We start from the raw sequence: 72089 nt of genomic DNA on the forward strand, positions 1-72089 counted from the left end.
CCAGGTGACACACGTTGCTGCTGCTTTATCTGATTACAGGTATCATATCAAGGCATATTAAGTGCTTTTATAGATGAATAAGGCAGATTCCTCAGATGTAGAACATGCTGATTGCTAAAAAGTGAGATGGAGATATGTCAAATGAATGAGTAAGAGGCAGTGTAGCATGTGCATCTTACCATCTTCTACCTGGGTTTTCTTTTCTGGTATCCACATAATAGAGAATGGATTAGTAGCTTTCTAGCAGGAAGGAAGATGGTCCAGAACTCTTAATATCCTTGCTCTTAAATGCTTTCTGAATTGCCATTTTTCTATGAACAAAAACAAAACAAAACAAAAACAAAACAAAAAAAAAAAAAAAAAAAAAAAACCACCAAACTTTTGCCTGTATGTAAGATCTTACTTGGAAACTGACTTCAAAGAGCAGTGGATTCATGTGATATGGAGTTCTTTTTACTATTATTTAAAAAGAAATATGAGTGTGGATTTGTTCCTAGATTCTGACTTTCAAAAGTCCTGCGTCAGAGGAATAAATAGAAGATGTTTTCTGATTTCAGAAAACTTTTGTATTTAAAATACCATCTTCAGATGTCAAGATATTTAGTTCTAATTATTTTTTGTAATAACCACTTTCACTTCAGCACTGGACTGAAATCTATAGTTTTATGTCTCTTGTATTTGCTTTGAAAAGATAGAATCATAGAATGGTAAGATTGAAAAAGCCTCCAATGTCATCAAGTCCAATCATCAACTCATCATCACCATGGCCACCTAAAACACTTCTGGGAGATATAATGGCATTCACTGCCAATGTCCTGCGCACCAAATTGTAAGGAACTTCAAGAATTTCTCATTTGAAGTCATGAAAACAAAGATCTGTCTGCTCTTTCAGACAGTCTCTCCAGTCAGTCTTCAGTCTCGAAGTCAGATCTTGCCATTAGTGACCTTCACAAAGCTCTATGCAGGTATCTCTTCCCAGTATTTCCCAAGCTGAAATTGGGAGTGAGCAGAGTAAAATTAATTACAGTGCTGGAAGATGGTAATGTTGCGGAATCTATCTCTGACTACATTAATAAAAAATGCAGTGGGCCTGAAAGTAGTAAGAGTAGTTCTGGATACGCTGGCAGCAGTGATACTCATCGCATGTAGCCAGATTCTTTGTCGCTCCCTTCATTTAAGGGAGCATGCAATAGGGGTAGTAAAGCAAACTCCTTATTCTCAGAATGATGCAGAACACTTCATCCAGCATTGCTATTTGCAAGGTGACATCTCCTCTGTGGAATAACATCCGATAATCATCCTTGTCTGTGTGTCTTGTATGTCAGCATATGCTGAGCGCACATCTGTTTTGAAAGCAGTCTTAATAGCACAGCTGCAGCTCTGTGGAAGGTTGCACTGCCTGTACATGTCTCTGCACTCCTCCAGCTGAAAGGAAGTTCAGCAGCAGGCAGTACCATCCAGTCTGTCCTGGGGAAAGAGTCTTATAATTAACCTATTATTGCAAGATCTCTGGATTTCTTCCCCACGGAAAGAGAATCCTGTTGAGACATGAAAAATGTATCAATCTAATATAATAATAGAATAGTGAAGCCCTGTGGTTTAATGACGCATTAAAATTATGAAAAGTTCTTTTCTGTTTATCCCACTCAAACTTGCACTCAAAAACATTATGTAACTGTTAATCCATAATACATTTATCTTGCCAGTTGAAAGACAGCAGTCTGCAGTGACCAGTGTTACTTGATTGAAACAGTCCTTCAGGGCTCCTTTCTTTTCATTTTCTAGCAGCTTTCTTTCATATTGCAAGCATTATTGCTCTAATATAAAATGCTACCGCATGATTTGAGGTTGCAGTCTATATCCTGCTAATCAGTGTAATTGCCTTCCTTATTCTTCTCAGCCTCCTTTCCCTTTTCCATTATTTTTAACCGCCAACATGACCAAGCTGGAATTTCTATCCAGTATCACCAAAAACTGATAGAGCTCCCTAGCAGATCATTGCAAAGCAGATAAATAACTTTGTGACTGAGGTTTCTGTAATATTCAGCTCACTTACTAATGTTTGTCTCCACAGCCAGAACCTTCCCAAAATGGCTCTTGTTTTTATTAGTTGTGAATACCACATTGTCCATATAGGGCGTCAAGAATACAAATTGCTGCTGCATTTAATTAGGAAATACAATAAAAGTTTTGCAATAAAGGAGTTAAGTATCAGAAGGGATTTCTATTATTTAATGCCTTCCATGCCATACAGGCAATGTAGAAATGAAAATATCAGGTGAAAAGTTGGAAGGATATGTTTTAAATGGAGTTCTCTATAATGCCCACATCTGCATGGAGGTGCTGCCTTTGCACTTTTTTTTTTCCACAGTTCTTTTTCAGAACTGATCTCCATTCTGTTTGAAATATTGCCCTAAAGTAAACTTTTCTGAAATATCCAAGAAACCTTTGAAAACAAGGTCTAGACCTCATCTCACTTAATTCTTCAAGTTGCCTATGAGAAGGAATTATTTTTTAAACATGGGCCAGTCATCTTTAGTAAACAGCAAATGAGTCATGATTACGTAAAAGTTTCCTGTGCATCTACAGGAAGGACAGAATTCCTGTCTCCAAAAGTCTTGGACACAGACATTTACAGTCAAGCTTGTTACTTCGCAGGAATGAGGTAACTTCAAAAGAGAAAAAGTTGTTCTCTTAACTGACTTTCTGATGAGCTTTCTCCTACAGTCACTGTTACTTTTTTTAATGCAAAAATCTTCAGACAGGACAAATACTAGTAAACAAATACCAGTAAAGTGTGTGCCAGCTCATCCACCCTAGCTAAAAGATTGTCGTGGTTTTCTATTGCAGTCTGCTTTTGTCCTATAGAAGCTTCCTTTCATGTTGAATGAGATTGAACAATAACAGGGAGGACATTAGCAATGTAGACCATCCATGAGGAATTAAGGAGCAGTTTTACCACTGTCACCAAAAAGATGCAAGAGGAAAACATGTGCTATCAATGGACTCTAGCACCTCAATTCTAGTAAAGGGAAATATCTCCCAAATGCCTTTGATGGCTTACATTTTCAACGCTTTGAAATAGAAGACAAACTTGAGGCACATAGAGGAAAAATGCCAAATTTGGCCAGCTATGTGCTTGATGTTGGACTACTGTTTTCCTTCTGGTTTGATCCTTGTCTAAAATAGGTCTCTTAATGGGAAAGTTCACCTCTTCTACAAGAGTTCTTGCAAATTTCTTCTGTGGAATAATATTTTTTAAGAAGTAAACATAGGCCTGTCTGAGCAAGATTGATACAGTTAAGTCATATGCTGATGTATTTCTGATACAATAAATCATTTGAGTAAGTTGAACTCCACCCTTAGAAAGGACTCAGCAGCATTTCTTCTCTAACTATCTGCCCAGTACAAGTTTCAGCTCTTCATTTCTCCCAATAAAAGGAAAAGAGAATCATACTGTTTATCTCTAGCTTCAAAAACACATCCTGATCCCCTGGATATCTTATGTTCTAGATACGATTGAGTGCTGTCTGTGTAAGCTTACCACAAGGCAGGATAAATTGTGAGCGCTCTGACTTTGCAGAATTTGTTCAGGGCAGAAACACAGCACTAGACTTAGCAATGGTGACAGTTTCATTCACTGATGAAATGGAGCAAGAATAAAATAAATGAGCCTTTCAAAACATGAACGGTGACCGTAGGCTGTATGAGATATAATTGTCTGCTTATTGCAATAAATGCATTGCTGTTGTGCTTACAGCATGTGCTAAATCCTCTTTCTTATACTGAAATGATAAGTAGCAGTAGTAGTCGATATCTCAAACAGTATGTTTTTCAGAGTACTGTTACAAAACAGACAAAATATATTCATTTTCCATGGGTACAGTGGAACATTCTTTTTAATTAATAGAAGTTGGATGTTTTAATCTATGTGCAAAAAGCAAGGAAAAAATTTTTTAGTGATGTTGTTCCTTTGAATTACCTGATAATTGTTGTGAAATTGCACTCTGTACTGTAGAGAGTGTGATGTCAGTCCTCCTCTTCTTGTTAGGAAATTCTGTTGGATTTTTTTTCCAACACCTTTTTGTCAACAGTGTGAATGATAGTGTTTCTATTCACAGGGAATCGTTCACTTAAGTCTTTCATCAAGCATCAGAAATCTTGGAAACTTGCTTAGACTTGCATCCTTCCATTGTCTGATGGAAGATGCATCAAGGTTTTCATGCTTTGCTTATTGTTTCCCATGTTTCAGGAAGTCTGATGCAGGCTTGTGAAATAATGTGACTGCTGTGTCTAACCTGTGCTAACACCGGATACACATTTTTCATCTCAAACCTGAATATAACTGGATGTCTGCTTGTTACCTTTACTACAAATAGGTTATAGTTTAATCATTTATGTTGCATGTTTTTCTTCAAACTGAGATATTTTGTCTTGCGTTAACTTTTTGCACGTTTCTTCCACTTGGAGATCAGAAAAGAGTGGCAAAACTGAACACAAACTGAGGTTAAGTTTGGTACACTTCACCAAATCACTCTCTCTCTCTCTCTTTCCTGCAGACCATCTCTGACTTATAACACATTGGCTACCCTTCATCTGTGGCCTCAGTCCTGTGGGGATGCTGCTTTTATTCCCTTTCAGCAAACCCTGTAGTCTGATAGCTGCCTTGGTGCTGACTGCCCTCATGCTCCTATATGAATATGGCCTACACGGATCAAGCATACTTATAAAACTTATAGACTGTTTTGCTTTCTAAGTACATAGTAACCCATTATCACAATGACAACTGCTTACCATTGCAGTAGCTAATCTTTCCACAGGTGAATACTGTGATTGCAAACACAGTGAAGTCATCTAAATTAAGGGATAAGTTCTGTAATTCTAGTCTGTGGTGCACAGTGCAGTAACAGCAGGTCCTGTTAAAAGCTTCTTTTGCTTGCTTGTTCAGATATTTACACCTTTTTCATCTCCTAGAAATTCATGGTTTCAACGTTCCTTGTCAAGTTAACATAGCATTAAATCTCATTCATTGAATATTGGGACTTAAATTTGTATCAATGAAGCCAGTACCACGAAGATCTGATAGGTAGAAATTAGTCCTTCTGCTCTCACTGTCGAGGACCCGTGGGCACTGCTGTGTGACATGAACTCTCAATGATTTTTCCGAGCAGCTAGTAAGCAAAAGTGCACAAACCCTACTTGTTGCTTGCTGTTGCCACAATGCACTTTAAATGTGTTGGTGCAATTCAGTAGTCTACATTTCCCCCTCCTGTGACTAAATTGCATACATCTTTTTAAATATGGTTATGTTCTTTTCTTCTTTTTTTTTTTTTTGTTTTTGTTTTTCCAAAGGAAATCACAGTGCATTCAGTAAAAGAAGGCATTTTGGAAGAGGAAGTTGAGAGCTGAGGGGAAAGAAAGACCCAACGTGTAATAAAGCTATAAACCATTTCAAAGTACAGTATGTTTGAAATAGGTCTATTTAGAGTTGCACAGGCATGTACAGATCTTCTTTATCTGTTTCAAACAAGGTTGCTCTTAAATAAAAGTTTAAACCAGTGAATTAATCTAAGTGACCACTGTCTAAAAATTAAATAATAAAAAAAAAAACCTTCTATTTCCACCAGTTGAGGTGGGTTCAGTTCACAATTTTTGTTCACAGGAACTGTGAAGTTGCACAAACCGGTGCATTTTCTTGTTGTGTTTTGTTTTGTTTTTTCACATTTGCTGCTTCAACTTCATAAGGCAACTCCTGGTCCCCAAGCTCCTGCTGCTAAGTTGAGATTCTACTGAGCGTAATAGAACACTGCTGGAGCCTGAGTGTCCTGGCCATTCGATTGCAATTGCATGTGTGAACAAGTCAGAAAACAAGTGTTCAGAGATAACAGGATTAGTATTAGGAGATTGAATTCTTTTCTCTCTCCAATGATTTTTTTTTTAAATGCTGCTTGGCATTTTCCATTTAAATGAGCTTTCTGTGAAGCTTCTAGAAAACTATTATAGGAATGTACACAAGATTAAACTGATGTTGCAGTTCATTACTATCTGAGATTTGAGATTCAACACCTGAGTCTGTCTTTTCTTTAAGTGCGAAAAGAAAAGCTATCGTAAAAAAATCTGAAACTCTTGAAGAAAAGTGCCTGAATATATTTGGTGGCAGTTTATGACTGAAGAAACTGGTACAGATTTTGTCATGGAAAAGCTGTTGTTCACATCTGTTAAACTGGTTTTATCTATGTTAGTTTGCTGTTACAGCACACAGAAAATGGAGATGGGCTTTCTATTGCCTGGAGATAGAAATGGATTTTTCATTACCGAATATTTTGCTATTAATATATGCTATATGCTATTAATATATGCTATATGCTATTAATATATGCTATAACCCTTATTCCATGCATTCTCTGTAGAAAGTGCTGAGTTCAAAGACTGAACATGTAGTGGACTGAACAGTTGCACTGTTTGTTGTTTTAAACCTCTGCTAGCAAGATGCATAGTGAATTTTCTACTGGAAGTGAATTGGCTTTCAGTCCTTGTTGTGCATTTGTCTTTCAGACTGACGTTCCTGCTGGGAATGGCTTTGTCGGTAGACTCAGCTTCATACCGTTGGCAGCGACTCGGAGCCAAAAGTGCCCCCCAGACTGTGTCAGAATCAACACCTCTGCTGTTTTCTGTCAGAGACAGACTGAAACTCAACTTGAACAAGTGGAGGATTGTGTTTTCCAACAATGGGAGGCAGCAGAGAGGCTGGGACCAAGCTTCTAGATTTTATTCTGGAAACAGGATACAAACTACAAAATACACATGGCTTACTTTTTTGCCCAAAAATCTTTTTAAGCAGTTTCACAGGTAAAAATAATAATCATCAAATGATGATAAGAACTCTTTCTGAAGCAGTGATATTTGGGGGTGATAGAGAAGGGTCGCTTTTGTAGCTACCATGTCTTTAAATTTTAGGTGAACGCTCTTTGTAAACAAATGTCACCTAATTCATACTGAAGTGGAGGCTTAAAGCAAACAAATAGTAGGTGTTCTAACCCATGTTGTGGCCACATTCAGTACTGGAGCAGCTTTCCTTGTAAAAATTTCGGGTTGCATATCAAGATAAGATATCATGTTCCATATCCATCTCTAGAATTGAAATTTCTGTTAGCTTAGATTTATACCTTCATAATTTGATCTTCCACTTTCCACAGATGGAATTTTTCATGGGTCCTTGAGTGAATCCTGATGTGAATTATGAACATGTGTTTTCTATACTCATCCTGCTGCATTGGTTTATTTTTTGTGAGGTTTTTTGGGGGGGTTTGTTGTTTTGTTGTTTGGTGTGGTTTGAGTTTTATTTTGGGGGGTTTATTTTTATTTCTCTCATTAGAGAACGTTCACCTCCTAGAGATTATATATATATATATATATATATATATATATGTATATATATATATACTTGTAATACGTGGAAAACTAAGGTAGCTATAATGTTATGACAATATATCTCACAAGCTTTTCTAAAGAAAAAATAAGCAAATCAGTTAAATAATTGATTATTTTGAGAAAGGATGAGGTTAGAGATGTGAAATGATTAATGCTTATGACATGAGATGGGGGATTTTCATCAGGAAATTACACCTTTAATTCATTTTTGTATCTTTCTTTACAGGCTAGCTAATCTTTATTTCCTCTTCCTGGTGGTTCTAAACTGGTTCCCACAAATGGAAGTCTTCCACAGGGAGATTACTATGATTCCTCTGATCATGGTGCTGCTTGCCAGTATGAGTAAGGATGCTATTGAAGACTATAAAAAATACCAATTTGATAAGAAGATAAACTCTTCTAAAAGCAGGGTATATGACAAGTAAGTAGACCAAACCAATTATTCTCCTTGTGTTTGGCATGGTGGAAGCTGCTCATTTTGATTTTGCAACAATTCCCTTCCTGACCTTTTGGAGTATAGGAAGTTTGGAAGACCTGTTATAAACACCTTCAGAACATGCTTCATTTATCTCACTCAGAGTCGGAGTTATCCTGAGAAGTTTTGTTTTCTATCACAAATCTGTGTGCTGATACGTCAGTTTTCATTCCAAGTTTTCAAACCAGTTTACCAACACACTGTATCTTCTCCTAGTAGCAGAAGGTTCTGAGGAGGTCTGGAAAAGATCATTAGCCTTTTTTCACATATTGGAACAACATCTTTCAGAAATTTCCTGATAAAACCATTAAAACAAAAAATTAATGATCAGCTGCATTTATGCATTCAAGGTGAAGCATAACCAGGAACTGAACAAATTTTATAGCATTTCCAGTTAGCATAGGTGATCAAAACAAGACATATTCACTCTGGAAGTGGTACAACACCCACCTGCAGTAAGCTGTGTTGTTTGCTCAGTACTGACTCAGAAGGAAGAAATATTTTTAAGTGCAATTCTTATTGCAACATTTCAATTTCATCAGAGTTTCTTGTCCAGGTACTAATTTGATTTGAGACTACATCATTTGTCTCTACATAACACAATAGGAGCTTTGCTTTAAAAGATGTTTAAATACTTGTGCTTCCTCCATTTTTTTAACACCTCCTTATGCCCAAGCCATAGAGGAAAAATTACCGTGTAGCTTTCTTGCAATTTAACTCTCATCTGTGCTGATTACTTATGTGGCAAGGGCACAAGGTCCAACAGACTGAAAGAAATGAGAGTCTGCACGGAGAAAAGGGTGAGAAAGGTCTGGGTGAGAAAAGGAAATGTGAGTCCTGAGGCCAGTCTAACGGGGGAGGAGCAACAGGCTGTGGGGCAAGCTGGGTGAACTGCCCTTAAATTGCCTATGTATATGTATAATTCTTTCTACTAGAAATTTTTGCTCATATTAGAGAGTAGGGTGGGACAGGATGCTTGCTTGTTTGTTTTAATAAATGAAGTTATGGGCATGAAAGCAAATAGTAAATAGAGGAGGTTGGAAAAGATGAATATTTCTGTACAAAGGTTTACAGTAATCTGTTGACTTCTGTACGCAGAGCTCTGCCCTTTACCTTTGAACTTCCTGGCTGCAAACAGGCTTATAATACAATTCAGAAACACTTGGAGTGAATGGTGAAAACTGCATGTATGTCCTTAGTTCTGTCTGTGCAGTGTTAAAACAAAGGTACTTCATCTGAGCAGACGCATGATTCCAGGGAAATACTCTGGGGCCTCCAGGCATGCGGTAACAGGAATAACAAAACATTCAGGATGTTTTTCTCATGTGTGACGTGCAGCCTTCCCGGCAAGCTTTAGGACCCAGAGCAGCTGGGTCAGGAAGATACCTGTTTCAGGGCAGGTGGATGCCGGAGTCGGTGAGAAGCAGCCCTGTGCTCTGACAGCTTGAGTATTCCCTCCACCACTTTGGACTTGATATTGATTATTGAACTCTTCTAACTTCATTAGCCTATGACTTGAGGCTACTTTTTGAGAGGACAGCAAGATGTCAAGGAGAAGTTTTCCAGGCTGCTTCTCTAAGATGGTATGGAAAAAACATTTTTTCAAGGAAACCTGCTGTCAATGCGTTGCTTCAGACAGAGAAACCCAAAATGAAGTGCTGGAGAAGAGAGGAAAATTAAAGAAAAGAAGAAAGAAAAATGAAAATAAGCGAGTGATCAAGTCCAATTTGTCTTTTGGAAGTACAAACTGGAAAGAAAATCCGAACAGATACTATGGCTCCAATAAAATTAAGACCACGAAATACAGCATCTTGACTTTCGTCCCTAAAAACATCTATGAGCAGCTTCACCGCTTTGCCAATATTTATTTTGTGGTCATTGCACTGCTGAATTTTGTGCCAGTGGTGAATGCTTTCCAACCAGAAGTTTCTTTGATCCCTATTTGTGTTATAATAGCAATGACAGCCATTAAAGATGCTTGGGAGGACTTTCGGCGGTATAAACTAGACAAAGAAATCAATCATATGGGTTGTTACGTTTACAGCAGGTGAGTTTTTTACAGATTTTCTTTTGGAAAATGTTGGCTTGAGATTTTTTATCACTTGTGAGGTTTTTTTGGTTGAAATATTAATAAATGCCTGCTAAAAAATCACAGTGATTAAGTGAAATGGTGTAAAGTTGCAGTGACTAGATAACACCCATACTTGGTCTGATAACAGGAAAGATGTTCTTATTTTGCTTAAATCTATTGTTCAGACTGGGAAGGAAAGTTTTTGTTTCATGGTTCTGCTGTGGCTATCGGCCACTTAGACATGCAGTGTTTAAATAGCTATCGAGCCCTGGAGTTCTAAGGAATTTTCAACACGGCTAAATTGTGTCATTACAGTACAGAACAAGATTTGCACAATCAATATAGCACAGAACAAGTTCTGTCATGCAAGTGGGTCCTTGTTTGCTTAGAAACCTAGGAACCTTTGAAAAATGTAGCTAGTGCTTTGGACTAATTTCAGTTTTATATTCCAAACTGTAGGCTGCCTTCCAGTTGTTTTTTTTTATTTTTGTGGGTTTTTTTTTTTCTAGGTTGTATGTAAAACAAAACTGCATGTAAATGTATTTTTAAAAAAACTGAGATAGTAACGCATACTTCTGTTTGATCTTCTCCAAGTGAATATCTGTGACATTTTCAAAATGTTTCATGACCTCTTAAGTTTAGGACTTTTTGTTGTAGCAAAACTGTTATCAACATAGAAGATGACTTCTGCCTGCTTAAATATCACACAGGGTGCCAGCAGAGCAAAACTTTTAATTTACCTGAACTTTATTCGTCATGCCTCCAATTAATCAGCAGTGTTTTATGTTCTCACAAGTAGAATCTTGTAGAACTCTAGAACTCTTTTATCACAGAGTTCTGTCATTACTGTTTCTCTTGCATGTCGGATTTTTATTTTTATATCCTGCTGGTTAAGAAGAGAAATAATGGATTTGCTTACTTACCCCCGCATAGAGGTAATGACTTGTCAGAAATAAAATCTCTGCTCTTTTTGCTAACTTATCTGGAAAAGTGGACATTTTACAGGTTTCTAAATATTGCACATCTAGGACTTTTTCCTCTTCCACTGTGAAGACTGTCAGTAATTCTAATTCTTTGGGTAGGTACCCTGAATTGCCCCTATCTTTGAGGCTGCCATAGTTGCATTAATCCATGGAGCAATGGATTATTTGATTATATAAGACAGGGAACGGTAGGATTGCTATGGAAACACTACTTCCTCTTGACATAACGCAATGTTAATTTATATGGAAAAGACTTTTACCTTGAGTAAATGAGAAGTAGAGAATACAATACGAACTGTTTTCATGTTAAAGTACATCATGGCATTACAATGTACACACAGATCCAGATCCACGCTGTAGCCCTGAGTACTTTCTTATGCAGAAAGATGAGGTAGCCCATCTTAACATTGCTCATCCCATTCCATAGGAAGGTCTTTGATGTATGAATAAATCTTGTGTATCACCGGAGTCTTATAGCCCAAAACAGTGATGTAAGGGAAAGAAAAATAAGGAAGCCTTCAGACTCTACTATTCATTCTATCTGGAATAAGTGTTGACAATTGTGATTGCTCTCAGATCTGTAGTTATGGCTTATTATATCATGAATAATTTTAATCAGGCTTCTATAGCTCTTTGGGAAGCTGGTATGTCTTGTTCTTCTTGCTAGCTGCAAAGTCATGGCTTTGTATGATGGCTTCTAATTTTCTTCCTTGTGAATCATCTGTCAAAAGTAATTTTTTAACACAAGTGAAAGTCTTTTTCAGGGGACTGTGAATCTTGTTAATTTTGTGACACCAAAGAATCCTGTGTAATAGAGTAACTCATCTTCCATTGTAAGATGAAAATTTAATTAGATTTAAGGTATTAATCTTGGAGTGTAAATTGTCTTTATTTCAGATTTCAGTAACAAGAAATCTAGTTCCTGTTCCTTAAAACATACAAAGTGCACTCTCTTTTCTGAAAGCCAAATGTCCTCCAAAACTTTCTTGAACATCAGAGGAAATGCTGTTAACTTGCCTTCTTTCAGCATGGAGCAAGGGAAATTGAATTCAAGTAGACTGCCCTGTAAACACATTACTTCTAATTTTCTTTTTTCCAGAGGTCAGCTGGAATAGCTAATCTAGCCTGCTAGTCAAATGAAGGAAAAGACACTTCAAGTAGTGTACTTAAAGAATGCTTAATTGGAAAAAAAAGAAACAATAATATTGAAGTATCTTGGGGAATTGCAATACCTTAGATCTGATGTTTGATTGCGAACATTTAACTTTCTGATTAAAAAGTATTTCTTTCATAAATTGTGTACAGACTTGTGCCGCCAGATTACATCACGCTACGCCAAAATATGAGAACTAAATTATACTTGCTTCTTTTGTCTTGTCTTTTAATTATACTTAGTCTTCTGTTAAATATACCTGGTCTGTTTTTAAATTTTTGTAGGAATGAGGCTTCTACCACTACAATATGTGATTATCAAAGCATTTTCTATGATATTCTGCTTTATTATCCTTCTTTAATTGCATTAAAATTCCTCAAGTGACCTGGTTTCATGCAACCCTAATTATTCTTCATCATCAACATTTAATTATAGTGCTCATGCATGTGTAATTTCTATCATGTTCATTTTGCTACTCCCAGACAGCTTTTAGGCAAGATATGTACATAGAACACCCTTTTAATCTGTCTTGTCAGTCAGTCCATCCATTCCTATTTGGATTACTTTTCTCTGAAGTCTCTTGAATTTGTTCCTAACTAACAGTGGCCAGCACTGAGTGTGGTATGCAGGTCTGCAAGTGAATGTCAAACCAACAGTTACTAAAAGCTATTTAATTATTTCAGCATTCCATTACATTTGAGAAACCACTTGATGTATGTATGATTAACTTGTGGGCTGGGTCTGATGTACCTCTAGGATTAAGCTGTACTGATCTTCAAACACTCCATAGCATCCAGACAGGATTTTACACTGACTTCATGATTCTGGAATATCAAACCTTAATTTTTCTGACTATTCTGAATAGATGGTCAGGTGCTAATACAAAGTATTAGCATCACATTTCAAGATGGCAGAGCAACGTGCTTGACTGAATGCACGTTCATCAGGCAGCTACACCTGTAAAAGCATCAACATCATCTGGACAATTAACATTGCTTAATGTTAAGCACCTATACTCAGATATCTGATACAGTGATTCAGAGAAGCCTAGCGTATGTTCTTTGAATTATGCAGTGGTGTTGTCAGACAACTAGGTAAGTCAGCAGGCATACTGGTGAGAGAACCTGACTGCACTCAGTATAGAAAAATTTTTCTCTGCAGTGCTTACAGACTCCGTGGCTTTCAAGAAATTCCTGTAAGGATCAATTTCCTCTTCCCATGCAGGTCTGCAGGTGTCTGGGTCACAGGAAAAAAAAAAGTCTGGACTTTATTGTGATTCTGCATTTGCTTAGTATAAAGTCTGAGAAGATTTAAAGACTTCTGCATCAGCATTTACCCTAAGGTAGTCGCAAAGCAGTGCTGTGAAAATAAGGGAAAAACAAAGACCTCATCATTGCATTACACGGAGTCAGGAGTGCTATCAGCTAGGAAGCAATTTTTAAAGAGAATGAAAAATCACAATTCATTTGAGATTTGTAATTCAGTGTGATAATTTATGAGGCAGAAGTTGGAGACGTTGTGCAGGAAGTTTCTGACAGCAATGGAGATCTGCTTGCTTACCAGTTACAGTACCTATTCTATACTTTTTTTTTTTTTCTTAAAATTGAGGCAGCTGAATAGTCAAGAGAAAGACTGCCTTCAGCTTCAACCTCCTGCATATACTCTGACCAGCCGGAGTTTCTGAGGGGAAGAAGGACTGCACCTCTGCTGGGTGCTGTCAGCATCTGAGAAAGCATTTGCTTTCTCCAGGGCAGCAGTGACAGACAGGGTCTGCAGCGAAAGAGCAGCATGTCTGGGAGATAGTGGAGAAGGGGAGGGGAAGTGTTTGCAAACAGGAGTAGACCTACTGTCAAATCTTTTAGAGGAAAAAAAGGCAACTTTTCTCTGGACCCAGGAAACATCCTATGCAGTTCATTCAACCCAAAGTGAGCCTGAAAGCTTGTCAAGTAGAAAGGAGAGGAAAACGTCATCCTGCCAAGGGGCACAGTAAGCAAAAAGAGGTTTGTTGCCAACATACTCATTTAAAGTCTTCTTCAGCAGCACTGAGTTTTTGCTTGTTGAAGAACAATTTCTTTCTACTTTATTATTTTTGTTTTCTAACAAAGCATAACTTTAAAGACTAGAGTTCTGCTGGAGGCTTTATTGGATTCATTTTATACACCAAGAAAAAGAGTCTCAAGCCTGTGATCTGCTTTAAGTCCCACCATCTTGCCTTGGGCAAAATGGCATTGGATTTGCTTTGGCACAGCCGCATCAAGACTTCTATATCTTGTTGCTGCTTCCTCTGAATGGTGGATGAATATCAACAACGGGGAATCTCCTGGCTTCATACTCCAGCTTTTTGCATGGCTGAAGATGCTTTTCTAAGGCAGCAACAAACATTGATAATTTAATCTTTTTTGTATAAAATAGCAATATGAATAAATTACTGTTAACTGCAGGGTAATTGTCTGCTATGATAGTACTGCAACTCGGTATCCATTATCAAAGATACAGGAAACTGGTTTGCTTAATATTATAAATGAGTATATTAGCTACCCTGCTTGCAGCAGAGGGTTGGAACTAGGTGATCTCTAAGGTCCCTTGCAACCCAAGACATGCTATGATACTGTTGTCTCCATGGCCTTGTCACTGGCAGTCAGCATCCTCTGCTCTATACAGCTTTTGTGTACTCCAGGTTGTATGGAATTTTTGTATCTGGGTTAAGTATGGATACCTGAATTAACAACCAAAATGCAAAGTGCCTTCTACATGTTGAGGTGCTCCTCAGCTTCCAGTGAGATGGGAAGTTGGTTTCAGTGAGGAATACTCCCCAGTCTGATATATGCCACCATGTAACTTCCTGAACCAAAACAGTAAATAATTAAATTGTGAACTCTCCTTATGGTGTTTCTGTGGTGAAGAAATCTATGACGTGCAGCTGACAAAAGGAAAAGTCAAATTTCCAACTCTCAGCTAGTCCAGGCAGCAGCAGCTGAATGTCAGAGAGCGGTGAAGCAGTGATTCATATCAGCCAGAGCATTTCACCAGAGTGAGGATCCTTAGGCTCTATGGAATATAACCCATAAATATGTAACGAATGCTACCACAGCTTTGTGGATTGCTATACCAGAGCTTTTTTCAAGATCTATTACCTACCAGGTAAGTCCCATTTTAACTGTTTTTTTCTGAATGCGTCTAAATCCTGGAGAGGAGCAGAATGCTACCTGCTATGTGACCTGAAGATGCTACGTGGTCGTGTAAGGAAATGACTGTAGAAAAAATGATGACTTAGGCTAAGGCTTCCAGAAACTTTGTAAGATAAAAGCGGTCTTTAAGTCACTGACTTGGAGTTACTTATTCACTCCAGATAGTGCCAGTAGAGTCACAGCATATTTCTCTAGGGAATATTCACACACAATAAATAAAAATAAAAATAAATTGAATGTTCCTAATTACATTAATTGATAGATTTTATTACATTGCTTTTTGTAATTTAAGCCAATGTGTATTCAAAATACTTTTGAATTGTACTTTATTTCCTCATTTGGTGCAGGTTGTTACAAAACAAGACAGCGTTGAAAAAAAAAAAAAAAAAAAAAAACAAGTTAAACTAAAACCAAAGTATTGCAAAAAATATATTTTTAAGTTTCTGGTACTTAGCAGAAGTCCATATAAACTTGGAACGTTAACAGAAGTTGAGTATAGATGGTTTTATCATTGAGATTGTAACATCCATAGTATGATGCTACAGACAGTTTTAACGCATAAAAAGTTAGGATTTGCTTCTAGTATTAAGGAGTTTGAAATGCCAAAATGATATAATTAAAGATGTCTTCAGTTTGACTAGAAAGAGTTCTATCTATAATTAAAAGATTTGCTGAAATTGCAGAGCTATTGTGGGGGGGAGTGGCTATAGGTGCTTGCTAAGTCCTTTTACTGGACTGACTGCTTCTAAGTGATACAGTGTTTTGATGCTGGTGATGTCCACAAGACAGAAACAGCCTCCCCCTAAATGATGGTAACATGGTATAAACCAAGGATGAATTGGCACAGATATTTTGGCTCAGATGATATCTCCAGCTCAGGAATACTGAGTGAAGTTGTGCTGTATTGTGAGCTATGGGCAGGTTTCAGGATCAGTTCCTCTCCAGTCTAGTGCCACCCTCAATTTCTTAATCTCCTCCTATGTTGTCATTTTTTCAAGGTTTTATGGAAGCAGCTCCTAACCTTGCGTTCATAGCCTTAAAATGGTCTTTGAAAGTACAGTGTTGAGTTTTCCATTTAAAAGCTGTTAAAATCTTTGACAGTGTGTGTTCAATTTCTATTTGCAAAAATAGGCTGTAAAGTTTAAACACCTGTGGAATTCCAGCTGTTCATTGCAAAGCACTGAGTGTGTTGGAGTATTTTTGAAAAACTGATCCTTTAGTAGGACTGTTTTCAAATATTACATTCTAATGAATTACATGCAGTAAAAAACATTTGGATTTGCCTATATGTTATTCCGGTTTTTGTTTTGTTTTTTTTTTTTGTCTGACGTGTCTGATATTACAGTCTAATGGCAATTTTCAGGTGAAAAACAGAGTAACATCTTTACTACAAACTGCAAGGGAAGCTGACTGGAACTTTTAGTAATTCAGAGGAACCAGACCCACTGAGCTAATTGGTTGTTGTTGATACATGACGAAGTTTCTGAAGATCTTCCTCTAAGACAGCCTAGGATTCATAGCCGTGCTGTGACACGCACGTAGAAAATTTTTATTTCATCTCCTCTTGGGAGCAGTGCAATATTTTCTTACTTCCTTCTGTTCACCACCCCTCCTGACCCAGTCTTTGTTTGAAGTTCATTTTTATTGAGTCAAAGAATGTGAAATGACTTTGTGTCAACAGTAATTTATTCCTGTTCCCCAACAATTTCCAGCCACAGCAGGCATTTCTGTATGATTCTTTCTCCCATAAAATACCTTCATAAAATCCTATTCAATTTGGTCCTTCTCATCAGATTTGACGAGTCTAATGTCAAATTCTGGCAGACTTCACTGTGACTGTTCCAGGCTGTCTCTTTCCACCTGCACTACCCTGTGATGGGTGTTGTTGTGCTACCTGTTGTTCCAGGGCAGTGAGGGAATGCTTTTAAGTGTGATGGTAATAAATTGACTGGTGAAGGAGAGAAGATAATGGAGAGACTTTCATCCTAGAGCATAAATTCGATGTGCCACAGCCGTGGTGCCTTCCACCATGAGAATCAGACTTTCAACTCTCCACCTATTGAAAATCACCATGTGTTGTTATTTTATTGCATAATCATAGAATCATAGAATCACTAAGGTTGGAAAAGACCTAAAAGATCACCCAGTCCAACCGTTCACCTATTCCCAATAGCTCCTACTAAACCATGTCCCTCAACGCAACATCCAGTCTTTCCTTGAACACCCCCAGGTGTTCAAGGTTCAAGGTGTTCAACCAGTCCACATAAATATGTGTGTCTTTTTCATACATCTCTCGACAAACCATCTCAGACTTACGAAGCTCTTGTGTTTATTTAGCAGCCATAGCATGAGCTATGAACCTTAATCAGTGAGCAGGAAAAGGGCAGTGTTCCCCGTTATGGGAATTACTAGAAGTAAACTGCTTCATTTGAGAAATCTTTTGGGGCAATTGGACCAGTGTTGTTGTGGGGTGCAAGAGGTTCCTTGTGAACCTTTTCTTCCTTTTATCTTTTAATAATTCTCAGCAAAATTTTAGAAAACCCTCATGCTGCAGGAATCCTAATCTTACAGCTCCTTTCAGGGAATAGAGCTCTCTATGAAGAAAATGTGCTTTACAGAATTATTTTTTTTCACTGAGAGAGAGGGGCACCCTTCACCTGAATGTAAGCCTGGAAGACTAGAAATTCCTGAACTTTATTCCCTATGCAACAGAAAACAACCTCTTTGATCTGGAGGAACTCATTTGGCTTTTCTGACTCACTGTCTCCTCTGTAATTAGTGTATGAACCGAATCTTGAGTCACACGTGTAATGTAAGTTTCATTGGCTGTTACTGAAAAATTACTACAAATCTATGATTTCTGTGGCTTATTTTATTAACCCAGTTTCTTTAGGCTGACGTAGAAAACGGGCAGCTGGGTAAGGCCTATCTATAGCATTCTGTGAGCAGGAAATGTTCCATAAACAACAGAGCTGTGCAACAGCTGACGTAGAGAAAAGTAGGGTTGCCTTGCAGATGTCCTGGCAAACAGCATATACAAACTCTACATGACATCCAGATGTCTGGGGTAGCAAGACAGCCCATCTGCTTGTATGAAACTGCTTCTGTAATCACGCTTTAAACAAACGAGGAATTCTACCAGGAAAGCATTAGATATGAGAAGAATTCCTTGTTGCTTAGTGGTTTTCCTATATTAGCTTTAACATCCACTTCATTGTGCAATAAATACTCATCGTGCACCTGCTTAAATATTTTTCAAGTAGAAACTGTTCTGGAATTTTTGTTTCAAAGATCAGCAATATCAGATTCACTTACAGCAAACATCTGTTTCTCAGTGTGATCTTTTATGTCTGTTGTTGAGCAAAGGAAGCAAGGATATGCATATAAGTAAATGCAGCATAAAGAAGAATGAACATTTAGGAAGGAAAAATCATTGCTACAATACCATTATTTAGCTATTATTAATGAATCTCACTTCTATCACCAAAGATTTTTTTACATAGTTACAGGAGTTTTTCTGGTTTTTGTTGTTCTTCTTTTGTTTTAATAAAAAGTGAATACCACCAGGAAGTGTGGAGTACTTAACTGCATGTAACCTTTGCAGGAAGCAGTTTTTTCATGTTGTTTTTAGATAAGGATGTGAGCCAACTGCCACAGATTGCCTGACAGCATTAGGGCTGACTCCTCTTTCCCCAAGACAAGGAAGGCAGGTTAGTACACAGTAGACTTTGGCCAGACTCTGAAGACACACTTGGATGTTTGCCTTTGAACTCTGGCAAAACATTTTATCTCCTACATTACTGCTCCCCTTTTCATAATGCAAACACTTCACTGAAAGACTCTCTTCTTCAGGCACTGAACGAGGATGATTCAAAACTTAAGCACAAGTGAGACTGAGTCATTACGAAAAGCCTTTTACTGTGAGTCTAGTAAAGTGTTGTGAGCATTTTCCGTCTTACAGAGCAACATACAAGATGACAATTATTTATACTAAAAAAATAATTTCCTCATAATGAACTGAGCCATTGCTGCCTTTGCAGTTTTCCCTTTAACTAATTGCAGAGTATATTCTGCAGTCTTCAGTGGGTTTAGATGATGAAGAGCAGCTGAGAGATCAATTAAAAAAATTGGTTATTTTTTTAATTGATTATTTCAAAGGTTATTTCAAAAACTATTGCTATATCCTGAACTGTTGAATGCCAGTTTGTTGATGAAATAGTCATTTAGTCATTTATTTTCCTCAAACTTCAATCCTCTTTTTTTTTTTTTTTTTTTTTTTTAAGTTAGAATCCCTTTGTTCCTTACCTTTTTTCATTCATCTTAGGCTCTAGCTGCCTTTTGTTTTGTTTTGTTTTTTGTTTGTTTGTTTTCTTGTTTAATGCTAGGGAGTCATTTGTTGGCTGCTCTACCTTTTTAAGTTGTATCTACTACCTAAGCTTAAGATTTTTAATTATCTTTTGAGAATTACATTACATTACCAGGAGAGACCTGGTGCAAGCAGAAGTATGATAATGCTTTACTTCTTTCAGGGTCTATACATTGAAGCTTGAAAGTACCTGTGACATACTCAAAAATATAGTTTTTAAATGTCTGTATTTCTTGTCTAATATACTTAAAAACATTTCTGTTAGTCTGAGCAACTTTCTGGCTTTTGCTGTGGAGAATATAGGCCCAGTGCTAGTGAACGAAAGAGAAATTTTCTTCTAGTTTCTATTTACTTACTCCATGTAGATATTTTACTTTACAACGTGAGATATGGTGAAATGGTACTATGAAACTGTCTAAAGCACTAGTTTCTAGGTGTTTCTCTGTGTCTTGTTAAAAAATACAGCAATGTGGCACCACTGCCCTACTTTCTTTTATCAAAACCCCACTTAGCAGGGAGCCTGCCTTCCTAATGTCACTATTCACCCTTGACATGTTTTTGATGCTGCAGGGAAGACCGTGCCTATGTTGAGAAGTGCTGGAAAGATGTCCTAGTGGGAGATTTTGTTCAGCTGCAGTGTAATGAGACCATCCCAGCTGATATCCTCTTGCTGTACTCCTCTGATCAGAACGGGATCTGCCACTTGGAAACTGCCAACCTTGATGGAGAGACCAACCTTAAACAGCGACGAGTTGTCATGGGGTTCTCCAGCCAGGTAAAATCTATGAAACCGCAGCCCATGCAGCCAAGGACTGCTCTGTGCAGCAGTCTGACTGTTCTGCAGCTCTAGCAGCTCTAGCCACAAAGTGAAGCCACAAAGTGCAGTGGAGAAGTCTACTTTCAAATCAGAAAACACTTCAGTACTAGTTATGCTTCAGACTGTACGTGATTATTTTGTTTAGTCTTTGAGTTATTATGTAGATACACCGCATGCATAGAAGCCTTTACACTTAGGAAGACTTGTTACGTAAGCAGAGTGGAATGCAGTTCTGACCATGATGACCACGGTGTTCAGGAAGGTCAGAGATTAAATAATCATCTCTATTACCCTGTTATTTAAAATTATTAGTGTAAATAGCATGTTGATTAAAAAAAAAACAAAACCAATGCACTAGGTATCATACAAGTTGGTTTTAGTCTTCCTGTCTGCAACGTGTTCCTTGTTCTTGGAGCTTTGTTTAATCATATGATTTAATTGCTCCATAAAACTTCCCAGATTTAACTGCAGCTATAAAATGTGACTCTTTAAGGAGGAGAGAATGAACTGAGGTTAGTTCTTCTGCTTAGGAAACTCTTTGGAATGCTGAATTCCCCTACCTTTAAAATGCTGAGACAAAGGAAACTTCTTGTAAGCCACTTTCTCACCTGAATTTTCAACTGTAAAACTTTTGTCATCAAAATAACTATATATTTATTTATTTACTGAGAGAGAGGGAGAGGGAGAGGGACAGGGACAAGGAGAGGGAGAGGGAGAGGGAGGGAGAGGGAGACAGAAGAATCATCTTTCTCTACCCCTTTTCTAGCTAGGAACCTATTGGGTAGTAATGAGTCCTCTAAGCTCCTGCTTAGTTGCATCTGTTGTTCTCTTGTTGCACAAATGTTTCTAGGGTAATGATAACATAAAGTTTTACTCTTGAGTTTCATGAGATGGACAAGTTTCCACAGAGTTCTTGAAAGAGAGTCTAAAAATATTCACTCACATGAGACAAATGTTATACAAACTGCCCTGGTATCCATAGAATCACAGAATGGCTTGAGATGGAAAGGACCTCAAGGATCAAGTTCCAAATCCCTGCCACAGGTAGGGCCACCACCCTCCAGATCTAGTACTAAACCAAGCTGTCCAGGGCTCCATCCAACCTGGCCTTGAACACCTCCAGGGGTAGAGCATCCACAACATGTCTGGACAGCCTGTGCCAGCACCTCACCCTCTCTCTGTGAAGAGCTTCCCTCTGACGTCCAATCTAAGCCTTCATTTCTTGAGCTTAAAAGCATTCCCCCTTACCCTATCACTATCTACCCTTGTAAAATATTGATTCCCATCCTGTTTATAATCCCCTTTTAAATACTGGAAGGCCGCAATGAGGTCTCCTTGCAGCTTTCTCTTCTCCAGGCTGAATTCATCAAGGTATTTTTCCTCCAAAACTTATTTTTTAGATCAGATTCTCAGCTTGCTCTTACTTAGATTTTGAACATACACATACAAAATAGAATTACGTATTGCTCAGAAAAAGAATGAGAGCAAAATGAGACTAGGGCATTGTCACCATGATGAATTTTTACAACCTGGCAAAGCTGTGATGAATTCCACTAGGAGATTCTCGAGATTTTCAGTTTCCAAAGGAGTGTGACTTCTGGAAGTCTCTCTTGCTTTAGAAGAAAATATGGAAGCTCAGCAGCAGATCTGATTTCCAGGTCTGAATTTCCTAATGAGAGGAGTTTGGATTCAAGTCGGTTGCAGTTCTTTTGGTTTTTATCTCACAGCAGTAATTATTCTCTTTCATGTTTCTCACATCCCATTTTTATTACATATTCTTAATCTTAAATGAAAGTCTTCAGTATCTTTTCAGTTGAGGAAAAAAGGTTATGGCAAACATGTGCCTTTCAGGAAGCTGGCTTTCCAGACTGCTTCAAAGAGCCCCAAAAGCAAGCCTTTTCCCTTGAATGAGGAGAAAATAAAGCAAAAGTGTGTGTCTTGATTCAGCTCCAAGCTCTAATTCAGGACATGCTTAGCCCAGTGAGCTTCATCTTATTTTGTCTCTCCCAGCACTTCGGGCTCTTTCACTTCCCTTCCTTCTGAGGGGATCTTTTGCTTGTTTCCTTGTTTTACTGTTAGTCTTTATTTTAGTTGCATTTGAATGTATTCAAATTATTTAAAAGCATGGTCTCTTATTTTATTCTCATGTACTCCAGGCTGGTAAAACAAGTCTTCTAATTTGTTTCAAAATCCATATTAATATTGCAATTATTTTCATTTGATCTTGCTTTTGCCTGAAGAGTGTTGTTATTTAACAGAGAATTATAAAAATTTGTTACATTTACTTTAAATGAGGGCAGGTGCTGCCACTAACTAGCATCTCTATTGTATGATACAATTCATAGCATTTTTTAAAATTTATAATTGAAAATCCAGCCAAGGAAAGTCTCAGATCTGCTACACCATGACAATATCCTTTTGATTATACAACAAATTACATTAATTTGCACACTCAAATTTGCTTTGCTGTCTAATAGATTTGTGTTGACAAAAAATAAATAAAGCGAGAATTGATTTGAGCGAGTGCTATTTGAGAAATTAAAGATGAAAACTGTTGGCAACTTCCAGCTTTGGCTGTACTGTCTGTCTGTGTATGAATTTACCTTATAGAGAAAGTAAAAAATTGCAGGCAAGCTGTGAACCTGATCTAAGCATTTATTTTTTCCAAACCCCTGCTTTTTGGTGAGGTGGGTTTACCAAGCCTGTTAGTTTTACCTCTGACACTGTGCTTAAATTTTACGTGTTAGTGCTGATATGGCATGGGTATTTAGCTATTACTCTGGATTTGACACTCATTCCCTGTGTTTCCTCTTGCAGAATACTTCGTTTGAACCAGAACTTTTCCAAAATACCATCATCTGTGAAATGCCTAACAATGATCTCAATAAATTCAAAGGATATATGTAAGTATTTGTTATCCATAAATACATTGTCTATCTCAGCTTTAGTGCTTCATGTGGGGGGATATAGATGGAAGTAATGCGTTTTGCAGAAATTGGTGGACATTACTATTATCTATTCCTGGACTCAGAATTTAATAGATTATGCAGACTGAAATTTGGGCTTCAAGGCAAAGAAGGACAAAGGCTTGCCATTGAATTCACAATTGTTTTATACAAATTATTCTCACAAGGCTTCAGCTCTTATCAGAATTCTCACATGAGTGCATTTGTGTTTGACCTGAGGGTTAGGCTAGGCTAGATTTTCTGTGTAAATCCTTTCTAATGTTGAAAGATATCCATCTGTATTGTTCTTATTTCTCCATATTTATGGCCATGGGGAAAAGGTAGCCGGGATCCGACACACAAACCTAATTTTTTCTTACAGCTGAAAAACACAAGCAAGCACCAAAACTCTACATGAAACCAATGCATTAGAATAGTGTATTAAAAGCTTACTAGTAGCTAAACTAGTAGTTAAAGTCTTTCCAGTGATGCAGTGAGAATGTTGAACCTGAAACTAGAGTAAACCAGCAGATTCTTGACCATTAGCCCTCATCATTCCTAATCTGGTTTTGAGAATTTATGTGCTGTAAAATTATACCCAATACAGCAATCCTGTTTTCCCTCCTCTGTGATACCTTAACAAGTTGAATAGGTCAAGTCTGTATTGGTTGCTAGATTAGTGGACCACTAGGTATCAACTAAATTGAAGCAATCCTTCCAATTAGCCTGCTATAATAAAGCACAAGAACAGTGATATTGTGCAAATGTAAGAAATATGTCACAAGAAAACACACAAAAACACACCCGTAATGTTCAGGACTGGCTTCAACATCCTTAAATCTCTGTTGAAAATCTATAGCAGATATTTATTTTGGAAATGTCTGTCATCTCACCTGCTTGGTGCAGTAGGAAATTAGCTGCCTTTATCTCCCTGCTTCAAGGGTAGGTGAAAGAATTCTGTGGAAAATAACTTACTAACAGTGGAGTTCTCTTCTTCAGTCTACTTTTGTCTGAGGTGTTTTCTAAACCCAAATGACTTTGAGTAGTATTCAAACAAGAACTGGACTCTCAGCAAAACAAGGTATGGCCAGCTTACAGTGCTGCTCCAAGAGATGTGCACCCTCATAGTTCTGCCAACTTACATTTTTCTCCAAGAGCCCTTATTGAATGTCCATCTCCTTGCTGTAAAATTGCAGCAGTGTGGAAGAACTGTCTCTGCTAAAAATGATAAGCACAAACTTAGTGATATCTGCCTGGTGTGCTCTGGCCACAGCAAATGCTGCTGAAAGGGGATGTAGGAAGGCTTCTGCTTAGTGATTTTGCCAAGGCTGAAGCTAGCTCCCTAGGATAAGGAAGTTCTGGTGTTACTTTTCAAAATGCGCTGACAAAGACATCTGAATTAAAAGTTACTAAATAATGTAACTTCGTATATGAGATACTTAAATCTCACTGCGCTGAAGCCTGGGCTTCACGTACAGAAAACACTCTGTGATAACTCCCATTATGGTCAAATTCCAATGAAGATAACAGAAGATCTATAATCTGAAGCTGCTTTGGAAATTACACACCTGCTCTTCAGCGTGTAACAGTGACCTTCTCCTTTTTTAACACTGCAAGCCAGAGCTGCCTTGTGTTCTTCCTCTGTAGAATCTTTGATCAAAGCCTTCATTCTGCTATCTTATAGCTAGCTATTTGGTCTCTGAGCCTTTTTACTCGTCTCCCTTGATGTCACATTGCCATGTGCAGCTGCAAACGGGTACAGGATTGCACACATATAAATAGCACTGAACCTTGCCCCTCATTTAAGTAAGACTGCATTTTGCTGGTAAATGCAATACCAAATATCCAGTAGAGAGTCATAACATATACGTATTCTGGAAGAACTCTTACCTTATGCTGATATTTAATAAAATCAGTTCAAGTGGAAAAATCTCAGCTTTGGTTTCAGGAAGAGCCTACACAAATTCATAACAGAAATCTGTGCAAAAATAGTTTTCATTTTCAGAGGCAAGTAACCAATTGCCTGCCTGATGGTGTACTGAGCTTACAATTTTCAGTAAGTTTTCACCTGTCTGTTCTACTAGCAGAAGGAGCAGATGTGTGATGGGACTTCCTCAGCCAGAGTGAAAAATCTTCCACTCCATGTAGGTGAGGGAGAAAGCCTCAGCCCAGGCACTCCTCAAGGGAGCTGAGGTTCACAAAGATGAAAAGCCCTCTGGTGGTTATTTGACTTTTCTGTGACTTCTTACTGGGGCTGAGTGAAGCACAAACAAATTAGGCTCCTCGCAGTTTCTTGATTTCACCTTGAATTGGACATGAACACAAAAAAAAATTGTTTGAGATTTATTAGAACATTAACATTAGAAAATGTAATTGCTTTATTTATTTTGTCTTTTTATTTTCCCAGGGAACAGCCAAATCATGAACGAATTGGTTTTAACATTGAAAGCCTTCTGCTTCGTGGATGTACAATCAGAAATACTGAAGTTGCAATAGGAATTGTTATATATGCAGGTAAGAAGTACATTCTATCTCACTAAACACAGAATTTCCCTGTAAATATCCTTAAGTAAACATGAGTAATCTAACCTTGCACCGTAATTTGACATTTAGTTTTAAGAACTGGTAGGTCAGAGGGAAGAGTGCACAACCTTTTGAAGTAAAGGTGTTACTCCTGCATCTCTAAAGCAAAGGGATCCTATACTGGTTCTCTGACAAGTGACAGTACGCCTGTGTGTGTCAAATATCTTGCTACATTTATGCAAAGATGTCCAGACCAGTTAAATTTGATAAGGTTAGTTTAACTCTCAGCTCTGCAGCTCTGATTATAATGCTAATTTCATTGGTCATAAAATCTTCACTGCTGCCCTAAGAGAGATCTCAATGGCTCCTCAGAGCAGAAACCATTGCAGCTGAAGATCCATTACGTGCTGACATAGACATAGCATGTCTCTGCAATTGTGCATTTCATGCAGTAGATACATGAACCACACCAGACAGCGTCAGAGTCCAGATCAAACGCAGCAGTCCAGGTTCAACAGTGGGTCAGCTCATCTTTTTCTCAGCTTTTTTTACCTTCAGAGTGTTACCACTGCTTTTATTCAGCAAGAGTGATTTATCACTGATTTTGACATCTGTCCCCTCTTCCTCTTCATAAACAGTGTATTGACTTCCCTCCTTATGGCCTCTTCATTTGCTGATGAAAATAGTCAGTTTAAATACAACGATTAATCTCATTATTGGTTATTTTTATCTTTCTGGAAGAGTCTTGTCAGGTGATGTATGTATAACAAGCATCAATGAGGTTCAAGGCTGAGCCACCTAACAAGAGAATAAAAATCACCATTTTTGCAAGAGTCATTTACCTTGGATTCCCTTCCACAATCCAGAATATCTTATCTCATAACTGGCCATTTTATTTCCTTGCTGTAAAAGAGGATTTTAAATGGCTACAACTCCCATATATTTCCGCAGCCTTCATTTTGTTAGTCTTTCAACTCCTATCTTTGTAAACAGCACTGGGAAGAATGGTGCCTACCAGACCAAGGGAAGAGAGGCAGGCATAGGAGAATTCCAAAACTATCATCTGTTTTTTGGAACTACTATACAAATATCTCTAGGAATTATTTCCTATAGAATTAAAGTAGTTTCTCAGAATTATAGAATAGCCAGATTTAGAAGGGATCATTTTAAGGATCACTTTAAGGATCATATGCTCTGACCCTTCCTGCCCCATGGTTAGGCAAATCTTTCACTAGATCAGAATGCTCAAAGTCCCATCCAGCCTGGTTGTAAACTGACAGGGATGAAGTATCTGCACCTTTTCTGAGAAACCTGTTCCAACCCCTATTAAAAAAATTATCTTCCTTATATTCAATCTAAATCCACCCTCTATTTCCATCCTCTTCTTCTGTCTGTTACTAAGGCTCCTTTATACATTGGAAGTTTGCTATAACATCTCCCTTGAGCCTTCTCTAGGCTTAACAATGCCAACTCTCACAGTTGCTCTTTACAAAAGAGGTGTTTGAGCGCTCTGTTCAACTTCATGGCCATCATGGACCTGCTTTAAGAGGTCCATGTCTTACCTTCTCCTGTCAGGATTCCCATTTTCATTCTCTAGCCATTTCCTAGTGTGCTCCTTCACCAACAGCAAAGATCATAAAGTGGGCCTGTATTAACGTTGCTTAAGCTGCCAGCTGCAAAGGTTGGAGTTTTAATGATTGTCAAGATGTGGTGTCATTGGTCTGAGTAAGACTTCAATTCAATTTCCCACTGACATCTTTTGTTCATGTCAGAATAAAGGCTTATTCTTTCTCTTCTAAAATTAGACTCACTTGAGCCAGTAACCAGCTTCATTTCTAGGTTTCTTTGACATTGATTATATTCTGGCTTTTAATCATGGTCCATGACCTTTTCTGAACATCCAAAATCAGTCACATTGTAACATGGCACATTCTCCGTTTTTATAACCCTATTACTGCTCAATCTTACTTTCTAATGGATGCTTTGTGAAGCGTGGAGCCATCATTTCAGTCATTGTTTAGCCTGCGCAGTTCTCATCTGACCCAAGTAGAGTTTCACCTTTCATGGCTACCCAAACGTTCTACATAAAGCAATAGTACTAATGCACCAAAGCCACATTACAGAGCCACGGCCAACACGGTTTACCTGCTGTGATGGGGACAGCAGCAAGAATTAAAAATGCTTTTCCAGTAATAAAGCACCAGAATGGAAACAAGTTTTAAATGAAGCCATTAGCATCCAGAAATTGAGTGATAATGTATTGGAGTGTGATAGGTGAGGTGCTGGGTTACACAGCGTGTAAATCTGTGAGGATTTTAGGAGAAAAAACAAACCTATGTATAGTTTATTCTAATCTTTTCTAATATTCATATCTTCCAGACTTATATCCTTATTAGAGGTGTGGGGAAAATTCCTTTTCCTGTTGATCAGCTGAAGTGGAGGGGAATGAGAGAGGTGAAATCTGGAATTAAAGCTCCTCCAATTTCACTGCATAAATCCATCAGCATTTCCCTGAGGAATCTTTGAGGGGGACTAAAGAGCTTTGTCCCGAGGCATTTGTTGTTGGCTTTATTTGTTGTTGTTTGTTTGTTGGTTTTTTTTCAACACAAAATATTCCATTAAGACTGACATAAGAAGAGAAGTGAGAAGCAAGATTTACAGAGCTGCTGGAGGAACCAAGTGCAGGCTGTAGTGCTCTCATTTTCTTTGTAACTCAGTGGTAAAAGCATTTGTTTACAGAAGGAAAGGCTGAACATGAGTGAACCCACACCTCCTGATTCACAAGTAGTGCCCTGACTTAGCTGACTTGGTGCAGTAAGCGAAATACGTGTGCTGAAAAGGAAGGAGTACTGGTGGTGTGAGTTGGTCCCCCCAGCATAGCTCTGGGTTGTGTAGAAATTATATAGTTATTGGAATGGGAAGCCAAGAGTCCCTGCTCTTAGTGAATGTCCTGAACATAAGGCTGGAGTGTAATTTTCTCTCTCACTCTCTACCTCTGTTAATATTCTTTGATGTAAAGCTGGAGCGAATCCAATAGCAGTGATTAAATCACTCCTTACTTCCAGCTTTTGGTTCAAATCACTTCTCTAGGAAAAGCCAAAAGATAGATGGGCAAACAGTACCTCTCACACACTAAACACACGTATAAACAACAATGCAAATACAAGGCTGCATGGCCTTTATTTTTTATTATAGAAATAGTATAAAATGTACAATTTAACATAGCAACAGATAGAATCCAGGTATTCCATTTGTGGAGCCATGGTTTAGATGATATTAGTAAAATAGAAAAAGCAAATTCTGCTTGTTGGCTTCTTACAGAACTCTTTTCTCATTACAAGTAGTCCAGCTCAATTTTAATTCAGTATGTTCTTAGGATTTAGTGGGCTTTTTTTCATTTCTTGCTCTGCTTTTTTGTTAGCACTTTACATCCACATGATGAAAAAGTAAATAACATTAGTGTACTTCACTGCTGGACCTGACATGTTGGATTGTATTTAAGTTAATACATGAAACATGTCTAGTGGCTCCCAAATAGCTAATGAATAATATTTCCAATATTTTTCAAATGTTGATTCCAGGGACCAGTGTAGCACCTGATCATGTTGATTATAAAACTCCAAAATGCAATATTATTATTCCTTTTCCTTCCATTCTCCAGGAGATTTAGCTGTTATGTAGGAGAATATCTGTGCTTCTGAGTCTCAAGTGTTTTGAATATTGGTACAATCCTTGTTCCTATTGAACCTGCTGCCTTTGAGAAAGTAAAATGTATGTGTCAGCTTAAGGCTGAAATGTAATTGAGCTCTTCTGTAAACCCCTACCTAGATTTAGTGTCTCATATATTCTGACATTCAGTCAAATGGGAAAATGGGCAATACAGTTCCTCGATGAAGCTGGAGATAAATTAATATTAATCATGATCATCCCACTCCCACTTTGTGAAATGCTTTTTTTAGAAAAAAAAAACCTGCAAAATGTTACGTAAACATGATGATATCCATTTGCTTTTTGAAGGTCATGAAACCAAGGCCATGCTGAATAACAATGGTCCTCGCTACAAGCGCAGCAAGATAGAGCGACGGATGAACATGGATATTTTCTTGTGTGTGGGACTCCTGTTCACAATGTGTCTTGTTGGATCTATAGGTATGAAGCGCTGACAAAAATCTTTTGATTCCTATTTTCTACAATGATTATTAAAACTGATCTTACAGAGACAAGTGAGATCAGATCTAGAGCTGAAGGCTTCAGGCTTTTGGACTCTAGGTTCTTTGGTCTTATAACGTACAAATTGAAATGGCAAATCTGAGCAATTTGGATGGAAGGAAACTCAGCCATGGCTGTAAATATTTCAGATAAGATCCGTTTCCTCTATAAAATATGTGTAAAGCAACCAAGTGAAAGCTGTTGACGTAATGCATAGAGTGCTGCTCTGAAAGTCACGTATCCTATTTTATCATGTTGGCTCAAGATGTGAGAGACTGATGTTGGTGGAGCGGCAGCAAAAGTTGAACCTTTCCACCAGTATTCTGTTACCTTTTGCTGCCGTGCAACAAATGGAAGTAGAGAAGCACTGTGGCACAACAGCGTCTGACATGGAAGTGTGTATGAAGCAAAAGTGTGTCACTGAATTACTCTATGCTGTAGGAAATGGCATCCATTGACTTTCATATTGCTTGTTCCTTATATGACTAAAAAATATAATGATGCAGCTTTACCTACATTTCTATAACACTTTCCTAAATATCTTCATGGTGACTTTTGCAACCCATGAGCTGCACATGGGTAATTCATTTGGTTCACGATCTCTAAAGCTATCTTCTTCTCAAAGGCCTTTTTGGCACAGGCTGAGCTGAATCAATTGCTTAAATAGGAGCATTGCATTTTTCTAGGGGCTTCCCTTCTTGAACACCGCAACTAGATGGGGCTGAGGTTATCTGACTCTGATTTACTTGATTGATGATCTCAAAGGCCTTGCTTTCATTGCGCAGAAGCACCCACTTGCCCTACAGGTCTGATAGCAATCTGTCCCTGGCAGGTCACTATTAATGGATCTCCTAACCCTGAGGTGAAGGGCCAGATTTTAAGCCTGCTAAGCTTTGAGTGGGTCACTGCTTTTGAAAGATAACAGAGGCTCCCATGAGAATTTTGTGTTCAAAGCCTCTTTTCTTTTTAATCGATTTCATCTCAGTGATAACTTGCTTAGTGCTACTGCTCTGATTTAGTTTTGTAGAGACAAAGTCAAATCATGTGGCCCTGTCAAGCCTTCCTGAACCTTCCCCAGAGCCCTGCGATGTGACCCACCAGTCAGTCATCACTGTAACACTGTTAGAAGTAAAGGCCATCCAAAAAGATGAACAATAGAACTGACTTAATCACTTTTTTAATTTTGCTGCTTCATGTTGCAATGGGCCTTCTTGGCACAGAAATGGGATTTCAGTTTGACAACTGAGCTCCATGTGTGAGAGAGAGAGGGAGACTTCATTTTCGTTGTTCCCTGGCTGCTGTCATGTCAATTTAGAACTTGTCTTTGTCTGGTGTGTAGGAGCCCTTGAGTAATAAAGTCCTTTAACTTAAGGTTTGAAGTGGTCTCAGATGGAAAAAAAAAAAAAAAAAAAAAAAAGCAACAACGTTTAAAAAACAATTTATATGCTCAGGTTAAGAAGAAAAAAAAGAAAAAGAAAAAGAAAAAAGACTTTAAAATATTCATAGTTTAGTTGAAATGTGTAAAGCAGGAACAAGTATACCAACTTTCATCTGTTTGAAAGATCCCACTGCTTTACCATGAGTTTTTTGCAACCTTGTCTGAATGTAGGGCTCCAGGAAGAAACAGTACAGGTGAATCCATCAGTATTTTCCTTGCACACAGTGAAAAAAGAGGGGGAAGGAGTGAGTTGTACACCATAGCTGTACGCCAGCATCCTCAGTTGTGATCGAAGTCTCTAGCAGACAGAAAATATTGCTGAAATAATTTTAATTCTTTTGGCAGGATTTTAGTAGGCAGATGCTCCAAAACGGCCGCTTGCTTAATTGGTGCTAATAGAAGTTTTATCAGAACTGGATGCACAAAGTGGACTAATAGGGGATTTTGGCAGGAAAAGGGCATCTAGAGCAATGACAGTGTGTGGAAACTAAGTCATTTGTGCTGGCTACATGTCAAGTTTCTGACTCTGTATGAAATTTATGTCTGTAATGGCAATATGAAAGGTGGTAAAGAAATCATGATGGAATGTTGGTAAGTCCTGAACCAGAGCTGCAGAAGTGCAATTTGGGAGTGTGTGTTAACTGACGGGGAATTGAGGAAATGTAAAAACTAACTACCTGAATTAATTTTTAATTTAATGTTAGCATGTAATTATGAAGATTTCAGATTCTCTATGCAGACAGTGATACATCTTTCTGTTAGAAAGAGGAATAGGAGCCTTCAGCACTGAGGACTTTTAAAGCTAAGTGGCAGAGATGGAATCCTCGCATGATAAAAGATGGAGTGAGAAGAGATCTACACAGGCATAAGGGCCATGGGAGAAACCTGCTGAAGGACAGGTGGAAAAAAAATCGCCGTGCCCAACGTGTCTGTTATGTGCATGTGCTACAAAGTTCTGCATATGTTTGGCATTCTTCAGCAGATTTGCAGCGCTGCTTGGGTACTTGAGTTGGAAGCGTTCTTCTTAATTAGCACTGCAGTCCATATCAGAAGCTTTATCAGTCACCGTCCTGCTCACTGTGTTTCAATATCGCATATAATTCCTACAGGGCATGGCATTTGGTCTGGAAGTTTCCCAGAACACCCACCTTATGATGTCCCAGATGAGAATGGCAATTTTCTGTCTCCAGTTCTTTCTGGCTTCTACATGTTCTTGACTATGATAATCTTGTTGCAGGTAAAAGACAAAGCTTCTCTGTTACTTTCAAGGAAGAAGGTATTAAAAACTGACTACAATCAGTAATAAAGAAAATAATATCAATGAATAGATTGTTCAGTATTTTCTTGATCCTATTTGGAAATTTTGTGAAGAGTGTTTCAAATCATTGAAGTGGGGAATGCACTATAACACAAATTTTCTTTGTTGCTTATAAACCTCACAGGGATATATACAGGAAGAACAGGTATTGTATCTCTGAACAGCTCCAGAGTATCTAGGATATGTGTAGAGAATGCTTACATCCAAATATCAGTTGTTTGGTGGTGTTTATTTTTTTCTTTTGCCTACGTTCATCATTTTTAGGTAGAAATGCCACTCAATGTCTCAAGAAAACAGTGAAACAGAACTTGTAGTTTTCACCTGCAGGGAATAATAACTAGGTAAGGTTCTGCAGGTTTAGAAAATAAGCTAAATTAAAAGTAAGGTGCTCAGATATCTGGGTCTGATCAAGCATAATTGAGAAAGAACAATTGATAGGATGGGGGAAAATCACATTTACTTTTCAGGTTTCTTGAGATTGAGATCTGCTGAGATTAAAGTGGACAGGATTTCTTTGATATGAGTGAAATAAGAAGAGAACTTTTTGAGCTGCTTAGATTCCTTAGGGGCTTATTCTTCATTACTGAAACAGAATATCTGTGCATCTTATGAATTCAGAATTATTTCACGGTGGGGAAGTTATTGGATAGGAAGCGTTGCATATAAAGGCATTGCTTGTTAAACGGGTTTACACCAAGAGGTAGTTTGTGCTAGTGTATCATTTCTGAGTTTCAGGAGGGTAAGAGCAGCATTTACCTTGGTCCAGAAAATGTGTTTTTGTAAGAGCATTCTCTGGAAGACTCATCTTTCGAGTTGGTTCTCATGGAGATTTTAATCTCTTTCAGGTTTTGATCCCCATTTCTCTTTATGTGTCCATTGAGTTAGTCAAGTTGGGCCAAGTCTTTTTAATTCACAATGACATTGACCTATATGATGAAGAAGCAGATTTGCCCATACAGTGCCGAGCCCTAAATATTACTGAAGATCTTGGGCAAATCCAATATATTTTCTCAGACAAAACTGGGACACTAACAGAAAACAAAATGGTATTCCGACGCTGTACTGTGGATGGACATGAGTTTTCACATCAGGAAAATGGTAAGGGAAACTCCTACACTTGCTTTTTTCTCTCAGCTACTTAATCTCAATAATTTAAATATTAATACTTCAGCCTCCTGAGCCTTCTGACTGGGTCAGTGGTTTTGTATCCTTTTTGTGAGGGACTTCCCTTAACGGAGACTCCTGAAAGTTTTAAATGATATGGAGGTTAGATTGGGAAGTTGTTTTGGTTTCCTGCACTGCACTTGAGAGTGTAAAGAGAACATTTAATTCTTCATTTCTTAATAAGCGCCAGCCAGTCTTTCATAGACTCACAAACTGAGATTAGTTAGTAATCAAGCTCAGTGGATCCAGAAATAGTTACCACAGTGTGATATGAACGAAGGCTCATTTTCACCTAGAGTCAACTCTAGCTGCAAGCTGTATCTGAAGCCTCTTGGCATTCAGCACTGAATCTGAACTTTTGACTCAGACCCTCCTTGGTTGCTACTTTCTCTCCCTATGTTGTGCAAAGGATTTTATTAAGCTGGCAAGCAGCTGCCAGAAAGATGTTTGTGCTCTGTGACTGAGAGCATTAGCAAATTTGTGAAACTGTATTTCATTAACCAGTTCCAGCCAACTGCAAAGTGCAGTTAAATAGACCTAGCATTAGGCAACCTCCTTAAAAATGACTGATCGCTTTGAAGTGCATTTTTGTTTTCTTGCAATAACAAACATTGCAGAGAGGGAGTTGCCAGAAGCTGAAGTGGATAATGAAGTTTTTCTGGTTAGGACTTTGGGGTTGTTTTAGCTTTGGGTTGGTTTATTTCAAGGGTTTTTTAACTACACAAGGAATTTCTTCTGAGCCATGCCAAGAACAGTGTAAGAGGTGAGGTTTTGTTTTCTGTTTACAGCCAAGCGCCTGGAAATGCACAAAGAGTTGGACTTAGAAGATGAGGACTTTGCAAAACTTCAGCAATTCACACTTCCTCCAATGAATGTTGAAAAACCAGCCACTTATCAGAGGACCATGAGACCTTTAAGGAGGTCCCAGAGTGCCAGGGCTCACTTTCAGGGGCATACAAGGAGCAGATCACTTGGTCGTCGTGATAGCAACCAATCTCAAGTGGCGTTCAGCAGTACCATTGTGAGTACAAGAAGACCGAGTTGGCATGTCTTTAAGGAATTCTCCTTTCTATGGCATTTTCTGATGGGGAGCTGACAGGTAGACAGGAGAAATCCTAGACCTGGTAGAGCTAAGGATTGTTTGATGTAGTTTTAAGTTCAATTTAAGATCCTGCTTGTCTCATTCAGTTCCTCTGTCATGTAGAAGTAGATATTAGTCAGTGTTCCTCCTGTTCTTGGAATATGGTGGGTCTGTCAGTTGTTCTCACATTTCCCAACCCAGTCCTCGAGTAATATTGAGAACCACTCTTTGTATTTTTCCTTTATATGTCAGTGTGACAAAGGAATTCCTTGCCAGATATACTTCCTCTGCCAGGCCTCTTCAGTTTCTTCCAGATTTAAACTGCCATGGTTGGTTGATTGGTTTGTCTGCCTATTGTTGTTTTGCTTGAGGCTGCGGGGGTTTTTGGTCTTTTTTTGTCGTTGCTGTTACTGTTTTGAGGTGGGTTTTCTGTTTTGTTTTTGTTTGTTTATTTTAGTATCAAATATTTGCTTTATAGAGAGAGGTTAAGCTACTGTCCTGGGAATTACTGGCCTCTGCTGCTGTCAGTCTATTTGGCGACATCAGCTAACCTCAGTGAGAAATATGAAGATGCAATAAAAATGAAGACACTTAGCTATTGCTTAGAGACTGTGCTGTGTGTTGATGTCCTTCAGATGATGCACAGTAATGTCTTTTTTTTTTATACATAGCCAATTCCCTCAATGTAAAATGGGAATCATAATATTTTCTATGTCTCTGTTTGTTTCCTCTCCTCTGATGCATTTGTGCATTGCTAAGAACAGCTGGAGCATCTTGGATCCTCTGGTTATACAGACAGTATTGTGGGTTTGAAAGTATCTCAATCAAAGTTTCTCATTAAAAATCCATTTTCAAATGCGTGAGTGAAATATTGCTGTTTATTGAACTTAAGGCTTGCAGAGTCCTTATGGATTAATGTTTCTGTTTAACTACAAATGATGAAGAATTCAGTGGTAGTCAACAGTTGTCAAATGAGGTTCTCACTATGAAATCATCAGGCTCACATTCTTCAGATCAACAAAATGCAAATAAAAGCAAAACCTTGCTCTTTTTGAAATGCAAAGTCCAAAGGCCAGTAGCTGGGATTGTATGATTTGTTTTTGCTTTTTCTTAACAAATGCCAAATTTCCAAGGGTTAATGTGCCAACCATTTGAAAGCTTCTCATGGAAATTAGTAGCCTCAGGTAACAGGAAAATTGAAGAACTTTGCACTGCTGAGAGAACACTGTGGTTTTTGGGTAAGGGTTAGCACAGCATCTGCTGTGAGCACCTGCATATCAGAACTCTTGCCAAGAAAAACATTTTTAAAAAAGAGAGCTCTTGATGTGATAACATCCTGCAAAATGCAGAGAGTTTAATTGGAAAATAGCTATGACAGCCAAAGAATGATCATGTACTAATGTTAAAAATGTATATGCAAACAACTTTTAATGGAAGATTATCTATGCAGCAATCACAAAATTTGCTTATTGTTAATCAGCCTTAGGTGGATCAGTGATAACCAGGTTGCACATAGTATTTTAAGTGCGTTTGCACAGCAGCAGTTGATTGTCTCTGCACATCAGTGTGTCTGAAACTTTGTCTGGGTATTCTGAACTGCTCTGCAATTAGGAAGCTCTACAGCTACACAATGTATTTCAGCCTGCCTGTTTGTCAGAGTGTTCTCTGCTTGACAGGTTTTGAAGTTTTGCTGAAATCTGAAAATCTCTTATCAATTAACTTGTTCATCTCAGTGCATCTCTGAGCTCAAGATGAGGATGATGGGTATTTCATGGCATTTGATAAAGTTAATTAAACTGGAGACTGCAGATCCTGGAAGAATAACTGAACAGCATAGCTTGTCTTTCCTGGAGTAAATATAACACAGTTATTTAGTGGAATCGAAATCCTATGGCTTACCTTCTTTTTTTTCCTTTCCCAATATTTCTGTCTGTAGTACTTGTGATCCATGACAGTTTATGGAGCCTCATTGCATACTGTTCATGAAGTTCATAAGATAAGATGAATCCCATGTCCAGATACAGCCCCGTAAAATTCACTGGCACAGTCTGTTCAGTGGGAAGGTCTTGGACAACGGAAAAGCAAATTCCTAATTTGTTGTTAGCAGCTGTATCTCTTGCTATCTCTAGAAGCAAATAAAAAAAATAAAAAATAGAGGCCAACCTTTTAGCTGGACAGATCTATTCGTATCCAAACTCAAGCTATTCCAAAAATCTGTAGTTGAGAAGTGTTGTCATGTCTGTAGTATTATACTGATATCATAAAAAAATGCGTAATGTCTGTGTATGTCTTAAGTTTTATGTGGAATGTAAAGGACAGAAGAGTAGTGTAGACTTCAGAAAGCTCTGAAAGAGTCTGAGAGAAACAAATGCAGTGACTGATTTATTCATTTCATAAACATTTATGAGAACTCTGGAGGGAGAAGGACGAGTCCGTATATAAACTGGTGCCATTGGGACAAGAACAGACTCACCTGTTCTTTCATATCTCTTGTGAAAATGTAAACTGGTATTTATCCTGCCTATCTGGACCTCTAAAGAGACAGCCTTCAGCCAAAGCAGAGGACATCACCTCACTTTAGAGGCTTCAAGATGTCATTGGCCCCGTTACTTGTTTCTTTCCATACCTCGGAAAGAAACAGTCTTGATTTACTTCATTCATGTGATTCTTTGTGGCTGCTGCAACTTCTCAGGGGGAAAAATAATGTACTATAAACCACAGAGCTATGGTTGACAGAAAGACTTCAGGGAACATTAAAAGAGTAAAAAAAAAATACAAAATTATAATAAAATTTGGAAGAGAACAATGCATTAGCATTTACATGTCTCTACCTTTACATGTCCTTATGAATTTAGATCTTGACAGCACATTTCTTCCTAGATTTAATGGTTCCAATAAAGAGTGCCCTGCTATTAGAATCATTTCATGGAGATTTCAATTGTCCTATTGCCATCAGGTTTTAGTGCCATCAAGTAGAAGAAATGCTATCAAACTAATGGGAAATCTTAACAGTTGAATGGTACTAGCCATTTTACAACTTCAGCACTTTACCAACATGATTACTATGATTGAAAGTGTGGTAAATTTAATTGATCATCATCACTGATGCTGCTCTGTTTCATTTTCTGTTTTGTTCATTTGGTTTTCCGTTTGTTCAGGCTAATCAATGAACAGATTTGTTTGTCTGAATTCTTTTATCTGCTGACATTTCATAAGGGTGAATTCAGGAAGACAGGGAAATTCAAGTCAGCCCTGCTTTCACTAGATGTAAATATAAAGAGAGGCTTCTCTGGTAAAGACTGGCTTTCATATTATTTTGTTGTTTGGTTTTTTTTTAATCTGTTCCTGAAACCACAATTGACTTCACAATTTTCCATTTTTTTTCCAGAGATAAATTTTGAGAATGTTTCAATTTAAATAGAATACATACTTCCACACTGCCATTTTTTGCATGAGTTAGAGGCAGATGGTGAGGGTGTAGATTCAAAAAAAAAAAAAAAAATTGGATGGGATTAGGAGAGGCTGAGATCCCTGTGTACCAATTTGTGGTTCTTGAGGTTCATTCTAACTGTGGTGCTGCACATGCGTATTATAAGAATTGATAAGAATAGCTGGGCAAACAGAGGATTTCTAATCATCAGTATTTAGAATTGAATGTAATCCCCAACATGACTGTTTTGAGAGTTGTGACAGCACATATGTGTTATTCACAGGAATTACCCACTTAGGCCTCATGGCACTGCTGTACCTAGCAGGCACACTGCAGGCAGCAGACAACTACCTGTTGTGTGTTGTAGTATGATGCTGTTAAAGGGTTTCTGAAGAATGACCATTGTAACTTTTCAGCTTCTGATTCATTCTAAGAGACCTGAGCAGATATCTGAGAAGCAGGCTCTTCCCCAATGCATATCAATTTTCTAGTGGAGGGAATGTATCTGTACTTAAATATTTCCCCAAATACAAAAGAAAAAGCATGAAAGCACATAACCAGAATTTCCTGTAGCAAAGAAAGTGCATTATCTTGCTTTATATTTGGATTTCAGCTGAGTTCTGTGCTTCAACAAAATGAGCAATAGATTTATTTTCAATTATTAGGACAATTTAAGAACCAGTATTCATGTTTGCAAGCAGGAGTTAACAATGTACCATTCAGCTCAGTACTACACAGCCATAAAGGTGGTTGATTGATTGCTGCTGCATATTTAGGGAACTCGAGATAACTGTGCCAGATTGAAGAAGAAGTAATAACTGAGATGAACTAGAAAGCAGCTAAATCACTTTGTCAGTTCCTTAAAGAACACATACAAAAGTCTTGGCTCACAGGAAGGTGTCTCTAACTTGGGAAGCTCCAGTTAAATATGGCCCTGAATTAAAACCAAACCACACTCTGCTAACATGAAATTTCTGTTAAAAGTAGCATTCCCAGAGCCTACATCAGATTAAATTGTAGATAAATGACATTGTTAAGTAGTTCGGCTTGTGAATTTAGGTTTGATTATAGACAAGGTGGTAAAATTACAACACCATTTCAAGAACAAATGCGTTATGCATGCATTCATTTATTTGTTGTAAAACTTAGGAAAAACAGTTTGAGACAAACTTCTCTTTCAGGAAGCAAAGCTGTATTGTAAGCAAGCCATAAGCCACCTGTATTCTCTGTTGAAATAAAATTCCCATTCCCCCAGTGTGATAGGAGATTCCAAATGCATTTCCATCTGGGATGCCCCTTAATTCAATAGTCAGCACTTTCAAAATTGGGGGTCATATTATAGACTATTCTTGGGATATATCTCAGAAGAAATAAAATTCTGAAACTTCCTTCTATTTTAAGGAGTATTTCCTCCTAATAATCTAATTAGTTATTCAGCCTTTAGGAATCCATCCTTTCCCCTAGACATTCAGTAAAAAGGCATTTACCTTATGTAATTCTAGGTGTGAACTCAGTAAGAAATAACAAAAAGAATACTGAGCTGAGAGCTCTTTCTTGGTGACAGCTGTAAATGCAAATAATTCTCCTTAAGTAATTTCTCTTGCAGGAGAAGGATGTGACTCCGGATAGCAGGCTGCTGAGGAGAGTGAGGGAAGCTGCACTGCGGACTGAAAACTTCTCTCCTTTTATACATATGAAAACTGCCACTGCTCTCACTGACTTTTTTCTTGCCCTTGCCATCTGCAATACAGTCGTGGTCTCCACAACCACTGAGCCAAGACAAAGGGTAATCTAACTTTGATTAACCGTTCAAGAGAAATTAATTATGCTTGCATTTAACAACATAGGGTAGTGTTCAGTGAAACCTGAGCAATGGTTATTTGGGGCACTCTTCTCCAGTTCTTTTACCTTTTGTGTAGTGTGCACCATCTCACTGCCTACATACATCCCTACCCAACAAGGCTCTTTATGTTTGATGGATAGCTATGACTACCATGCTATCTGCACTTTCCCTTTTAGCTTTAATATTACATTTACAGTAATAAATATGCTGAATGTACTGGATTTTCTCTTATCTCTCAGGCCGTTAAAAGAATTACAAGAGCCTTGATTCCATCTCTATTTCAGAGGCAGAGAGACAAATCACCATCAAATTTGGATGTCACTTCACAAATGACTTCTCTACAGATCTCCCCAACACAGTTAAATAGGAAAAAAAAAAAAAAAAACCAAAAAACATTGCAGCTCTATTTTATTAATGTCACTTAGATGCAAAGAAATATGTTTTGCTTTTGGAAAATATCTTGTAGCTCATATTTGTTTATCTTTGTCCATGGTAAACCAAGATTTTCTCATAATTTCTAGGTTACAGTCCCACCACCAATAAAACCCTCAGGAATCACCCTGGAGAAGATTCATCAGATATTTCAGCGATTGAAACTAGTAAGCCTTAGCCAGTCTTTTTCATCTTCTCAGTCTAGTTCAGACCTAGGAGCTAGCTTCAGTGCAAAGAACACAGAGGAGCATCTTGCCACGCTGGATTGCTGTGACAACGATGACAGCTGCTGTGACAGCAGTAGGGGCGCTGGGCTCCAAGACAAGAGCAGCACAGACATTGGCAGTGCTTCCTTGGATGAGGTTTTTCAGTCCGTTACTCGTGCTACTTTGCCAACAGACTTTTGCTATGAGGCTGAGAGCCCAGATGAGGCAGCACTTGTCTATGCTGCCCAAGCATACAGTTTTACTTTAGTGTCCCGGACTCCTGAACAGGTGACAGTACGGTTGCCACAGGGCACACTTCTAACTTTTGATATTCTCTACACTTTGGGATTTGACTCAGTAAGGAAAAGGATGTCTGTAGTGGTGAGACACCCTCTGACCAAGGAGATCATTGTCTACACAAAAGGAGCTGACTCTGTTATAATGGACTTGTTGGAAGACCCTGGCAAAGGTAATTAGTCAAAGAGCTATTTCTGTTGTGTCTCCTACACAGAGGCATAAGAAGTCTGCAGTACCATTTTTTGCATGAAATATTATATCTAGGCATCAGGAGTATAAAAAAAGAACAAGCTCTCCATGGTGTTATCCTTGCAGATCAGAACTGAGGTACTTATTTAACCTGAGGAGTGCTGAGAATATGGAATGGGCTAATTAAAATTCACTGACGATGCTAACCCGTGTGGACTGTGTACTCTGCAATAATACTGTCATAAGGAGCTGACCATGGTATTTTAGCTTGTCAGCAAGAGTGCTATAACATTAAAAAACAAACAAACAAAAAGCAAGTAATGTAGTTTTAAAGGAAACAAGGAACCTTACTAAGCTTTTGGTTTATGCAACCCATGGCCACTTTAAAGGGAATTGCTGTTACTATGAAGTCCTGTTTTCACTAATGTCCACCCTTAGGTGATTAAGTCTGAAATGATCTGTGCTTAACATATGGAATATTTTCCTTGTATTTCACAGCTGATACTAATGCAGAGAGGAGAATGAAAAGAATAAAAGACAAAACACAGAAACATTTGGACTACTATGCACGTGATGGCCTCCGAACTCTTTGCATAGCTAAGAAGGTAGGAAGGCATTCCCTAATGTTTGCAGTTTTCTGTATATGTCATTAGATTTATTAGAAAAATGCAGTAGTTATAATGCTTTGTTCTTTGGAAAACAAGACTGATTGAGCACATTTTATGTCATTCTTTGATTGTTCTGCATTCTTTTTCTCCTCTTTTTCTCCAGTGTTTGGCTAGTTTAGGCAGACAATGGATTCTTCATCAGCCTCAATGCATTCATTTCTGTTTATCCTGTGGCAACTCTAGCTGACCTTTTCTAGTACAGATTCCAGGAAAGAAACAGAAAGTCCATAAGAGAGCCAACCTTCTGTTTTTCTTGGCATTCAGCTTTCCAAAATCTTGTTCTCAGCCTGGGTCAGTGCATTTTAGCCTGATACAGAAGGTGTCTGTGCAATAAATGGGTCATATTCAAACACTCGAGAAATGTGGAGTGATCTTCAGAATCTGTGTGCTCCAGTCCAGACTCTGAGCTGAGGGCTGTGGGAACAGCAGTTTCTGTAGACCATGTTTTTAATACTTAGCTTCTGCATTGCTACTCATTGCTGCTCTTTCTGCAATCTAAAATTGAAAAAGTTTGGGCTGTTTTGAAGGCAACGGAGTACCATAACAATCCAGGAGCTAAGTCTTGCAATCCAGAGTGTCGGCATCCTTCTCCTCTTATTTAAATTTAAAATGAGTTCTGCTTAAATTGTATTATGCAGGTCTTGAGTGAGGATGACTTTCAGAAATGGGCCAATTTTCGTCAAGAGGCAGAAGCTGCATTTGACAACAGAGATGAGCTGTTAATGGAGACAGCACAGCATCTGGAGACCAAACTCACCTTGCTGGGTAGCTAAAAATATGAATTGTCATTGCATGAAGTATCACTTGCTCTTCTGTGATATTCTTGGCAATCAGACAGACAACAGCTTATACTAGTTTATATCAAAAAGGCTTCCTCTGAGGTTTGAAAATCTCAGGGCAAGAGTTCACAATCCAGTGATGGTGTTTAAACAAGTTCTTATGCATTTTGAGTAGCAGTAACTTTGAAAAGGTGTACTGAAACTTTCATGTGCCATAAGCAAAGAACGTGTTCATCAGATGTTACTGCAGCTCTGCTGACATGATAGATAATGAAGTTCCCATAACTTGATAGCATTTGTGTCCTCAGATAAACCTATAAAATGGTATATATCGAGTTTATTTTTGAGCACAAATTCCAAGGGAATTTCTATTTTAGAACTGCATTATAAAAAATGGTAACTGCACAAAGGCATTCTTGCTAGCAAATTCCTGCCATCATTTCACTGTCATGTTTGCTTTCTGAATTTTGTAAAATAGTAAACGTATTTCATGTTAAAAGTTACCTTTCTTGTACTTGTGCATCTTCCAAATCCGTAGTATCTTTTTCACTTTCACCTTATTCTGTTAAATTGCAGAGAATTTCAGTGCTTTTTTTCTTCATTTTTCCAAATATTTTGGTCTTTAAGACTTCGGTTTTCAGATTCACCCCATTTTTATCTTTCTGTGAATACAGTCTTTCCCCATACTTTGTTATCCTCTGAATTTCTATGATTGCAAACTAGTGGCATTATGGCTTCTCATAATCTCTGCAATGATTTTAAAAATTAAAGTAACAGCATTAAATGCCATAAGCAGAATGACATAAGAAGTAATGTAGGTCTTGTCAGAATCTGTTACCTTTGCCGACTCTGAAGGCTCTGTGTGCATTCATACTTCATTTCGCAAAAACTGTTATTTTAGCTTGAATCAGTATCTGTAACACACCATGTTTATAGCATCTCCAAACTGACCTCTAGTGGAAGAGATAAGAAGAGTATTTTAACATTCAGGTGGTGATTTGGGTCCAGGATGAGTGTGTGGCATCTGTTTTTAAGTTTGCACATTTTAAAAAAGGAAACATCCTGTATCTTTGCTTTTCCCTTTGATGAGTGGAGCCTCTAACTTGGCAACAGGATAACATTCATTTAAATAGCCAAAGTTCATCTTTCCTGGTTGCTTATATGGGGCTTGATGCAGTACTTTAAAAATGCATATGGTGTAATTCCTCTGCCAGTACATTGTCATTTTGGTTTATTAAGAAGAAATGAAATATATTGTTCTAGCATCAAGTAAAATGAAGAGCCAGAATTTGATTGATGACAGATTTAGGTCTTAATCCAAATGCAGATTTTGTGCCTGTGTGCTTATTAGCTGGACAATACATTGATTCAACTCTTTATAAGCTCAGGATAATAACTGAATCATTTTTCTTTAAGAAAAAGAAAGCAAGATGCTTTCCAAATGAAAGAAAATCAGTTCACGTCTTCTTCTCCTGTTTGCCCAGGAGCAACAGGGATTGAAGATCGGCTACAAGATGGAGTGCCTGACACTATCGCAGCGCTTCGAGAAGCTGGGATACAGATCTGGGTGCTGACAGGGGACAAACAGGAAACAGCAGTTAACATTGCATATTCCTGTAAGCTCCTGGACCAAAGGGACACTGTCTTCACTATTAACACAGAAAATAAGGTGAGTGCAGAGAAATAGAGAGTGCTGTCGCTCCATTTCTTCACAGCTTGCAGTTTGACACTGTTCTGCTTTAAGCTGCAATCACCACAAGAAAACACAGCTAAGTCAATGAAACTGCATTAGGCCATATACTCTCTAGACTGCGTGTGACAGGATGAGCTGGAACACAAGACAGTTGTGTATAATTTAGTTCACTTAAAATAAAATGAGTTTCCCAAATAAAATCTATCTTTTCTAAAAATGACTTCTCCAGCGAGCTTTATGAAGAGAATAATATGGAGTTGTGATTCCTTATACATGCAGTTCTGATAAATGCAGTGTCTGATTCTTTAATAGAATTGATAGTTATCTTTTCACATTACAATGGAAATTTCAGCTGCAGTGGTATTATAAATCCAGGTGATATCTGTAGAAAGTTGGGCTTTTGGAAAGTACTTGCATGAGTCAGTCTGGAGAAAAAAAAAGAAAGAAAAAAAAAAAAAAAGCAGGTATAGATTTAATGAAATTCAGAACTTTCTAGTTGCATGTTCCCAAATAGGATTAGGCTGAAGCAGAAATATATTGGCAAATAAAAGTGTCTTTTTGAGTAAGCAACATTTCACCTTCTCACATACTTAAATATAGTTCTTGTGAAGAGGTTGAAGAAGCAGTGACTTTATTGACACTCCATCATGGCAAGCTTAGTTGTAGATACACACAGATATTCCCTGAATTTCCATGGGCAGCGAGAAGGTCAGATGGTGGGAAAGGCAAGCATGCTCCAGAATGGAAGTAATCACTTGAAAGGCATTACTGACAGCTCCTGTGGCTCATGAAAATACAATCAGTAGTACAATCTATGGCTACTCCTAAAACCACCTGGACAGATAAGAGAAATGGAGAAACTTTCAGCAGAGGTAGATGCCATTAAGGACAGTGAGGATTAAATACTTTAGAAAAACAGCTCTTGCTTTTGCAGATTTTGGAGCAACATTAGTAGGATACCAGGGAAACCATCGCTTTCAGCAAGTGGAATGTCCACTATAGTGCACAGCTTCACATCTCATTGCTCTGGGCATCCTGGCGAGGCAGATGGCTTTGAGAGGCAGACTTAGGGATGGGCAAGTTCAAGCATTGCAGCTTAGCCAGAACCAATTGCAAAGGGGAAGCCAGTCTTTACCATGTTTAATGTCCAAAAGGCCATCTGTGCTGTCCTCATCCTTATTTCGTTGTTAATGCTCTCTTATCCACCCATGTGCTGTGAGGGGCAGCATAGTGCTGCTCTGTTCTCTTCATGCAGCATACTCTTGTGAGCCACACTCAGCAGCAATAAGAGCTGTCGTGAGAAAAGCTTTTTTGTAGGTAGAAGGTCAAAGGGAGAAGGCAGGGCTTCTTTCTGGGCTAGACAAATCATTTGTCATGCTTTCCTCCATTTTTTTCCCCATGGAAGATAGATTCCTAATCCAACTTTGATTTTTTTTCCATAAAGCTATTATGAGGATAATTAAATAATTTTAAAATACTGACTGTTTTTCTTATGATAGGCAATTGTATAGAACAGTTAGATGGCCTACTTTCTAGCTTCTTTTGTCTGCAGCTTGTAGCTCTCCAAAAAGGAATAAAATCCTATGCAAATGTCTCTCCCTTTTAATGTCACGGAAATAGGGAAACACACAAAGATGATATGGAATTTGGCATGGAATGCATTCCTTGCTTCAATGTGTAATTTCATTTGATACGCGTATCTGCTTTAACGGAAGGCAGAATGAATATATTTAGGATGGAAATGAGAAGATGGTTTCTGTCAGAGGAGGGATGCTGCAAGCAGCACCGCCCCACCTCCAGGAAACAGTTACTTGTGCCCAGCTACAGCACCCAGCAGGGCCATCAGGCTGGGGCAGGTGTGTGCTGCATGCATATAAGTGCTTGCATGAATATATGTGGTTCAAAATGAAGCCAAGGGTACAATTTCTGGGAAGCTTCCTGATAGCTGCAGTGGAGGAAAACAAAGATACAGGCAATGGTCCTTTCACAAAAGCCCGTTAATTTTCATAAAGTTAACTCTTAAGCAAAATACCCATTGAAGTACAAAGCGTTTGATGGGGGTTAATAGAAGATGATAGCTGAAGTGGATTCAGGTGGAAAATACCACAGTGCTTCTTTATACCTATGGGTAATTTTCTACTACCAGAAGTTCATCTTTGTTCATGCCCAAGTTCTTCCCCTGCAGGATTCTGAATTCAAGAGGTTGAAATATTTTAGCATCTTTGCCTGTTTTTCATTTTGCTGTCTGAATCAATTTTGAGCACTGCATCAAGAAATCCAGTCTTTTCTGCTGTGCCAGATAATTTTACCCAATCCTTTCTTGTACTGAGGAAAATGTGAGGCTCAACAACAAGGGGAGACAATTGCAAGGGCAGCAGTTGGGGAATCACAGTGGCAGTGGGAAAGGATAGACTTTCCAGCCCTAAGCCCAGCAGCTTATTGAAATGCTGGAAATTAGCCATCTTCCAGTAAGACGCAACACAAGCAGGCAGTTTGGAGGGATTCCTTTAAAAATGAAAACCCCAGCAATCCTGGAATTTCCCATACAATTTTTGGTTTGCTCACAGAAGGATGATGTCGCTTCAATATTTTTTTGAGATTTCAGTGTGCAGGCTAGATGTAGCTCTTTATTAGGTGTCAGAGGAACATTTGATTCCAGAACCTCCCACTGAAGTGTAATTTAAATCTTGCAAACATCCTACACAAGTACCTTATGCAACACGAAGTGAAAATAACATTTCAGAACTGAATCATCATTCAATAAAGCTGACAAAAAGGTAGGAAAAGGAGTGATTAGCTCCTCAGGTATTTGGTACTGTGCCCCAGAAGGAGGACTTTTAGCACTAACAGGCAGCAAAATCACTTTTAGATCATTGTGATGTCTTTTGATAGTGGTGCACCAAATTGGGAGATCTGTAGAGGAGCGGTAGAAGTGCCCCCATCAGTCGGTATGGGATGCTACATCCACTCAGGCTGTGTGTATGTGGAAAGGGGCTCTGATCCAAAATGAGGCAAATTTGCTAGTAGGGAAAGGCTTAGCCTGTATTTGAGGTACAGAACTGTGTAATACAAAGCTTTATTTCTGTCCCTTTGACTCAGACCTGATTTGTGACCTAGAAAAGGCCAAACTGTCAAAGTTACTAATTTTGAACAGCTGAACCTCTTGTTTCTCTGCCATCATTTATTTCTGACAGAAGCAAGAGCTGGACTATCTCAAATAATTCACATCAGAGCTTGTTTTAAAAAATCACCTTTAACAAAAAAAAAATTTTTCTTTCTGAGCTCTCAGCATTGCAAATAGAAATATGTCCTCCTGAAGGGAGCTTATTTTCTGTTTTGAAGTAATTTCTTCTTGTAGTTAACTACCTGATAAGATGTGCAGTGTTTTCACTGAAGGATTTAATGTCGTCACTGGAATAATCTCCAATCTGATGAATCAGTGCCTTTCTCAGTCAGTTTTCCCCAGTGTTCATCTGATAGGCTCCAACCCACTGGCACGATTATACAAACACACACTTTGTAAGGTGCTGTGCTGTGGAGGGAGATGGAGATAACTATTTCTAGCAACACTTCTGTTTTCTTACAGGAAACTTGCGAATCGCTCTTGAATTTAACCTTGGAAGAAGTGAGGAAGAACTATGAGGTTGAAAAACCACGGAGGAAACTTTTTGGCTTTATCCCAACATCTTTACCAGCCTCTGAGACACCCAGCCCTGAATTTGGGCTGGTGATCGATGGAAGGACGCTGGACGTCATCCTGCAGGGAGGTCTGGAGGAGCGGTTCTTGGAGCTGGCGCGGCTCTGCCGCTCGGTGCTGTGCTGCCGTTCCACCCCGCTGCAGAAGAGCATTGTGGTCAAGCTGGTGCGGAGGCAGCTCAAAGTGATGACCCTGTCCATAGGTACCACTCTTTGGAATCTTACAGCAGAAAGAGGGAAGCGGGTTCTTTCTCTGTGAGTTATGAAAACGTGTGGAATGTGTACATTGCATGAGCTACTTCTAATTGCCCTTGGATAGACACAGTGGAAAACAAGTACTGAATAGTCTTTCCTGACCAATAAGCATATGGAAGTCCTCCTTTAGCTTTCAGTACAACCCCCGTTTGAACAAGATGAAAGCACTCCATGTACCATAACTCCCAGTAGTCCCTTTCAAGCACAGCAGTGCAAACATATGTACACATTCCCCGTGGAATCCACTCACCTAGGGAAGCAAAGCAGTCAGAAATAGTTACTGTTTTCTGTTTTCACAAAGGCCTTCTCCTGTCAGATTTTCCCAGCTGGTGAAAATAGCATTATTCCCAGAGTAGCATTAAACACCGACTCCTTTGCTTTTTACCTTCAAATAATGTGAAATGTGTTGAGTTTCCTGCTCACTGTTGGTAAGAGATCCTGCTAAAATCCTTGCAGAATTGATTTTTATGACTTAAAACTAAAAAGTACATCTCTGTGGACCAACAAGGCGTATCAGAAAAGGAAGAGCCTGGTATATATTAAATTTCTTGCTTTGCCTCAGATTTCAAAATACAAAATTTCAGCCTTCCACTTCATTTCATTTACTTTACCAGGTAACCTAATTCACAGTCTCCACATTGCAGGCAATCATTGCTGTTTCTTTCCATGGAAATTTGGTTATGTATTCAACATATTGCTGAAAGTTGAAAAGAGCAGAATAACTCATGAAATAGGCTTGTTACATTGTCAATTGGAATAAAATTTGTCATATAATTCAAAAAGTTCAGTGAAATAGGGTGCTGCAAAGCATGTGGTTGAGCATACGGAGTTCACCAAGCAGAAATGTACAAAATAGTGCAGATGTAGATGGTGTCTGGGCGTCCATGCCACCAGCCAAGCTGGTCCCAGTGCTAGGCTGAGGAGGATGTTCCAACCAAGATCAGAACCTAAAGGTCACAATTGCTTGATGCCGTCTGTTACCTTAGTGAAGATGCATGGTACAACATAATTGCCTACATTTAACAGCACAGCTGTGGTTATTTTTTTGTTGTTGTTGTTCGTTTGTTCTTTTAGCTCTAGCATAGTCATGTTAAGCACCTTTCTTGTGCCTTTGCTGTTCACTTCGGTCTTCCCTTTCTAGGTGATGGTGCAAATGATGTAAGTATGATTCAAGCAGCTGATGTTGGAATTGGAATATCTGGCCAAGAAGGCATGCAGGTATCTGTTCAGTTTACTTCCTCTTCTCTTTTGTCAAATAGGTTCTTGCTCATTAATAAGTTTCATAGCAGCCCTGTATTCTGAGTACCACAGGCTGGCATTATTACTGTCATAAAAGAATATGCAGTCCATAATTGCGAGTCCAGATAAAAAAGAGAGTTTGAGCCAACAATTAGCATTCATGGAGAAATAAGTATTTGCTTATAAGCCTGGAAAATTAACAGATGCCTGTCCACTTTTAGGTTAGCATCTGGTCTGTGAACAGACTCTGCTAATAACATTTTCAGATTTTGCTGATTTTCAGTGTTTTCTGCCTCAGATTCTTTGCCACATATCCCCTTTCCTTCTTCTCATCAGATGGAGAGTTCTGCAGATAAAGAAATTTCTCAATTATTTTTATTACAATGTGCAATAGTAGAAAATTGTTTTGAAGTCCATATACAGAATCCATCTCGCTGGATGGGTGAAAAAGATAGATTGTAAAGTAACTTCTGTTCTCTTTAATGAAGGCTGTGATGGCTAGTGACTTTGCAATATCCCGATTCAAGCATCTCAAAAAACTGCTTCTCGTCCATGGACACTGGTGTTATGCTCGCTTGGCAAAGATGGTGATTTACTTTTTCTACAAAAATGTGGTAAGATGATTAAAATTCTGGAAGCTTTCATCCTAGCAATCGCTAATTAAAGGAGTGTTTTGTTTTTTGAAGACATTGCTCTCTCTTTTTTTTTTTTTTTTTTATGAAGCTGCAATCTCTGCCTCTCCACTTTGCAGAAGTTTAGGGTTTGCTATTTCCATCTTAGTAATATACTGCATAAAGAATAGAGAAAAATATGGAATCTAAATATCTATTGAAATAGCATTATTCCATGGGGAAAAAGGAACTCAAGGTTTTGTAATTCTATATAGCAGTTCAAGAAACTTTATTAATAATACCCATGAGTTTCAAAATAAAATTTGCATAAGGAGCAGCCAATTATTAGTGCTGGAATACAGAAGATGACTCTGCACTAAAAAACGATTGCCTGTGAAACCTGATTTTTTTTGCATTTAATTTGATAGGAACCACTTGCAAGCAATGATGCAGTCATATCTGGCATTTTTATTAAAAATTTAATGTATATGCAAATTAATGGCGCATTGAAGAATAATGTAAAGTGGATAAAACTGACAGCAGTACAGTTTCTGCAAGACTGTGCAAACAACTCTATCTGACACAAAATGTACTCTCTGAGCATGAAAGACTATTTACTAAGAATTCAAAGCATCCATATTTTATTTTTTTTAATATATAATTTTGAATAAGGATTATGTCCTGTCAGTGTTAACACTTGTAATGGAAATGGAAAATTTTCTTTTTCCTAACTGGGCACCCTTTCTCAGTTCAAAAGAAATTGCAACGTGAAATAGCTCTCCAGACCAGGAAGCTGCTGTTCTATTATCTCCTTGGTACCATTAGGGAGCAGGAGGCCTTTGATTCCATACTGACAGCAAGCCTGTAAAAGGATTTTAAAGTCTGGCATTCATAGCTGTGAACAATTTGTTTAATTATTCTCTGATATTTTCTTTAAGAAACCTAACAGCTTTTATAAAGCTGTATCACAGTGGGTCAGTGTGAAGCAGTCCCTTGAGATATACTGCTTTATGGAACAACACACAGAGATGTCTACTGAAAGCACCTTTAACTAAAATAAAGTATTCTTTGGAAACTGTTAACAACCAATGTGCTGCATAAGCTTCTTTGATGGGACTATGGGAGGTGTAAACTACCTGTGTATTGCAAACTAAAGGGTCCACATGAGCTTTCAGAGTAGGGAATAATGAGGTGGGAGGGGGAGAAGAGCATAAAGGAGAAGCCACAGGAAATGTGTATCTCTACTGCCTTCACAACCCAAAGAGAAAGCACATCAGCATGAAGGGATGTGCTTTTGCACATACGAAGAGCAACAGTTCAGCCTGTAACAGAGCACTGGGTTTGTACTTTCTTCTCCAACAGAGCTACGTCAACCTGCTCTTCTGGTACCAGTTCTTCTGCGGGTTCTCAGGCAACACAATGATAGATTATTGGCAGATGATTTTTTTCAATCTTTTCTTCACCTCGTTACCCCCTCTGGTCTTTGGAGTTCTGGATAGAGATGTTTCTGCAGAAACACTACTGAGCTTGCCTGAGTTGTACAAGAATGGGCAGAATTCAGAGGTATGTCTTGATTCCTGAATAACTGCTTGGTAAGCCAGAAGACAACAGTGTTTTTGGTTTTGTGGAAAGGGAGGGAAGAGTTTCAGACTCAACTGGAACCAAATTATCTATTTATATATTCTATTTTACTGATATCCACAAAAAGAAGGGTTAATTGTAACTATCGGAATAGCTCCTAGGGAATATACAACTGAAGTTCCATCTTGGGAGTAAGTTGGTTACTTGTTCATGGTTGGAAGGTGTAAATGAAAAGGTTTATTCTGCCATTAAATGTATTGAGCAATCTGATTTGGTACCAGTTTGCTGCATTATAATAAATAAAGTGATATACTAGTGAATCAGACCTGTATTTGTTGTTTCTGATGTGAAGAAAAGATGATGGAGCAAATATGTGTGTGTGTATTGTATATAAACACACCATATATAGAAAAAAAATCCAAATGACAAAAAAAGAACGAGTGATTAAAAAGAGAAATATAACAAATGTAGCTTGAAATAGTTTGGCTGGTTCCTGATTAAACTCTGCTGAGATTTAGTGTTTCAAACAGTCTCAACGTACAGAAAAAAAATTGTCTTTAAAAGACTGCAGCACACTGAAAGGAAATGTAAATGTTTAAATCAATGAACAGCTGGACTTTTATTTTCTATTCTTGCATTCTGAAACAGACCTGTTAAATATATAAAGGTTTATGTCAGAGTTAGGTGTTCAGGTTGTCCCAATCCAAAGGTGTTCCATTTATTTACTACTTTAAACTGTCAGAAGTGGTAATGCTCAGAAAATATACATGTAAGATTATATTAAGTTTTTTCCTCATATTGTCTGTCAGGTTTAGAAAACTGGCCTGATCTCTGTATATTGTGACAATGCATATATTTATATATGTGCATGTGTGAGAGTTTGTATATACAGTAAAACATATTCCAAAATTGTCTTAGTATTTTCAATTTAAAATTATAAAAATGAAAATGGGCAAAATTTGATGTGTTCTTTGTTTTAGATCACAAAATTACAGGATAATTAGGAACTCTTCCTATCATTTCTTCTCATAATACTTGCTTTCCTTATCATGGACTGTGTTTTTTATCACTGACTGGGGTTCACATCATGTTCAGTAATGTTTTGAAAAATCTAGTCAAGGGTGTGCAGAATGTGGTGATTTTTGCAGGACTTTCCTTCTTAAGAGTTCTTGAACCTCACATATGTCATTATGAAGAGGTCATTATTTCTGATTTGACGTTGTCTGCCTTGAAACAGTAGGACCTTTCCTTCTGTTACTCCCAGAATGTTTGTGACACCACCGGTCTCTAGATAAGTTTAAATACATCTTGCAGTCAAATTAAGATGGTGCAAAATACATGCATCAAGGGAAGGATCCTTAAAACAAATTAACTTCATCCAACTGTACAGGAAGAGCTGTTTTTAAAAAGAATTTGAGGAATGGGATCCTGTGGGGAAGGATGGAAGCAGAGATTGTATTCCACTTTACAACCCCTAGCTGACTGGCTAATCTTCCCAGTAATCTTACTGTCTAGTTAACAAAGAGAAAATGTCTGTTCAGGGATAAGTCTTAGCTCTAAATCACCTGTTCAAGAGGCATTTGCTCATGAAGAGAGACCAGTTAGCTATAATGAGTAGCTGAGCAGAAGAAAAACAAGTATGTCTGCAGGACAGATCAGAAATGTGTGTACCATCATAATGACTGTTGTCTGTAAACTCCTACAGATATACAAGCTGTCGACTTTTATTATTACAATGTTGGATGCCTTCTATCAAAGCCTCGTTTGCTTCTTTGTCCCCTATTTGGTAAGTACAACGGTCATTCATATCCTCAGTCTCCAATCTTCTGTGAAAAATAGAAAAGAAAAAAAAAAAAGAAAAACTATCTTCTAAAAAGTCAAGGTTCAACACAATCTACTTACCTGTTTTCTAGGCATACAAGGATTCCGACATCGATGTGTTTTCCTTTGGAAACCCCATCAATACTGTTTCCCTCCTGACCATCCTCTTGCATCAGGCTCTAGAAATGAAAACATGGGTACGTGTTTGGCCTGTCCTATCCACATGACTTTTTTTATTTTCTAAATAATATTTTGTATAGACAAAGAGTTTTCTTTCAGAGTCTTTTACATTAATTCTGCGTCACAAAAAGAAAATAACATATGCAGTGAGACTTCACAATATGTCAGAATTTATTATTAGCTTCAGGGTAATAGCTTTGTAAGTGTAGAAACAAAAGGCACTTCTGCTTTGCTTTTGGACTGGACAGGACACCACTTTTACATATTTCAGTAACATGAGCAAAACACATTACTTCAAGAACTGTAACAGTTGTCACTATTGTCCCATAAGTTAATTTCCAGGCATTTGGCCTGCACTCTTCAAGAGGATGGATCTATTGGGTACCTGCTTTCTAGTCTTTTTTTTGTGTACTGTCTTGTACTAAGAGTCAGTGTCTCAAATGTATTATGGTCATTTTATGGTCATTTTATTCTTACAGACACTGTTCCACTGGATCACGATAATTGGGAGTGTGGTAATTTACTTCGTCTTCTCTCTGATCTACAATGCTGTGTGCATGGCCTGCAACCCTCCCACCGACTCCTACTGGATAATGGAGAAACAGCTTTCAGAGCCCACTTTCTATTTAGTGTGTCTCATCACTCCAACCATCGCACTCTTGCCAAGGTTTGAGCAAAGCACTCTTCTCAGTTTTCATTTTGTGAATTTGTAGGCGTTTGAGTGAAATAACAATAAGAATGCCTATGGATAGGAGATATGTGAGGCACAGGTGTTGTGCAGAGATAGGCTGTTGGTCTGGAAGTCAGAAACTTGGGTTCAACTTTCTGGTTCACGAATCATTAATTTATTCAGTCTTATAACCCTAGATAAGTCACTTATTGCCTTCATTTTCCCATCAGAAAAACCTTCCTTTCTGGGTGCTTCAAAGCTTACTGGTACAAATCCTTTATATAATTGTTCATTATGAAAAACACAATGTAGTAGAGCAGATGAAGGCTAGAAAACAAGACTTTGAAATGTTCCTATATACTTTGAAAGTTACAGAACATATTCTGTTGCTTCTGTACATTATAGTGCATCAGTAAGCCAAGTTTCCATATCAAATACCTTTCAACATCCAATGCAGAGTCTTAGTTTTATTCTGTGACTAGTCAGGTAGGTAGTGATAACTGCAATTGAATTTAAATGATATTTGGAGGAAGATTAATTGTTTTGATAGTTTCCAGGGAAAAGCTGGCTTGAAAACCTGCTCCCATATATGTATATGGTAACTTTACTATTTTTAATGCTTAATACCTTAATCATTCTTTAAGGTATGTTTTGTCTGAGCTGCGCCACTTTTCACATCTAAAATTTAAATTTAAAACTTAAATTTAAAATTTAAAAATTTTATTTCTGCTTAGACAATTGAAGTAATGGATCTGTTTGACTGACTTGCTAGTATTGTTCTTGTACTAATTGTCATGAAGTAGCACAGTATGCTGGAATTGGAAGAATCAAGAAAACATTTTTAGCACTTGTTTTTAATGCTATGAAGAATTAAAATTTGAATACTAACTTTGTCTTAAAGAAGCTCTCTGAGGAAAAATCATATTTCTCTTCAAATTAATTTTATTTCCCCAGCCGTTGTGATTTTGTGTTATGTTATATAACTTAAGGTCAGGATAAACAACACATAGTTCAGTGAGGTCTTATGTCTTCTAGGCAGAGCATCATTTTCCAAACTTTCTTTTCCTGTGTGATTTTTGTCTTCCTATAAGACCACATTCACAGTGTCATTTTTGATCCTGGGCTTTCTGCTCAGGTCTGCATCAAATGCATTGTTAAGAATTTAAGAATCCATATTGAGAATTCAGCAAGGTTAGGAGTGTTAGTTCCTCAGCAGAATACTGAGCCTAAAGATGTTTATCTTGTTTTCTTCGGAGTTGGAAAATTGCTGTTCCATCATGTAGATACCTAAGATTATTTTCTGTAGGGTCCTCAGTTCATAGAATCCCCGGGTTCTGCTACAACTGGTCTGTGTCAGCATATTGCACTGTATCTCACACTGCAGGGCTGTGAGAAGGGCAGCAGCAAGCAGAGTCTGTTGGTGGGATGTCCTTCTACCCAGTCTGCCATCAACTTACACAGAAGACACAGAGAACAGCTTGAGAGCAAGGATGGAGCAAAATGCGATCCATTTCTTGTGGGGTTGGGTTCTCTATAGTTGTTCTCTTAGCTGCCCAGCTGTAACTAGCAACTGCACAGCTCTGAAAGGGTATGAGCCTGGCCATGGGCATGGCTAATACAGACTTGATATAAGGAAGAAGTTCCTTCTTTACAATAAGGGCAGAGAGGCACTGGCACAGGTTGCCCAGAGAGCTGGTGGTCTCTGCAGACCCACAAGGTCAGGTTGGAGGGGCTCTGAGCACTTAGTTGAGCCATAGGTGTCCCTGCTCATTGCAGGGAAGTTGGACTGGATGTCCTTTAAAGATTGCTTCCAACTCAATTCTATTATTCTATGTATTTTTGTGTATTTCCTATCTATGAGAGACGAATGAGAGTCCATTGCTTTAAGAGCCCTTTCTGTACTCAGTCTGATTTGCTGGCATTTTTAACATTGTACGCTTATTTACGTATATATTTAGCAGCCAGATGCAAGAATGACACCTTCATTAATGCAATTTCAAAGAGCTCTGATGTTTGCTGTAAAATCTGTATAAAGGTCACGTATGTAAAGATCAAACCCTACTAGAAATGTTGTTTTGAGAGAGGCTTTGTTTTTCAGATAAGACTGTCATGATGTGCAGAGGTGTGTGTACTCTCACTGCACACAATATACAGCAATACAAGTTCTCTGTCCTGCATTGGCAAGTAGGACACAGTGTTTTTACTGCTTCCTGAGCAAATGCACCAGCTGATGTTAAATTTCTGGTTTTATGTTTTCTATCAATTTAAGGTTCTTTCTTTAGCCGGTTTTTGTAGTGTACAAAAGCTCCACAAATACTGAATCTCTTAGCGAGCTTCTGTGTATCATTCTTGCACTATTCAGTGACCAAATGGTTCTATTATCATGTTTTTAGTATTCATATGCTTGCAGTTAACTCCATACAGGTGAAGATAAGTGTACAGTTGCATTAATATCCAGAAGCCCTCTTTCAACTACCAGGTATAAGATGTCTATCAGAGGCCTGAAGGGCATTGGAAAATTAGCAACAGGATTTGTGTTATACAATGCAGACTATGGGAGGAGCCCACTGCTAAGACAATCCATTCTCTTCCTCTTTCATTAGGTACTTTATTTTTGCTCTTCGAGGAACCTTTGGAGCATCACTGCTTCTGAAAGCTCAACAGTTAGATAAACTTCCTAAAGGGCAACGGGATTGTGAGATCCAGAAACTGAGGTCAAGAAAGCAAACTACTTCTGATGCACCTGTAGTGTCACCAGCACCCAATGAGGATCTTGACCAACGCAACAGCCACTTTTGTTTTTCACCATTTTTACATCCAGTAGCAGCATCTGTACCTCCGGTGGACGCAGGAAGTCAGGGCCTTTTGGCCTCTGAGGTGAATCCTCTCCGGAAATGGGCACTTGAGGAAGGATACTATTTCTTTAACAGGTGGGCAGAGGAAGAATCTACTGCTACAGACTCTTCCTCAGGACCTCTCTCTGGCTGTTACCCCCTAGTATCCAGTGGGATAGCATCTCCTGTACAGGACAGTGGCAAACTAACTAAAGGAAAATCTAAGAATTTTAACTGTGGAAGCCATCGGCGATCTGTGAGTGCAGTGACACTTTGAAGATGCATTCAGAAATGAGATTCCTTTTCTGGACATGGTATCTCTGCTCTGCAGCGCAATTGGAGAAAGATAGCATCGGGAAAATAAAAATTACACTTATACTTCATCATAATGCTCACTACAAAAGGAGAGAGAGGTGTGGATTTACAAACTCACTGGAGTAGTGCAATAGGATTTCTAATATTCGGCTTCTCTTTAGTGCATATATCACTGGAGATGACTTCTTGATCTTCCTAGTATTGTGTCATTTGAGAAAAATTACGCAATCATTAAGCAATTGCTGAGAAAGCTACAATTTCTTTCTTTCTTCCAGGAATATTTTTCTTTCACGATACCAGTGAATAACTGCACTAGTGATGTGTCCATGTTGGAGTAATGGAAAGAAAATCCATTCAACAATAAGCAAGTCTTAGAGTAGCACACCCTACTTTAAACTTTCTAGAAAAGTCTTAGACATTACTAGCTTAAAAATTACAATTCTAGCAGGAAAAAGAAGTCTCCTGGTGCTGCAGAATCACAGCATCTGAAAGATACTAGAGAATGTTCAATTTTTAACATGTAGACTTCACATACCTTACAATACCAGGTCTACTGTGCTTCCCCTGCACAGTAAACTGTGTTTTATGCAGGCACTGGTTTTACCTGAGGCTTTTAAGAAAAGGAAAAAGCAGTTTATGAAATGGAAGAATGCAAATACAGAACTGCAAGAACTGACAGCATAACTCAACGATAAATGGAGTCTACTTCTTCATATCTGCAGAAGTAGACAGACATAACAAGTCTAATTCAAAGATTTATGTTCCAGAATGTTAAAATTCTCCCTGCTTTTTCACCTGGAAATCATTTTGTTCCTTTAATTCCCTGTCTTATCTTATATTGCTGCTGCATTCAATCAAGTATAAATTATGTTTTTCCCCTCACTTACTTACATTCAGTAGTTGATGGAGATACTAATGACAAAGATTTTGACACGTAATATATGAAGGTTCACTAACCACATTGCAACACATGGTATAAAATGACCAAGATATGCATAATATGTCCCTCCTTTTTGTTATCTCTGGGCAACAAGATGCAAGGAATTAAAAAACACAAAATGTCACCTTCATCACTACCTATTGCAATGCAATTAAAGGTGACTTTGGTATTTCTTATAGAAATGTTGACTGCTAGGACCATTTCCCAATTTTTCTTCACAATGTGGGGTGAAATCTTAATCATGTTTTAAACTCAAAGCCGTCTGTGCTTCTGTGAATCTATCAGTGCTTCTGATTTAAGTATGTTTTTAGCTTTATATATATAGGTTATTTTAGCTATTTGCCACCAATCATAATGTGTGAAGTCTGTTTAATAGCCTCTATAGCAAACAGTAATTCATCCTCTGTGTGTTACAGTACTGTAACTACAGTCCCCAAGATGTTACTTTAATGCAACTCAGGCAAGACTGAGCAGCATATCTGCCACTGGGATTTCTGGTAGCCAGAGCAAGAGCACGGATAGCACTGTAATTGATAAAGTATTAATTGTCAGCTGTAAAGCAATTTAGAAGAAGATTTTTGCATGATGTACAAATGAAGGGAATTAGGCATAGCTGAGATTATTGTTAATGGGGTGTGAGATTGCTCAGATGTTTGCTCACTAGCTGGTAATGAACCTTGGGTGACAAGACTTAAGATCAAGCCTACAGTTCACAGCTGTGTTTTTACATGAAATGGTCCGTTTACTTAAAGGTGACAATTTCTTGTTATATATTTTATTACAAAATGTGAAGTTTTTTACAGTAATAAAATGTAACGTGGTCATGACTTTGTGTGTTGTTGGGAGTGAGACTAACACAGAAACAGGGGGAAGAGTCGTTTTGCTGCTGTACTCAGGAGAGGCATGTTTTCAGAGATAGCTCCTCTATCTACTAGGCCTTGCTGTAGGTGTGCTTGTCATAAAGCAAGGGGACTGAGCACATGTGGAAATGATCCATGGGCAGACAGCTTATATTTAACAAAATCTGAAAGACCTGTAAAGATTCTGGAAATCAAAGCTGAGAAGTTCATTTTTTGACAGTGTTTCTGCAAAATAATTCTGCCATGCATTTTTCCTGGACAACTAGGCTTACATTCAGAAACAGCATATTGTTCTTCAACAATACTGTTTCCTCTAGAAAGAATGGGAAGCAAGAACTGCTTATGATCTCTGTCAAAACAGTCCCTAAAAGCTCTAGAATCACAGAATCACAGAACTGTAGAGGTTGGAAGGGACCTCCAGAGATCATCGAGTCCAACCCCCCTGCCAAAGCAGGTTCCCTACACCTGGTTGTACAGGTCGGCATCCAGGCAGGTCCTGAACATCTCCAGAGAAGGAGACTCCACCACCTCCCTGGGCAGCCTGTTCCAGCGCTCCGTTACCCTCACTGTAAAGTGAATGATGAATGATTGATGAATGATAAATACTGTAAAGTGAATTATGAATGATAGAATGATGAAGTCCACGCTAAGTGAAGTAATGAACAAAGTGGAAGCTCCTCTAACTAGCTTCCAGGTTATAGCCAAAAACAGTTACTTCAGTCAAAAGACAGAAAGGAGCAAAATTTGCACGGATGCCTTGAATAATTCTATGGATGGATCTGCAGCCTGTTAATTTTGTTGTGTGGTAGATGACAACAAATTGGTCCAATGGGTTAATTCACTCAAAGAGTCTGCAACACGGAGGAAAAGTAATGCTGGTTCCCAAGGAGGCAGAAAGGTAAAACAGCCAAAAATAAAAGGGGCATCAAGAAATATCAGGGAAGACCAGACCTGGCCTCTGCATCCCAACTGACTCCACAGCTGTATAAAGCTCTCTCCAAATACGTCTCCTGTTGGGTGACAATGCTACCAGTCCTCCTCTGAAGCAGGTACTGCCCATAGTTCAGAACCTGTGCTCACTGCTAAATAGCTGATCTCTCCTATGCTCCTGGGTAAGCAGTGATCATGAACTCTCTTTTATTAGAAAGGCAGTGGACAGGCACTTCCCTTTGATCAAGAGATAAATCAGTCCCTTTACAGAATAGGCTCTGGATTTAAAGCCTTTTTTTTTTTTTTTTTTTTTTTTTTTTTTTTTTTTTTTTCCCCAGTTAACACAAGCCTACCATGAGAAAACAAAACCCTCTAACGTGTTGTTTGCAGAAGGGATATATGTTTACTAAATGTGTTCTTTAGGCCTAGCTGGTCTTTCAAGATAGCTTTTTATTTCAAGATGTATTTAGTAATACTGTCAGGATTTAAGTTCTGTTAGTTTTACATGAACTCAACACAGCAGGTGTCTCACGTTTTAATACATGTTCTTTTGATAGCGTTGCATGTACTTGGACTATAAAATCATTGGTTTTTGTGAAGTCACTGCATGTTTTTCTTACAGTCATATTATTGTAATAATGATGCTGCATAAGCAACAGTGCTTTGAGCTGTACATAGCTCTACCTACATGGCAAACTGGAGGAGATGTCTCATGCATAGCCGGAGAGGAGCTGATACACCAAGAAAATCGGTTGAATAAGAGATGTGATTCCATGCTGCTTGCAGTGGCCAGTGAAGAGCCATCCATCGTGTTCTCACAGAGGTGAGTTGTGAGTTGTTTGCTTGTTTTAATACAAGGAGCAGGAAATCCATATGCATATATACACTTTGTTCATGCCTGCCTTAGCATCACAATCTGAATATATGCGCCTCTACAGCTGAAATCTGTTTGGTATCAGCAGTAACTCTTTTGGTCTAAAATTCAGAATTAGTCAGGTGGGATAGGAGGAAGAATCCAGTTTGTCCTCTTTTAATTCTCAGAACAATAAAAAAGAAAAAAAAAAAATTAAAAGGGCTTTTAGATTATCTAGAGAGAGGCATTTATAATGCTGCAGAACAACAGCAACAACAAAAAGACATTTTTCCCACGGACAAATTGCATATATCTTGCCACATTGTTGGCTGATGTTGCACTGTTTAATTCATTTGTTTGATTGCAGTTCAAGGTGATGTGCGGAACTGTTTGCATCAGGGTGAGTGCAGGCAGGATGTTTTAGGTGCGTTATTAGGTGCTTGCGAGCAGCACTGATGAGTAAAAACATAAATGCAGAAACAAGAGATGCTTGAAGTTAATGATCCCAGAGGGTAGGACTTGGAGAGCTGACCAAATAGCACTGAAGATCTGTGAAGTACTTTTGACATTGGCAGTGATTGGAGCTTGCTGCAATTATCAGGACATGTGACCACCATGAACAGAGCTGCCCAGCTCTTATAATGTAACATCTGATAATTTGCAGCTACTTAAACAAGAATAAATCTGAATACAGAGTATGAAGAGTTTATTTTTCCAAGAATAGCAGAGAGGTAACTGTTGTCTGAGGGCACTGAAGGCAGTGGTTATTCACCTTTCCTTGTGCAGCTACTGAAGTATTCTCCCACCTCCACAGCCTGTGGGTATGGTAGTTTTGACAGCTTACATGTTATAGTAGCTCAGGCCATGGCATAGTCATGAATTCCACCCCGGTGAGCTCCTTTCAATGGGCTGCACCATCCCAAGTCCTGCCATTGCCTGTGCAGCACCTGTCAGCATCTTAAGAAACTCAAATGGAAATAAGGTATTATTTCAGAACCCTGAGAAAAAAAATATTGAAATAAGTAGCCAGTATGTTGAAAGGTGAATACAAACACAGCTGGTGCTTTTCTTTTGTGTACTGGCATTTCTCCCTTTGTTCTGTCATTCTATTTAACCTCAAGCTGACTGGCGAAACTCCTCTAGCATTATTGGTTTTATTCAAGAAGCAAAAATGCGAATCAGCAGGATGCAGACAGGTCAGCGGAGCTCATTTAAAATCATCTGGATTCAACTGCAATTTTATTAGAGCCCATCTTGTTTTGTTGATAGTTTACTTCTACTTTTGGCAGGAAGAATAAATGTCTGTTTGTGTTTGATGTGAATGGTTCCTCATTCACAATGTTTATGCAGCTTATGGCCAGTAAAGTCATGTTCTAAGTCAACATCCAAATACAAGAGCAGATTCTTCATTTTCTTGTTGTGTACATCGGGCAGAACAGGAGATGGGCTCATAAGTACCAAGATCAGGAAAGATTAATGATAAAGGAGGAACATAAACTTGTCTACGGCCTTCAGCATATTCACAGAGTCCTTAAACCATTTTCAGGCATCTTTCAGTGGTTTCTCATGTCTTGAAATGTCTTTCTAGAACGTTTTAAGAGTAAAATGAATAAAGTATGCATCTACATGTGCTTAATTAAGTAGAGAGAACTGTGAAGAATGAACTCAGACATGTAGCAGGCTAAAATGTTTCTGCTTTTAATCTTGTTTTGCGAGAAGGTAATGCTGTAAAGCTTCAAATGTGACCTTACAGAAATTTTGAACATATATATATTATGGAAATTTGTTCTTAAAATTTTTTGCTCTGTTTCATAACATTGAGTTTTACAACAAGCAAGGAATATAGCCCAGAGATATCACAGAGCCAGAACTGTGCTTGCAGTTGATAACTCTTAGATTAAAAATAGAAGGGTAGACCTGGCACTGAGGGACATGGTTAGTGGGCATGAAGGGGTTGGGCTGAAGACCTTAGAGGTCTTTTCCAACCTTTATAATTCAGTGATGCCATGATTCCAGCATATGCCAAATAAAAGTTTAAAATCCTAATACTGATTTGGAAAGACACTTATTTAAAAGGAGACTTGGACAATGCGTCCATTTGATTTGCGTTCATTTTTGCAGTTTCTTGAGGCTACTCCACATAAGTGGTTAGTTGGGATCCCACAGAAATGTAGGAAAGCAGAGCATCTCAGGAGAGGATGTAATCTCTTTGCACTAAGGAGGTACAATCTACATCAGTTATTTGTCTATCCAAGCCCTCATTTAAAAATAAATAAATAAATAAAAAGACTGTAAGAAATGAGATTAAATCTACATTGGGGCTTCCTTGAAGAGATCAAAAGAAAGCTTTTCTGTATTTCCACTGTATGGAATAATGGTAGGGATCCAGACTTCACATGCTATGATAAATGAGAAGACTTCCATGGTGTTCAAAGCATTATCACAATCCATTTCATACCTCATCTGTTATTATAAGCATAAAATGTGCAAATGTTCTCCACTGCTGTAAATGTCAGCATGCTAGGGGCAAATGCTTTGATTTTCTATCAGCAAATAATGTTAAATTATATAGTATTTAATCATGCTTAGTGAGAGTGATGAACTTTAAAGAATGAATTTCTTTCAAATCACTCCATCTTCAGTTCTCCTGGAAATGGACATCATCATTTATAAAACACTGAAGTTAACTTCCTAGCCTGAAGGTTTTGTGATGGCTCAAGGCTGATGGCAGTACTAAAATACAAAACCATTTAGATATCAAAATTGTTTTGACTGAGGCAATCAGGTATTTGAGTAGGGAATTTTAAAGTTAACTTTGAAAATCAGAACTCTCATATAAAATGCAAAATAATTCTGTTTTCATTAAGAACAATAAATTTAATTGCATTTAAAGAAGAATTTGCATTACCTACTATGACACAACCTCAAAACCATAATTGCTAAATAAAGCTGTAACATTTACCAGGCCAGATTGTAAGTGGTTGTAAGGTAGGAGTGTTCCACTGGAGTAACTGGATGGCTGTGGCTTTCTGTCACCTACACTCTCCACCTGTCCTTTCTGAAAGTAAAAGTGCCAGAAAAGGTATGGATGCAGTATATGGAGGAGACTTTTACTTGGGAGTAAGGGAATATAAATCCTCAAATCCCAAAGCCACAGTGAAAGGCAGTGCTGCTAGTATCTTAGCAACAGGAAGAACTAGAAGATGATACAGGGAAATCAGCTACAGAACATCTTTAAGAGCTGTCTCTGGTATATATTTATTATATGATTTTTCTGAAACCAGATCTCTACCCACATCATCTGAAAATGCAGGACTTTTTTTGGTGTGACCCTTTGCTTATGGTTTCTGCTGATGGGAGCTATGCTTTTATATTTGGATCAGTGATCATGTAGCTATTAGAACAATTTTATAGGCAACCAAAAAGAAAGCAAGCATCTCATAACGGTCATTGTGGTAAATGTCACAACTTTTATTATGGTGCAGAATTAACTGGAGACCAGTTTTCCATACAAGACTTTTGGCGTAACAAACACAAAAATTTTGAAGCAAAATGGAATTTAGAGAGTTTAGTCAAATGCTAGAATAATAAGTTCACATAAGTATCAATACACTAAAGATTCAGAATCAATTTGTTGCTCTTTTATTGTAAAAATGTCAATACCTATTGCTTCCTATGATGCCTATCATCATAAAAATTCATGACAATGACCACAAACATCAAAAGTTTGAAATCCATTTTGTTGGAAATGTGTCCTTAGATATGCTTTGCTCGTTACATACAACAGTGTTTTATTTCTCTGGAAATGTATAGACACCAGAGAAAAAGCAGGTAAAGCTCAAGTTAGTTGGGTTTGATAAAAACCAGATAGTCAGTGTCAAAGGTTTATCAGCAAACCACTGTTTTGCAATTTATTTTTTTAATCTATGCTGTTTGGTGGATAATGAAAATCCTTTTAAATGGTGATAAGGGATAGGAAATTATTCTGAATCCCCTAAATGCTAAGATTTAAGAAATATTTTGTCTGCTTAATACTATTTACCCAGCTCTAATCAATTGCCTGTCAGTGTCAAAAAGATTCTTTCAGCTCACAAAAGGCAAAACATAGAATTTACTACAAAAGTAGTGCTATTATTGCACATGGTTCTTTGTTAAGCCAGTAATAATTCAACTCTGCTAAATAATCAGATATTCAGGAAGAGGAAAGAGAATAATTCCTCTGTATTTCTGTGAAAAGAAACTGTACATAAGTGGTTTTAAAAAAACTTCAGCAAGACTTAAGTTTAATATATGGAAACTGCCTGCCACAACAGTAAGGTCTAACTAGATTTTGTTATCTGCTTATGTCCCTCCCCAGACCTTTTGAGCCCTTTTGTTTTGTTACCTGACCCACAGCAGACTCAAAGAATGTTTTAATCACTATCCCAAGATTAAGGAGGTATTGCCTATCTGCACAGGCTTCCCTAAGCCAGTCCCTAGTGATGCTCTTTCCCCAGAGCAGAGTTCCCCGGATTGGAATGCTGCAGGAGCCAGCAGTACAATGGATAACATGCTGCTGAAACAGAAAGAAAACAAGTTGTGGAACAATATATATTTTTCCAGACCTAACTGTGAAACAGATGGCATAATAGTCTCTGCCCTCTGCTTCAGGGCTTAAGAAGGGACAAACAGCCCTTCCCCTGGTTCATGAGACTGCACAGAACATGAGGTGGCGTTCAGTAACCTCTCTACGTAGTTCATGTTAAACAGTACTCTTAAACAAAAGCAAAACAAAAGCAAAACACACAAATAACAATGCAGAGGTTGTCCCACTACCCCCATGTGGGTCTGCTGCTGGGAAACCCTTATTTTGGAAAACAAACGTGTTGCTTTGGGGTTCTTTGGTTGCTCAGAATGCTGGCAGAGAATGTCTTGCAGAATGCAGTTCCCAGCATTGCGCTTCCAGTTTGTAAGTGGAACAATCATCCTCAGCCTTACCTTGCACAAACCGGCTTTATATCATCATCTTGGCTAAAGTAGGGGAGACAGGAAGGAGTAGAACGGGTTGGTGTGAAATGTAGGGAGGATCCAGGTGAGTTTTTTCAGTAGAAATCCCTACCATGGTATGGTGGCACCCTGTCAGAGCTAACAATGAGCATCTGAAAGGAAAAGCTGAACAGATTCACAAAGCGTGAGTTTTAAACACTTTTAATTTCAGTTGTTAACTAAACTGGAATGAACTGCTTGTAGAAGTAGAAATATTTATCATCAGTGCTTTATGTTCTGCCACTCTAGCAGCTAACATTCGGATTCTTTTAAGTATCGCCAGTCAATATTAATGAGACACTAAATACTCACACTGCAACTGTCCATTAGAGCAAATTAACTAGTTTATTGTCTTAACAGTCATTTGATAAGCATAGCTTTGAACAACTTCTTCGAGAAGATTTCTTGATTATACCCTGTGAGTACGTTCTGGAGAGGCAAGTGACAGCTGTCCTTTCTGGTTTGGAAACAATCACATTAGGCTGGCTGCTACCAGGCAATGCTGCTCAGAGGAGAAGCCTATGCTACACTATAGCAGATGATGCCTTGATCCCTTTTTTTGAACTGTGAGGCAAAGATTGACAGGAGAAATTAATAGGAGAGGGAAGTGCTCTGCTAATACCTGGAGACCCATTAATAGTAGAGAGTGAGCTGCTCGGTATTACCTGAGATGTGCTTAATATAGAAAGCAGTCTTCATTTTAAATAATTCCTCTTGAGCTTCTGCTCAAGGCAACAGGCAAGCAGACAAGGTGCAGTTCAATCTTGCGTGCTGATGTGGCACAGCTGGAAATGTCCCTCTCCTCCAGGGAGATCTGAAGAACTCTCTTTGTCAGGCACTGAGGGAGCAGGCTTTTGGGTTGAGAATCCCAGCCCTGTCCTGCAAGGTGTAAAAGGTCATTTTTTTCTGGATCTGGTTATGTAAGATTATGCCATTAATTGTGCATTTTCACTGTAAAGTAATGAGACATATTACTCATTCTTTTTAGCTCTAAGTGCCATTATTCGGTTTGCTTTTCAGTTATGTGACCTCCTCCAGACTTCTGCTGTTCTGACATACCACAAACAGATTTTAGCAGTTCACTTGGGAACAACCCCAGACTCTCCTGGAAGGGAATTCTCTCCAGGCAGCAGGATGGGGAGCAGCAGTACTTCACCTCATGCAGAAGCTAACAACAAACAAAAGTGCGTATTGAGCAGACAGTAAAAAAGTAAATAGGGTACATAAGGAGATTTGATATCCCCTGATAAATGTGAGACAATTCATCCTGACCTTGCAGCACAGATTTCCAGACTCACCTCTGTGAGCACCGCATCCTGCTGCTGCACCCAGAGCCTGCTGCAGGGATGGAGGGACGTCACAAAGGTGTTTGCAGTGGCCTGGAGCAAAGGATCCTTGTGTGTGAGTGTAGGTGTGTCTCGGAGGGAAGGAGGATATCAAGTTTTGCACCTTGCCCTGAATTTTTACAGATTTCTCTTTCTGGGTCACTGTTCCTTGCACAGATGCAGTCCGACTTTATATAAGCTTTGTGAAATGAGGTCTCTCCTCATTAATTTTTCAGTTGCAATCCCCATCCATTCCCTTTTCTTTGCCTTCTGATTCTTCTGCTTGGATGTTTTCCTTCTGCTCCTTATTTCTGAAGGAGGTATCTAGACATGAAAAGCAAGAACAGAGCAGAGCTGAGCTAATTAGCAGCTGCTGTAAGCTATTTCTTACCCTGCACAGGAACATATCTCAAATCGATGCCAATTTGGATCACAAAAATGTTGCTAGAGAGAGCCAGGCCAAAGCCTTGAAAGCCCATTGACAGTCCCTTTTCAAACTCACGATTTCACTGCAGAAAAGCCCCACTGAGAGACATTTCCCAGCTCGGTAGGCTTCAATCTGCAGGAAAATTGTCAGAAACACATTTCTCACCAATCCCACCTAAATGGAATCACCTTGTTTGTGAGCGCTCTGAGTCAATGCAGCAGCGTTACTATTCCAAAGCAGGGAGGAAACATAATAGAAATTGTTGCTTTTATTTTTGTTTGCTTGTTTCGAGAAAGAAAATGAAACAGAAAAGAAGGAAAACTATGCAGTGAAATAAGAGGCTGTTGGCTCTTTTCATCCTTTTCCCTGCCATAATGCTGTAATATTAGCGATATGGTTCCAGCTGCTGGGATGGAGCTGGGAGAAAGCCATGCTCATTCTGATCAAGGAACTGTAGAGTCAGAGCTGATTCCCAGGCCCGGTGCTCACAAGCACACACACACATCTGTGTGCCTCTACTCTGTGTACCCTACCATTGTTGTAACTCATCTTCCTCAATGTGAAAGAGCATTACAAAGAGGATTCCAATCAGTTGGATTCCATTTCCAGCACAGGTGGGAAAGGAAGGAATTAACAACGTTGTCAATGAATGCTGTTCAGGTTCAACATTGTGAAAATGTGGTGGGTTTGTTCATTTTCTGGAACAGGCTATGAATATTGGTGCGTATGTAAATATTTGAATTTGCTGTGATTTCCATAAAAACAACATAGAAAGATTAGCATTGATTTTATGAGCCAGTTTAGTTATGAACCAAGCCGTAACTGGAGAATAGGATAATTTGAGCTTGTTTGCAGTTCACAACAAACAATTTGCAATCAAAAAGTCTATCAGAATGAAAGCAGAATGCTTGGTTAAAGTCACTGCATCAACATTACGAGCTCTCATTTGTTCATCAGACTGAGGTATGACAGTGTCACCTAGCAACTTTTCAAGGGCATTCAGACTCGGTGCTGAACTCCATAGAGAAGACTATAAATAAATTAATTTACAAATTAGTACTTTTTATGAGTGTCAAAAGCATCACATTTGACATTAAGAAATTAACACTGTATAGGAAGAAAGGAAACAAAGAATAATTGTCATACTGGCAGTTATAGGTTGGGAGGATTTAAACTGCGTAACAATGAAATATAGTTAACCCTTAGAAGCAAAGGTGTGCATTTCCAATGTCTTTGCTTTGAAATAGATGCATGCATACATATATGAATTATATGCATACACTGCATGTATTTATGTATATTATTATGCAAATTACTTCTAGATAATTCCTATGTTTTTCCAGGTACTTACATTATCAGAGAAAAGAGATTCCTGTGTCACATTTTACCTGTACTTTTTAATGCTTCCTGGCAACGTACAGCTGCTTATCCTTCAGTACGTGCTTCACCTCTGATGAGCTCTGCCAGCCCACCTGTACCTGAGCACAGGGCCTCGCAGCCACCTTCTCCTTGTGCTGCCTGGACCTGAGAGCTGTGCAATGCTGAAAGTTAAGGCAGTTGCAAAGCCATTAAAACATATCCTTCTAATTGAGACGCTTTACCATGAAGTTTCTATCCAGCTAGAGGAGTCGGATTCTACTTTTCTTTAATTCCTTTTCTGCCAACTTTCAGTGCTGAAATTACATTAATTCTGCAAATGCTGAGCACAGTCCCTGACTCCAGCTGTAGTCAGTTACCAGAGCACATCTCCCTGCAAACCCGGTTCTCCAGTACTGTAATCCAGTAACGGCGTATCAAAACACTGGAGCAAATAATTCTCTGGAAGAGAAAAATATGGATATGGAAGAGCTTGATTAGAATTAACAGGCAGGATAGTCAGCAAAACCAAGGCAGATAAATGGACTTTGGTCAGAATCATGCCAATCATAGAATGGCTTGGGTTGGAAGGGACCCCAAGGATCAAGTTCCAACCCCCCTGCCACAGGCAGGGCCACCTACCTCCAGATCTGGTACTAGACCAGGCTGCCCACGGCTCCATCCAACCTGGTCTTGAACACCTCCTAGAATGGGGCATCCACAGCCTCTCTAGGCAGCCTGTGCCAGCACCTCACTGCTCTCTCAATGAAGAACTCTCTCCCTGACATCTAAAACCTCCTCCAGCCAGCCAACCAGCCAGTCTCTTAAGCACATACATTAAAACTGGGGAAAAGCAAAATTAATACAAGCTTACTGAGACCTAATAGTTAAAGGGAGAACATTGAGCAGACTGGTAAGCAGGGTCTAAGCCCGACACAGCACAGCTAAAAAGATAATGTCCCTCACAGTGTTTTTCCAGGCTGGATATGGCTTATTAAAAGCTTTCACAAAAAGAAAATTTTTAGTAACGAGACAAAGACCACCCAGAAAAATTATCAAGCAGGTAACGTGTCCATGTATTTGCTAAATGTAAGGGAAGAAGAAGTTGTAAATATCCTAGAAAAAGAGACAAATGGATACGTATAGCATTGCACTGCCTGGTTGTTTGTGCTCTTTGGTCTTCACATGCGTGGGAGTGTGGATCAGGCCCTGTGTGGGTGTTGGCACTGCTGGATCTGCTGCCCTTCCAGCTGCATCCCTGCAGGTCCCAGCAAGGCTTCACAAAGATAGGGGAAGAGCAGGTGCTAATGGGATCCGCCTGCAGGCTTGTCTGAACCAGCTAATCCACAACTGAGCCAACAGCACTTTAAATCAAATCTAAGCCTGCAAAAGCAGAATCAGTTTGAGTGTTAAAGAAAAAAATGACTTTAATAGCAGAAAGAGTGGAAAAAACATTTTACAGAGATTTGGTAATGGCTCTGCCCCCAAACCATTCCTTTCTCCTTTCCTCATTTCCTGTGATCTTTGGGTTTAATCTGCTTTAAAACTCAGCTACCTGGGCTGGATGAGCAGCACCTGTTCTCAGAACCCAGCAGGGAACAGGCAGTGCCTCGCTGCCTCTTCACAGCATCTCCTCTCCTATGAGGGATCTCCTCTCCCCTGCCCTCTGGGGCTGCTGCTGTGAAGATGGAGAGGATAGGCAAATCTGTACGTACAGCTGGATCCCTAACAGGCAAGGGCCAGATCTTTATGTCTCTTAGATTTAGCCTCTTGATCTCCATGGATACCTTATTCGTATAGCAACAGCTGAGATGGGTGTCTGCTGACTGGTTTGACTCCAATCAACTTATTTTCTATACGCTGATAAAGCACAGATCCCAGTTACACTTTGTATCCTCTGTTTGAGAACAAGAGGTAAAGAAATCCCATTTACTGGGCCAGCAGGGACAGCCAGAAAGCCTGACTGTGACACAGGATAAACCATAGAAAAACAATAAGGTGAGAGCTCCTTCTGCTTCTGGCAGATTTCTCCAGGCTCCAAGAAAACCAGCAGTGCTGTGGGACCTAAGGCTGGAGGTCAGCGTTGGGCACTCAGCTGAGCAGACAGGCAGCCACCGCCGTTCCCTCTGGTACACACTGCTGTAGGACAGACAGACGTGTTGTGAGACATCACTCCAGGCAGCACAGCCAGTCCCTCAGCAGCCTGACACATAGGTTAGACATTACGGCTTCTTCTCTGGTGCTCAGCTGTTTGTGGTGCTGGGCTCATTCTGCACTGGGACCAAAGGAAAGGCAGAGAAAGAAAGGACAGCCTGAGGAGCTGTTTGTTCTCAGTGGGAGAACAACATGCCCTGTTCTGGTTGTACAAAGCTATGTGTGAATGCAGCCGGGAGTGTGAGCCAGGTCTCTGCAGGACTTGCTCAGAGCAAGCTGCCCTGAGAGCAGCCTGCAGAGCCCAACAAACAGCCAGTG

General features: G+C 38.7%; 1 protein-coding gene across 1 annotated transcript; it reads left to right on the top strand.

Annotated features, from left to right (window-relative positions):
- Positions 1-2660: 2660 nt before the first annotated feature.
- ATP10B (ATPase phospholipid transporting 10B (putative)) lies at positions 2661-57863 on the top strand (the record flags this gene model as incomplete). Its single annotated transcript, XM_079542239.1, has 23 exons — positions 2661-2665; positions 6556-6849; positions 7658-7852; positions 20238-20442; positions 23302-23387; positions 25837-25943; positions 29970-30101; positions 32709-32836; positions 33763-34015; positions 34870-35102; positions 40199-40378; positions 40957-41542; positions 42058-42164; positions 42866-42992; positions 44491-44675; positions 48286-48598; positions 49792-49868; positions 50378-50503; positions 51863-52063; positions 53787-53867; positions 53995-54099; positions 54562-54749; positions 57356-57863. The coding sequence occupies 23 exons, from the start codon at positions 2661-2663 to the stop codon at positions 57861-57863; spliced, it is 4422 nt and encodes a 1473-aa protein (XP_079398365.1).
- Between the last annotated feature and the right edge of the window lie 14226 nt (positions 57864-72089).

The sequence above is a fragment of the Tetrao urogallus genome, assembly GCF_951394365.1.
Source record: "Tetrao urogallus genome assembly, chromosome: 14".
Classification (NCBI taxonomy): domain Eukaryota; kingdom Metazoa; phylum Chordata; class Aves; order Galliformes; family Phasianidae; genus Tetrao; species Tetrao urogallus.